The 72,089-nt window shown below is 42.6% G+C and overlaps 1 protein-coding gene across 1 annotated transcript; it reads right to left on the bottom strand.

Annotated features, from left to right (window-relative positions):
* Positions 1-35,824: 35,824 nt before the first annotated feature.
* On the bottom strand, positions 35,825-68,891 carry LOC146813734 (uncharacterized). Its single transcript, XM_085610223.1, has 2 exons — positions 68,756-68,891; positions 35,825-39,829 (listed from the first exon to the last, which is right to left on the bottom strand). Exon 2 carries the CDS (start codon positions 39,215-39,217, stop codon positions 37,220-37,222), a length of 1,998 nt encoding a protein of 665 aa, XP_085466349.1. The 5' UTR covers positions 39,218-39,829; positions 68,756-68,891; the 3' UTR covers positions 35,825-37,219.
* Positions 68,892-72,089: the final 3,198 nt, after the last annotated feature.

The following is a 72,089-nucleotide window of genomic DNA, read 5'->3' as shown; positions in this document are numbered from 1 at the left end:
TTACTTTTTGCAGACAATACATTGGTTATCTCTAAAACGCCAGTAGGGCTCCAAAAGCTCCTAGACAGATTATACTTTTTGCGAATCTAGGGGCTTGATTGTGAACACCTCTAAGACTAAGCTTATGGCATTTAATCCTTATAAGCCGTATAGAGATAATTTTAGCTTAGATGGAACACGCTTGGATAAAGTCCCAACGTTCGACTATTTGGGAATAAGATTAGATGATAAAATGCGATGGAGGCATCACATTGACAAAATGCTCCTAAACCATAAGCGTGTCACGGGCATACTAATTAAAGAACATCGCACATCGTTGAGCAGACCTGTTGCTCCTGCCCTTACAATCTATGCAGCTAAAGCGGTCAGTTCAGCTCTTTATGGAGCCGAACTGTGGGGTTTTGAGAATACTGAAAGCATTTGCAGGTCTGAACACACGTTCACGAGATTTAGTGACGTTACCCAGAAGTTTGCCATTGAAACCGCTGTTAAAAGATATGGGTAGGCACTCTTTTAAAGATTTAGCAAGGCTACGACCCCTGTTATTTTGGGCCCGCTTATGTCGGACCCCTGATCTAACCAACTATGCTGCCGCGTTGATAGAAATCATGGCTCTAGATGTAAACCAAAGAATTAGCTGGCTAGTTAATCTTAAAAAATCTCTTGTTGCATTAGGCTTCAAGGAGGAATGGGACATGCAAACCCCTCCTAGTAAGGCTGATCTCAAAAGACGCTATTGGGCTTGGGTTGATGCCCAAGAGCATAATAACCTAAGAGCAGGGAGGCTGACGGAAGAGTTTTATCTCCATAAGCAACACACATTTTTAGAACCATATCTAGATTTTATAAAAACACCACGTGATAAGAGCGCTCTATATCCAGTTCAGGGTAGGTTCACTGCCGGTCAGAGAGCTAACCGCGAAATGGAGCACCCTACATCAGACGCCTTTAGGGTGCCCCTGTTGTAAAGCACCGACAGAGAGCATAGCCCGCCTTATGTTTGCCTGCCCTGCTTACAAAAGTGCAAGAAAGGAATGGCTTAAACCCATCTGCAGGGAGTTGAGTACGCACGAATATTGCACTGCTTTACGTATCTTAAAGGCTGACCCGCAGACTCTCTTTGCTTGTGGTGTAGCCAAATATCTTGGCTGTGCTTGGACTGTAAGGTTCAAATTTTTGCGTGAAGACTTGCAATGAATTATGTTCATATTTCTAGTCTTACGATTTGCACACGATATATTGCACTGCCACTTTATTCCCGGGAAACAAACCAAGAATAATTTAAAGGGGCAAAAGGCCTCTATGTGTAGAAGGGCTTGAAATGAACTTTATAAATATTGACCCAAGATTAGATTAATTTTGCCACAACTATATTATCTAATATTGTGGCCAATTAGAATTTGATTAATTTAATGTCTGATTGTATTTTATATTTTTAAATTGATGTTTTAAATTGTTATGGTTCATATAAATTGAAGGATGTAATCATGGAAATGCTTTTAAGATATTGGATATCGAAATAAAGCTATTTTTGATTGATTGATTGATTGACTGAAAACATGTCTCATCGCTCTAACCATAATAATTTCATGGGGGCTCAGACCAGTGCTCCTATCAGGAATCAACCTAATAGTCATGAGCACAAGAGGCAAGACATCTGGCCATTTTAGACCTGTGGCCAAACACATTTTTCCCAATCTGTTCTTAATGGTGCCATTCATTTGTTCTACTACTCCAGAAGCCTCTGGGCGATAGGCACAATGTAGTTTCTGTTGTACATTCAATGCTTCACAATTCAATTTTATAATTTCATTCTGGAAATGCTTTCCTCTATCTGATTTAATCGTTCCTGGGAAACCAAACCTAGGAATGAACTCTCTCAATAGAAGTTTCGCTACAGTAACTCCATCTCTCCTTCTGGTCGGGTAAGCCTCCACCCAACGTGAAAGCAGGCAGACAATTACTAGGACTTATCTTAGCCGAATACATGGGGGATTTCAATGAAATCAATCTGCATTCTAGTGAAAGGACCTCCCTCCCGTCCTATGGTTCCCAAAGTCACCACTGTTTTTCTTCCTGGATTATATTGCTGGCATATAAGGCATCTTTGACAAAGGCTTTCAGCTACAAGCCGGAACTTGGCGTTATACCAGGTCTGTTTGAAAAGTCTAATCATGGCATCCCTACCTATATGTGCCTGCCCATGGTACATCCGTGCCATGGTAGAGATCATGCTATCAGGCATTACTGCTCTTCCATCACGATAAACCCAAACCCTGTCTACCTCGCATGGTGCACATCCTGATTTTATCCACTGTTTCTTTTCTTCTTCTCCTGCCTCTTCCTGTAACTGCCTCACCTCATCCCATGTACTCACAGTGTTAGTAAAAAGCAAGGGACAGGAGTTAGTTTCCTTGTCCCGATTCCGGTTTAAGGAATTTTGGTTCCACGCACAATACTGCACTATGTCATTTGCAAATTCGTTGCCCGCTGACACGTAGTCTGTGCCCTTAGAATATGCCGAACATTTTATAACTGCGATTTGCTTTGGCAGCTGTATCGCCTCAAGCAATTTTCCAACCACTTCAGCATTTCTGATTGGAGTTCCACTCGACGTCAGGAAACCTCTTTGGGACCAGATCTGTCCAAAATCATGCACCACTCCAATTCCATACTGACTATCAGTAACCACAGTGACTCGTAGATTCGTTCCCAACTTGCAAGCCTTCACCTCCTCTTTATTCAGTTCAAGGGGGTCTTTCACATCACTTTTTGTCAAGCGTACCAAGGGTTTCGCAATCAGCGAAAAGTTGCTGATCCACTGGCGACAATATCCCACCATTCCAAGAAACATTCTCACTTCTCTCTGAGTCATTGGTGCTCTCATTCCTTTTATTATTCTGACCCTGTCTGCAGTCACTTTCCTCAGGCCTTTTTCAATCTTATGACCTAAGTATTGTACTTCCTTCTTACAAAATTGTAATTTTTATGGGGATACTTTGAGTCCTCCATCTGCCAAATGATTCAACAGTGCAACTGTGTCCACCACACATGCCTCTCGCGTCTTTGATGCCACCAATAGGTCATCGATGTATTGCACGAGCACTGAACTTTCGGGCATCTTCAAATTTTCTAGGGACTTCTTTAGAATCTGATTAAATATTGATGGACTTTCTGTATACCCCTGTGGGATATGGCACCATGCCAAAGTACGTTTGCCAAACCGGAACGTACAAATGTGTTGGCTATCGGGGTGCAATGGGATAGAGAAAAAAAGCATAACACAGGTCGATGACTGTGTACCATTTCGCATCATGGGGAATCGGATATAGGATTACCGAAGGGTTTGGTACAATGGGACAGCAGGGAACAACGATTTTATTCACTTTTCTCAAATCTTGCACTATCCTGAAAGTCCCATTTGGCCTCTTTAAACCCATGATCAGAGAATTACATGGACTACTCATTATTTCTCTCAAAATTCCTTGTTCAATCATCTTGTCTATTACAGGCATTACTCCTGCAATTATTTCTGGTGTCAGTTTATACTGAGGAATATTCGGGTAGTTTACTCCTTCTTTTACACTTATTTTCACAGGATCTACTCTTTTCATCAATCCCATATCTTCTCCTGTGAAATCCCCTACCTCGGGTTTCACTGTCTTCTTCAATTCCTGAGGCAATTCCTCCAGATCAAATACAACAAATGACTCAGTAGTTTCAGGTTCTAAATTTGCCATTGTCATTCTATACAGTACATCCTCATCAGGAGTTTCAAAAGCTATGCCATCAGGGGTACAGAAAATAGTGCAATTAATTTTGCACAGCAAATCTCTCCCTAACAAATTCACGGGGCTAGTGTCACACACGACAAATCGATACATGTCGGTGAATTTCCCTATTTTAACTTTAACAGGATCAGTAAGATATGTTTTTATCTCTCTATTTGAAACTCCAACTACTTGGATTGTGTCACCAGAGAGAGGAAGATTTTTAACGTCAGCTGATCTAACAGTTGAACGAGTAGCACCAGTATCCACTAGGAAAGTAACATTTTCATCATTTACCTTTCCATCCACAAAAGTTCCTGTCTGGTCTACCTATAGAGTTGCGCCAAGTACGCACTCCTCTTCCTCTCCTAGGCACCGTCAATAACTCTCTTCTGACTCACTCTCATCACGCTGCAGCCAATACTGCGAAACAGCACTAGCGCGCGGTAGCTTCGTTACCTGTTGCTCGGTGTAGAATCCTGTCTCATTATTGTATCTCTGAGGATTTACACTCTGTGGAAAAGGTGGCTTTGGCACCTTACACTGTTGGGTAACAACCTGCTGCTGTTGCGGCGGTTGACGACTCCCCTCATTCTGCACCTGCGGATTCAATGATGCATTATCACCATTAGCACTTGGGGGCAATTTACATTCGGATTTGCAATGCCCTAATTTTCCGCAATTATGACATGGCCATTTCTTTTCAGTTTCCTCTAGGCTAATTTGCCCCTTTCCTTTTCCAATATTAGGTTTTTGTCTTGCTTGGCCCATGCCATTAGCTTGCTCAATCAGCTGGGCTTCTTGTCTCTCCGCTACCTTAACTTGTGCCCACATTGCCTTCTCTTTCAGTTTACGTTGTTTCGCTCCGATTTCATCACTACAATATTTTGCATGTCGTAACACTTCATCTATCTTTTTATTCTGCCAATCCACTGTATGTTGTTTGATCATTTCACTAACCTCAGGTCTTAAACCGTAGACAAATCGATATACAAAATGACTTAAATCCTTCTCACTTAATTTCTCATGTCCACTGTATTGTTTAAAGGCTAACAGTAACCTTTCATAGTAAGCATGAACAGATTCCTTAACCTCTTGGTGAGTTCTGTCAATTTTTACCCAGTCAGTTTCTTTTGGCAGCACTTTATTTTTCAAAAAGGTAATTACCAGTTCATATTTCCTCATTACCTCCGGATCAGGGGCTCCCGTCTTAGGATCCCTAGGGTACTCTTGAGTTTGCCAACCTATTGTAATTTTATATTCTGCCCATAAATCTGCAGGTACAATTATATCAAAAAGGCCATTCAGATCTATTCACAACACTTTCGACAGTTTAACAAATCTGTCTACCTGTCGGTACCATTCAACTAGTTTTTCTCTTAACCTCGGAAAATCATTGGTAAATGACAGAATATCCTGCCTAGTCCAGGGAACATGTACATAACCCCCTCCTGGGATCTCCTTCATGGGATATTCAGTTACCACTGGCTCCTTTTCTCTTACTGGAAATGCCGAAAAAGCCTTATCTGTCGTATCCTCTCTCTTTCAGAACCATCTACTTTTCCACCTGTCTACATCACCCCATTTCCTTAACAAGGCAATCAGTTCTGTAAATTGAATCAATCTCCCCGCAGTATTCAGATTATCAATATACTTTTCAGAAAAATCTACCCTAAATGGTTTCTGTAATGATCTTATATTCTCAAAGTAAATACCCATTTAACTCGCTGTCTCTTCCAGTTTCTCATGCAAACTCCTTGCTCTCCAAGTTATACTTTTGCAGAGGAATATTAGCTCCTCATCCTGATAGATTTTTAATTTTTCAGTTGGAATAGTCCCTACTATTAATTCTTCCAAAGTTACCTTTAATTCTGCCACATCTAAAGGTTGAGGTTCTGTATATTTTCGCTGTAAACTTCTTAACCAATCACTTAATTCTTCAGAAGTGGGACCCACAGGAGTCGTTTCACTTCTTATTCTATCAGTATTTCTCTCTGGGGTTTCGGTTGCCGATTCTGTTGTCATCAGTGTCTAACTTGCTGGACTTTGATTTACAGTCAAATTTTTAGGAGTACTTAAACCTGATGTTCCTGCCATATTTTTCCATGCATTTCCTCCAGATCCACTTCTTTCTGTCTCGATTTGTCTACCGCAATTGTAGGGAACTGTTAAACAATGCTCACTATCTTTCTGTTTATCAAAGACATGCATCACCGGCCCTATAGTTACAGGTACGGTCACTGCTTCCATATTTTTGGTTAATTCTCTAATTGTCTCAGTTAATTTTAGAGTAGTTCTAGCTAGTTCAACTGAATTTTCATTTCCAGTCCTAGCGGGTTGTGGCATTCCAGAGTCTCTAAATGGATTACATTTTCCCAAATCGGGTGGCGTTTGCTCAAGATTTTTATTTAGCATGGTTTCTTTTACCGACGCACTCGGCATCAGCAACGTAGAATTTGGTTGATACGGGGGAGGATTTTTATAAAACATGTCCTCTAGCACTTCATCCTCCGATTCACTCACACCATATTTATAGCCTTCTGACCCTGTATTGTTCCTCTTTTCTGTACACTTTCTGCCACTTGTCTCTTCAATATTTCTCAGAGGAAACATACCATCAGTCATTCTCGCATTCTGCCATCTTCTCATTTTGTCATCATGACTTTCCTGCCCACACTATCTACCAAACATGTAATTATACCTTCTTCCACTCCGATGCCATTCCCTTTCATACATCTCTTCTTCCCACTCCGTCAAAGCCTCAAACTGAGTAGGTCTAGTTCTCGGTTCTAACCTCATCATTCTTTCTCTTAAGTTTCTTAATACAGCCATACTAAACGAACCACTTTCTGGAAACGCTAGCACTCCATCCTCTTTTGTATACTTTGCCCAATTCTCAAACCAAATACATGTATGGTACCCATATCTCGCTACCATAAAAGATGCAGCCGATTTTGGTGGAGGAAGTATCTGTCCTTCCCTAGTCACAATCGGCTTATCCTTTTTCAATCGATTTTTAATCTTCTTAAACCATGATTTTTTCTCCTTTTCAGGTGGATCGTAGTACATCATTTTTAATATTTCAAAGTTCTGAATCCCTAAGCTTTTGCAAGTCACTTCCTTTACGGCTGTCTCGTATTCTGTCCAATCCCAGCGCGACACACACTAGCGCACCAATCCTGGGCGTCTACGTCACACCGGCAAATCTCCACTCCTAGTGCGGCTCACACTAACACACCTATCAGTGAAAGCTTCATCTCTCTACGGCTGGCCAATCCCGATGCGGTCTTTCTGAAGTCAGCTTTTTCTCGCTACTCCTGCTTCGGCTGACCCTCCTTTACAAATTTTATCGGCAAACTTTTCTTACGTTTCTTTCAATCAAATCAACATAAAAACACCACCATTGCCTGTTTCGCTAGACCAAAGAGATAGTTTTATTCATTTACACAAGAATTATGTATTTCCAGTAGGCAGCACTTACCTCTACCCTACTACAGAATAATTCTGTTTCGCCGATAAAGTAGCACTTCCCTCTACCTTACCCTTCTAACAGGCAAAAAGGCTAACCCTTTCTCTGGGGATAAAACACATGTGGAGACTACAATGCTCCTGAGAATTAAAGCCAGAGTTTCACGAGAGAACCTGTTGCTATTTCACCCATACACATTGACACGGAAATGTCCCTACCGATAACACACGCCGATGTTATCCACTTGAAACCAGACAATGCGTTGTGCGACTTCACTTGCCACACATTTCCCCGTCTACATACAGGGCAACCAACGTCCCACTTCCCGGGAGGCTTCCAAACAATTTGACACCATAAAACGCAACATGACTCAACATAAAGTGTTAAAACATAAACTAATAATATCTAAACTAGCCAAACATAACCAGTTTTCTGCTACCAGAAAACTGCTCCAGCGGAAAAGGGCAGATTTACATATTCCCCCTATGTCACAGACTTGTCACCACGCTAACTCATTCATAACTTCACATATCCAACAGGTAGCTGGATGCTGTCTTGGAAAGCTGAGGAACCTACGGAAGATTCTGCGACTTCTACCTGAGAGCTGCCGAAAAACAGTAATTCATGCCACGGTAACGTCAAGATTAGATTACGCTAACGGCCTCTATCTGGGCTTGCCAAAGTACCTAATCCAGCGACTTCAATTGGTCCAGAATGCGGCTGCGAGACTGTTAATGCGTATTCCATTTAAGCATTCAGTCTCTCCGCACCTTCGTTCTCTCCACTGGCTACCAGTAGCCAGCAGGATCAAATTTAAGGCTCTTATGCTGGTTTTTAGATCTCTGTATGGCACTTGCCCGAACTACCTGAGAGCTCGGCTACCGAGATATACTCAGGCTCGCTCTCTTCGCTCCAACTGCCGTGTTCAACTGGCAGTTCCACGAATAAAAAGGGCCCGGCTAGGAGGAAGAACCTTTTCGGCCAAGGTGGCGGCGCTATGGAATTCCCTTCCTCCGGCGCCTCAGCAAGCCCCCTCTGAATCCTGTTTTAAACAGCTGCTGAAAACGTGGCTCTTCTCTCAACCGCGCTAGCTACATAAAATTGGTCTCTGTGTCTATGCCGCTCTAGCGCCGGGACACCTCCTTGTGAGGTAGCTGTTTGCGCTCTAGGAAATGCTGTATTATTATTATTATCATTATACATTGGTGGGGCCCATAACACCAACACTCATACGTCTCACTCGAATCTGTGCACAGGAGAAAAAAGCGCTGGACATGTGTGGTACCTTGTTATCTATTGAGTATAATTCCTTTACATTAAACACATTATATGCATTAGCACCTTTAGAATCCTGACTTTGACATCAAGGCACTCCACCACTTGGTCGATGGACCAATTAGTTGGACTGGTTGATGGTAATTTAGAACCAGCTAAAACACGATTAAAGCTTCGGAAACCTTTCAATACCTTATTTAAGAATCACAAACTCATTTCTTAATAATCCAATTTTAGTTTATCTAATTTAATTCAATCTGCATTAGCAGATTCAGGGTTACAGTTCAATTAATTCATCTATTTAGGAGACCTCCAATCTTTTGATCTTTAGCATAAAATGTTCATAACATTTATATTTACCGAATTTTGAATATTGGCGACCTTCCGCCCACCCCGAATATTATTCCAGTCTCTGCTACAATCTCCAGAGGAACCCGTCAACCCACAGCAATAATCAAAACCCTTCCAATGGAATCGTCCTCTTGCATTCAAAGAAAACCCAGGTAAACCAGGAAATCTCCTTCAGTTCGGCGCAGTCCCAATGCCAAAGATAGTCATTCTAGCGAACCAACCAAAGAATGAACAAACCCCCCTCTGCCAGATCCTGGAATTTTTATACCTTTTTTTCTCTTTACTTTAAGGTCAATGTGCAACAATTTAGGGGTAGAAAGTGTTCTGAGTGGCTAAACTAATTTCAACTTGCAAGTTTCCCAAATGTTCCCAGGTTTGCCTGTTTCTCATGAGACCGGGCATGACATTTCTCAATTGTATTCTTTTTGGTAATTCACAGGCAAAAGTTTCGAAGTAACAACATGCAAGCCTTCTTGTACAGGTCCTTCATTGTCCCCTTGATCATTCGCACCATTCTTCGTTTTGGCCGTCCCCCATGTTCCCATCCTTGACAAGGAACACTCTGGTTCGTGTTGGAGGTCGCTTGGAGATCTCCAGAGCCATCCGATTCTGCACAGTAGACATCGCGCTCACATGACAGTGGCATCTTCAGAACTCCATCTTAAGTACTGCGGCCTAGTAGGCCCGAATGCCAACTTAAGCAAAAACAAACATAACGGTAATTAAAATATAGAAATGAAGATTCTAATGCTTAAACCCACGCTAATCCCAATATACATTAGTATCTTCCTAGCTTGTAGCAACATTTAAAGCAATAATACTCACCATTCTGCAGCGCTGGAAGCACAAACCATCACAAAAGCAACATGAATCATGCATTTCTCTATTTCACCACATTCTAAGGTTAGTTTGCTTACCACAGTTAATCATTTGTTTGCCATGCAATTAGCATTTTAGTCCCACGTGAATCTCATGTTTATTAAGGTGCAAACGTTGATTAGTCATGCCATTTCACACTAGTTAGTACAAGTTAATACTTAAAATGATTACGTAATTTATTTCATGCAGAGGAGGTATAAAAAAAATTGTTTTTCCTGCTCCATCACACATACGAACTTCACATCTTTCAAATTGCGCCGCTTATATAGCACTACAATTATTGAAATTGTTCCGAAGCATTGTTATTATACATAAATTGGAAGTTTGGACTACTGCCACTGCTGTTGTTATTTTCCGTACAACAAAGGGAATCTTTGAATTTACCCAGTGTTTTTTACTACTTTGCTGCTAAGCCTTGAAAAGGTCGTCTACACTACGAAACACGCATCAGCTGTCTGCTGTATGATCTATTGTACACATTGCATGGTGCTATGTTCCTTAAAACCAACTGACAACTAGGTCGGTTGCTAAACTAATTTGTTGCTGTGCTCTGTACTATATGTTTTGTTTGTAAATGTAAAGAGAAGGATTTTTTCTATACAGGATAACACTGGTTAAGTGGCACAGTGTTTTACATTGAGCACACTTTGGCTTATATACTTAAACTCATTGGAAGACACTGTGGAGGTGCTGACCTGGTCTTTATCACCACTGCCACTTGTTCTCAATTTGTGAAGATATTCTTATACTTCAGCAGAGCTCACATCATCACCCTTTCCACGTTTTGGCAGCCATCTTTAATTTGAGGATGTGCAAACATACTAGTCTTTCACAATAAACTTTCCTAATGACAATTACACCCAGAGCAAGAGCTCTCGACTGCAACAATCTTTTCAAGGTTCAATTCGTCAATTTCAACCATCTCCACACGGAGCAACTGTTAAGTGACTGCATTCTCTACGTGAGGTATTTAAACATTTGAACTTTATTTATTGAACAGAATAATTTAAACTTGGTATTTACTACAATTTAAAGGTGACATTTAAAATAAGATTATACTTGGCTTTTTCTGGATTTTATTGTTCCTGCATTAACTCTTCAAAGTCATGTCAACCAACCAAATAGTAGATTTGAACCACTTTTTACCTTCACCTGCCAAACCGAAGGAAACTTGGAAAATTTGGTTTGTAGTTTTGAGAATCATCTTGTAGCTATTGACGCTGAAGAATACTCACCCAGGCGCAAGTTGGTAATTCTTTTTGGTCATTTAGGTAGTGCTGGTCAGCAAATGTTTGATAATCTTCCACCTTCTCTCCCTCCATCTGACAATGGTGATGGATGGAATGTTTACACTGACACTATTTCAAGACTTAAGAAGTTTCTTGAACAACCAAGTGTCATTTTGGAGAGGTTCAATTTTATGAAGAGGAAGCAAGATCCCAACAAAACAGTGGAAGAATACATTTCGGCTTTAAGAAATTTGGCATCTGAGTGTACCTGTGGCCTCTCTTTGGAAACCTACATTAGAGATCAGTTTGTCTATAGTTGATTTCACCTACAGATTAAAGAAAGAATTTTGAGCTGCAGGGATCCGTCATTATCAGAAGTAATAGATATGGCAAAGAGTATTGAAAGAGCTATTATTTCTTCTAAATGTATTTCAAATGATAATATTTAATCTGTAAATGTTGTACAGAATGTTCCTTCAGTTAATGATGTTACCCTTAAAAACACATTTTCAAAGCCTCTTGCCAGAAAGTTCAACACTATATGCTACAGGTGTGGTTCAAGATCTCATCTAGGGAATAGTCCCATTTGTCCTGCAACAGGTAAAAAGTGTGGGAATTGTCTCAAAATTGGTAATTTTCACTCGGTTTGCAGAAGCAAACAAGTGGTTCAGGTTAGTTCTGTTATTCCTCAAGAGTGTGATGATTATAATGCTAAATCTGTTGTTATACCTTTACAAAGTCTTAATATTAACACTGTAGAAGTGCCTTTACAATCTGTTTCACAAAAAATTATTCTTTCTATTGACACTAACTCCAAGACTATTCTCAATGACCATGTGAAGGATCCTACTTGTCAGGTAATGATTGGTAACCTTACCATTGACATGATGGCAGACTCAGGTGCTCCAGTGCCTATCATTTCTGATGTTCTTTTTAAAAATCATTGGACATCATACATCTCTTTAGAAGCTACAGACAAAATTCCAAAGGCATATGGTGATAATGTAATTGATATGCTTGGCTTCTTTTATGGAAATGTAACTTGCTTAGGAAGAATCTTTTTTACAAAAATGTATGTTGCATTAAAAGGAAAAAAACATCGTTGGCTGGCAAGACCTTGCTAGAATGGGTCCCAAACTAGTTCAAGGTTCTGACAGCCCAGTTCAAATCAATGATGTCTCTGTTGTCATGGTGTCCGAAAGTTGTGATACTTACATTCAAAAGATTACTTTGGAGTTTCCTGAAGTTTCTAGCACATCAATAGGTAGAATTTCTAAATTTGAACATCTCATTAAGTTAAAGCCCAATGCCATTCCCATAGCACACCACCTCAGGTCAATTCCTTTGAGTGTTAGACATGACCTCAAGAAATTACTTGATACAATGGTTTTTCTAGAGATTATTGCTCCCATAGATTCCTCTCAATGGGTCAGTCCGATTGTCATAGTGAGAAAAAAGGATGGCAGTATCCGTTTATGTGCTGACCTTCGCTCTCTTAACAAAAATATTTTAGTGGACTGCCATCCCCTGCCTAAGATACAAGACCTTCTAACTGGCATCAGTGGGTCCAAGTTTTTCACCTTGCTAGATCTTCACTCAGCTTACCACCAAATTCCCCTTTCATCTTCTTGCACTGATTTAAACTACCTTCATAACTCTTTTTGAAGCATTTAAATATTTAAGATTACCTTTCGGCCTGGCCTCAGCGGCCAGTGTTTTTCAAAAATTAATGGAGCATATCTTGCAAGGAATTGAATCTGTGCAAGCTTATCAAGATGACGTATTAATTTTCTCTAACGACAAGGAGCAACACATAGCCACTTTGAAAAAAGTTCTCAACAAGTTTAAAGAAGTAGGAATCACCTTAGGCAAAGACAAATGCAGATTTTTTGCTAACTCAATAGATTATTTTGGTCATTCCATTTCCTCTTTTGGGATCAAACCAAAACTCTCTCTTACTCAAGCCATTTCTAAAGTTGCCATTCCTAAGGACAAAGATGCATTGAAGTCATTCTTGGGTATGAGAGTACTAGTCAAGATTCATTGCAGGGTATGCACAAATTGTACAACCTTTACGTGCTCTCTTAAAAAGAACTCAAGTTTTATTTGGTTTCAGGATGTTAATCATGCTTTTGATTCCATAAAAGGTTTGATCACAGAAGCACCTGCTTTGTCTTCTTTCTCACCGGGTCAAAGATGCTCAACTTCAGTAGACGCAAGTCAATTTGGTCTGGGGGCGGTTCTTTGTCAATGGACTGGTGGGAAAGAACACACAATTGGTTTTGCCTCAAGAGCACTTTCTCTTTCAGAATCCAAATACAGTACTATAGAGAGAAGCTCTTGCTTGTACCTGGGCTTTCGAAAAATTCAAGACTTTCCTTTGGGACACTGAATGTGATTTGTATTCTGTTCACAAACCGTTATTACACTTGAGTGGAAATGGAACTGGGAAAGCTTCGGCTAGGTTGGTTCGCATCCTTTCAAGGTTACATGAATACAATTGTGTCATAAAGTACATTCCTGGAGGACGCAACATCAGAGCTGATTGTCTTTCAAGATTACCTTTGGAAGACAGTTGTTCTAATACTAAGTTTGATGACATTGAATGTGTTGTCGCTTCAGTTGAAAACATGCTCAGTTCTTCATTTATTTTCACTCACAATGATTGGGTTCAGGCCTCCAAAGAGGATTCCATTCTTAAAGCTGCTAAAAATATGGTTGTTTCAGGTTGGCCAAAAGAACGTTCTTTACCTGCCCCACTTAAATCTTTTGCACAAGTCTCAGATGAACTCTCTATTGTAGATGATATTCTCATTCGAGGGTATCAATGTGTTCCTCCTGTTTCTCTTCGTTTCAAACATTTTAAGAATGCTCATGAGGGTCATCTAGGGGTTGGAGCCACTTCTAGAATATTAAAAGAGCATTTTTTGTGGCCAGGTTTAGATAAATATGTCTCACAATGGATAGACAAGTGTCAAACTTGTTCACTTTCAGACAAACACTGGAAAACCACCAAACGTCCTCTGCATTGTGTACCTGTTCCTGAAGATGCATGGTCCAAGTTCGCCCTTGACTTTGCTGGCCCATTTGATTTACTTCTCTCTGATAAACGTTACATCATTGTATTAATTGATTATTACTCAAAATGGGTCGATTTTGAATTCTGATTAGGTTTCTGAGCAGAGTTTTTGAGTCTGAAGGTTCTCCAAAAGAAATTATCACTGACAATGGCACACATTTCACCTCTTCACTAATGCAAGAAGTTTTAAAATCACATGACATAAAACATTGCTTTGTTTTCTCCTTCTTCCAACGGGCTTGTTGAATGGATGAATAGGTTCATAAAAGAAGGTATACAATCTGCTTTGGCTTGCAATCTTGCAGTAGATGATTTTCTCAAAAAGAAAACATGGTCATATATCATTACCCCTCATTCAACAACTGAGATTTCTCCTTTCAGACTTTTTAAAAAAAGAGATCCTAATGGTAAGTTGTGTCCCAATTGGATACAAATGTTGAAGAAAGATGAGAAGTCTTGTCTGGTGGGTCAAGACAAACTGAACATGCAGAAAAATGTTTTAATCCAACAAAATATTCAAAAGAAAAATGTTGACTATACATTTCCTAATGTTTTGCATGTTTTTGAAGTTGGTGATTGGGTCATGGTGAAAAATCCTAACAGAGTTAAAAAAAAGGTGCCTCTAAATTCTCATTGCCAGTTCGAATTCTCAAAACTGCTAAGGGTGCACTCTTTTTAGACAAAAAAGGGTGGAGGAACAAAAGGTTGTGGTCAGGGGGAGACAACCTTTACAATGCAGTCATTACAACGCACTACCTTTACAATGCAGTCATTACAACGCAACATCCTTTACATTGCATGCCATTACAACGCAGCCACTACATCGCATGTCACTACAACGCATGCCATTATAAGGTAAGTAATGGGGAGTAGTAATTTTTACCCCTACACTATCCAACACTTACTCTACTGTTGCACTCACTGGAGTGGGAATAGTAATTTTTACCCCTACACTATCCAACAGTTACCCTACTGTTGCACTCACTGGAGTGGGAATAGTCATTTTACCCCTACACTATCCAACACTTACCCTACTGTTGCCCTAAAAGTAATATGCGTTGTAATGGTATGCATTGTAATGGAATGCATTGTAATGGAATGTGTTGCAATGGAATGTGTTGCAATGGAATGCGTTGGAAATGTAGTTTTAAAAAAATGCGTTGTGATGGCATGCGATGTAAAATCATGGCCAAAGACCTGCCCGTCTGCGCCCGTCCGCGACAGGACGGGGCCAGGGGCCATGGGGACTGCCAAGACCTACACACAAAGGCATCCTTCGGTGAGGCTCACTTATAGCTCACAGGTATTGAAGGGATATAACATACAATCGTTAAAGGGTGGCAGGGTAAATGAACACCCTGAGGTAGATGGGCTTCTGCCATGCAAACAACGGCGCACTAAGAGCACCATTTTTTCACAAGATCCGCCTGATATTGATTGTTCTATTTTAGTCGACCCAGATATCAGTGGGGCTACAGGAAGCAACCATACCCTATTTGGGAGGAAAAACATCGTGTGTAACATTAGGTCGCTCTCGAAACACAGTGCTGAAGTTTGGGACTTAATCTCTTCCAAACAACCAGATTCATGCTACCTCACAGAAACGTGGTTGAAACCACATTCCACTCCTGCCATAACCTTGGGAGTCCCTAGTGACTATAAAATAGTTAGGCTGGATCGCCCCACTAAAACTGGTGGGGGGATCGCAATTGTACATAAACAGGAAATTAGTATATCTGTTTTAGACAAAATAAGTTCCCCAGAAATTGAATTACTAATTTTTAAAATAATACTGCCATCAAATGATACTCAAATGGATGCATTAGTATATCGACCCCCTGGATCGTACAATAATTTCTCTAGCTTATTGACTGAGCTACTTGCCCCATATGTCAATAGTGACAGCGATTTTTTTTTAGTCGGAGATTTTAATGTACACTGTGATAAGTCGGACTGTTGCGAGGCCCAATCCCTACTACTTGACCTGTCCTCATTAGGCCTTATGAAACGTAATTCTGGGCCCACACATTAGGCGGGCCATACCCTTGACTTGGTATTTTCCAATTTTATGCTGGTCTCTTGTCCACCAGCAAGGCAGGTTAACTGGACAGACCACTATGTTGTGGAATTCCTTACTCCCTACCCGAAACGTATCTCCTCTCGAACTAAACAATTACCGAGGATACGTAGACAGTGGCACAAAATTACCGACACTATTTTTAAAAATAATTTTTATTGCCCACCTTTTGTTCCTCACGAAAATATTGATATGGCCGTTAAAAATTGTGAAAAAGCTATTGTGGAAACTATTGACAAGATTGCCCCTCTTAAACAATTTAAACCCAGACCAACAAAGAAACAAGAAATTTGGTTTACTGATCAACTTAGGACGTTAAAATTACATGCCAGGAAACTTGAAAAGAGATGGAGAACCTCTCATTTGATCGAGGACAAAAATAAATATTGGGACTCACTATCTATATACCATAAAGCCATTCGTGTTGCCCGCAAAACTCACATTGCATCGCAAATTACAGCTGCAGGAAACTCTTCAAGGATTTTGTACCAAGTTCTACAATCCTTTGTTAAACCGGCAGCATGTGAATCTTCGGATCTTGCATCCCAACAGCTGTGTGACGACATCTCTTGCTTTTTTACAAACAAAATAGATACAATCTATGACAAAATAGTTTGCACTAATAACAAACTGACCACAGATATGGCACCTCTGGAAATAGATGCTGACCCCAAACTGCATAAATTTACGTTAAGCTTTTTTCCACCCATTTCTTTACAAGAGACATCTGCACTAATATCACGGATTAAAAGTGGCAGTCCTGACGATATCATCCCAGCCAGGATTATGCCTGTCCTGACTGACGAGCTGTGCCCCATGATCCAAAGGTTGGTGAATCTCTCTCTGGGCTCAGGCACTGTCCCAAGAGAGTGGAAACGTGCTCTTATCAGGCCTATTAGGAAGAATACTGCTATCCCATGGTCCGATCTAACAAATCTCAGGCCCATATCCCTATTACTATTCTTAGGGAAACTGATCGAAAAATATGTTAACTGTCATCTGTCCAATCACATTGAACTTGTTGGCGGCCTGGACTATTCACAATCAGGGTTCAGGCCGAAACACAGCACGGAGTCTACCCTGCTGTCTGTTATGGATGACTTACATATGTACCAGGACAAAGGTTTCTCAGTAATCCTAGTTCTTTTAGATCTTTCAGCAGCGTTCGACACCGTGTCCCATACCATTCTTATTGACCGGTTGTCGAACGCTGGCATTGAGGATAAAGCCATTGACTGGCTAAAGAGCTTCCTATCTGGGCGTTCCCAGAGAGTGATCATGGACACGTATCGATCAGCGGAGGTGGAGATATCTAAAGGGGTGCCACAGGGCTCTTGTTTAAGCCCTACCTTATTTAACATCTATGTGGCACCCCTGGCAAGAGTGATGCGCAGCTATGGATTCATCCCAGTATCCTATGCTGATGATACCCAGCTCCTCTTCCCTTTTAAGACCATGTCCGCCGAAATTAAAAACTCCTTTTCTGCGGGCATGAAGGCGGTGGCTCATTGGATGTCTTCCAACTTCCTTCAATGCAATGTCAGCAAGACGGAACTAATGTTGTTTGGAGAAGCCAAACTATTGTGGACCCCTGATTGGTGGCCTCCCGATTTGGGAGTAGCTCCGGAATCCAAACAGGTTGTGAAGAGTTTAGGGATTCGGCTGGATCAAGACCTGTCATTTGGACAGCATGTTAACCACACTGCTGGAATTTGCTTCCATACCATTGGCCTGCTACGCAGAGTTTTTCCCTTACTACCGGACTCTTTTAGGAGAACTCTGGTCCAAACATTGGTTCTGAGTCGTATTGACTACTGTAATGGCCTGTTGCTTTCTGCCAACGAAAACGTGCTGGCCAAGCTTCAGGTCATTCAAAACACCGCGGCTCGTCTTGTCCTTAATGTTCCTCCAAGAACTGCGTCCAAACCTCTTCTGGAGAAATTGCACTGGCTTTCCATTCGCCAGAGATCTAAGTTCAAGATATGCTGCTTGATTCATAAATGTTTAAATGGACACGGGGCCTACTTATCTTCAGAACAAATTTGTTCCTTATGTCCCAAGTCGTTCACTTAGGTCCAGTAACTGTCTTCTTCTGGTGACTCCCCGTGCAAAGAAATCTAGACACGGTAGTAAAGCACTATCTATCGTAGGCCCTACCCTATGGAACAGACTTCCCCTTTATCTGAGACAGTGCAAAGAACATCTCACTTTCAGGAAACTCCTGAAGACTGTGTTGTTCAGAAATGAGATCTAGCTCCTTTATTCCTCTGTTTTACCGGCTCCACAAAGCGCAGAGATACTCCAGCTGGAGTCGATTCTAGCGCTATACAAACCCACAAATAAATAAATAAATAAATGTGTTGTAATGGATATTGCGATGTAAAAACGGAGTTGTAAAGGCATGCGTTGTAAATGTTTGTGGTCAGGTTATCCCCTGAACAGGCTTCAAAGATTTTAATTTCTAAAAATAGCTTTATTGAGTATAATTTGGATATATCACATTTCCCTCTGGGCACTTCATCATTTGAAGCTTCAAATACATCCAAAGGTTCTCAACTTGCTCACAATATTGTTCCTTTATTTTCTTCCACCAATTCTTTTTGTTCTAGTGAATCTAACTGTCAAGGAGTTACATCTTCTCAACAAAATAATTTAAATGGAGTTTCTCTTACTACAAATCGTAATTGTTCTGTGCCCACACAATTTAGAGATTTTTACCTGTATTAACTTTTCTTTCTTTTCTTATGGGAGGGAGAGGATGTAATGATACTTACCTGATATTGTTACGTTTCTTGTTGCTATGTAAAAGTGTTACATTACATGCTTATATTCTATGTTCTGAATTCTTCTTTGGCATGCGCCCTTCAAGCATGTTTATGTTTGAAGGTGCATTTCTCATGCACTCCCTCATCGCCAAAGTACGTCTATGTCCAATAGTCATTTGCAGGCTGTACTTCTTGGAGGAAGGACACACTCCAGTGATTTGCTGTTCTGGATAATAAATCTCTCCTGTCAGCCTCTTCTGTTCGTTTGGATCCATTTTCTTACTTTACATGAAGGCTTTGGATTATGCTTCCCTATCTTTACTGACTAAACAACAGCAGCTAATCAATATTTAATAAGTGAAAAAACAAAGTTTCACATACTATGTTTAATTATATGAACAAAACAACATTCAAGGTCATTTAGACTGAGAAAATATCAACGCATCCATATCAGCATGCAAGGGTGGAATAAGCTTCACCAAATACTAGTTTATCAACATAACCACATAATTATGCATAAAGCAGCATCAATGTGTTTCGGCTCACTGTTATGTTATGTAGATTTGTATAGCACAACTAATCACTAGTGAGGGTATCCAGGCACTAGAGCAGGGGTGTAGGTATAAGACTGAAAGTGTTGGGTAGCCGCCCCGCAGTTAGTAGTAGAGCCAGGTCTTCAGTTTCTTGTGGAATTCAGTAAGCCAGGAGGAGTCCCTTATGTGTTGAGGAATGTTGTTCCCAGTCTTAGGTGTGATGATGGACAATGCTCGTTCTCCCGTTCTGCTTTTGTTGATGCACGGGGTGTGCGCGAGTGAGACTGAGTGTAGGGGTCTGGTGGGTTAGTGAAGGTGATTGTTCAGGTATGTTGGTCTGATGTTTTACAGTGCCTTGTATGCAAGCGTGAGGAGTTTGACTAGACTGTGTTTGTGGATGGGGAGCAAGTGGAGGTCTCGGAGATGTGGGTGCATCGTGGGTGGTCAAGGATAAGTCTTGATGCGGTGTTCTGGATGGCCTGGAGTTGGTGGAGGAGATGGTTGGAGATACAGGCGTACAGCGAGTTGCCATACCCCAAACTGCTTGTGTGATGGGGCGTCTGGTGTTGAGGGGTAGCCATTTGAAGACCTTGCAAAGTACGCAGAGAATATGGAAGCAGGAGGAACGGATTGTCTTGACTTGTGCGGTCATATGGAGCCTGTTGTCCAGAATGGTTCCGAGTTTCTTTCGTGGTCGGTTGGTGTGGGTGTGAGTGTGAGTTGTTGCAGTGTTCCTGTGATTGTGTGATGGTGTTGGCTGCGGTCTCAGAGGCTCACCAAGTCAATTTTACTTATACAGTGCTTCTTAACCCAGATGAGGTGATGAAGTGCTTTTGGTGGACGGGTAGTACAGTACGCAGTGCATCTTGGACAATGAGTGACGGCTCCCTGTGATGAAATAGTGACTGTTTAAATGAGTTGGATAATAATGCACTGCAGGCACTTAGGTGCCAAGTAATGTGCTACCCTAACCTTCTTCATGATAATCTACAGAGAAAACAGAATATTTATCAAAACCGATGGAAGGGTATCCACAAAACTGAAAGGAAACTAAGGAACACAGCATCAGACAATTAACTTGAACTGTTTACAAGGCAATGTGCATGTGTACGTAACTTGAGTCAGTGATTTGTATAAAAAACATAAATCAGAACAAACACTGTATATCAGATAAGTGCAACCGAGGTCAAACACTTACCTAGTGAATAAAGACAATATATTGGTCATTTGAGAAACAGGATGCACAAGAAATGCTAGAAAACAAAAAAGGGGGTGGGGTCAATTTTCTTCAATAACTCTAATTAATTACACTTATAAGACATAGAAAAATCAAATGAGCGACTAGAAAAACAGAAAACGCCTTACAAAGGTAAAACTTCTAAAATAGAAGCTGTTTAAGCAAGGTTTATCTCTGCATTCTACTAACTTTACGTCTGGCATCTTACAATACTTTGCGTGTGTAACCGCTCTGCTGGAATTTCCCTACCATCCTCCCCTCCAAGCTTCCAATGTGCTACAGTTTCTCCTAGCTCTAAGGAGTTCCCCATAGGGGATGCTGCATTTAAGTTTGGGCGGGTGGTGGCTTCTAGCATGAAGGATACTGTTGCCGGCAGTCTTCTTTCTCTGTAAGCTCGTCTGTTTGGTGTCATTAAGCACTTCCACTGCTACATCCAGGAAATCAATCCTGTTGGTGTTGGTTTTATCGCGAACTTAAGGTTCAGATCATTGACGGATATAGCATCCAGGAACTCATCTAAGACTAGATGAGGGCCATCCCAAATGAGAAAAATATCATCAATGTATCTGGTCCAAAGGACCAGAGGTTTTGTGCATTTATCAAAACCCTCAGATCAGACATTCTGATTCCCAACAATCCATGAACATACAGACGTAGCTCGGCGCGAAGCAACTGCCCTGGTGAGTTGCCTATACCACTGCTTGCCAAACAGGAAATAGTTGTTTTCCAGACAGAACTGGAGCACCTAAAGTAAAATGTTAGTGTGGTCATACGTAGCTATGGGTCTGTCCCTAAAGAAATGTTTGCAAGCCTTAATGCCCAGATCGTTCTGGATGCACGTGTACAGTGAGAAGACATCCACTGTGGAAAAGATCTAGTTTGATTGCCATGGGATGCCCGAGACCTTGGATATAAAACCCATACTGTCGCGGCAGTAATAGAGTAAGCTGCAAACAAAGGAATAGGAAGTAGTCTAGATAAATTGAGGCATTCTCCAAGAGACTGCCATTAGCTGAGATGATTAGCCTGCCTGGTGGGTTGGTGCAGTGTTTATGGACTTTGGGCAACATATAATAACAGGGAGTGACAGATTTCTTAACTGTTAAAAACAGTCGTTCATCATGACTCAAAAGCCCAAGGGTGTGCCATTTGGAAAGCCTATTGTGAAAACAATCAATAGTGGAAACTGATTGGCCGGCATTGGTCTTAGTGTAGCTGCCGGAAAAATCAAGCTGTCTCTTGGCTTCAGCCATATATTTCTTGCCATCCCACAGCACTACATTCCCCCTTTTGTCGGAAGGCTTAATTACAAAGGTAGCTTGTTTCAGGGATTCCAGTGCTGTTTGTTGGCTTTTAGGAAGATTTGCAGCAGCACGATTTGTATTTCTATCTTCCAGTTCAAATGTCACGTACCACCGCCTCATGGAAAGAGTCAATGTTGTCATGGGGGGTGTTGGGTTTAAATCTGGATTTCGGTTTAAAATCACAACTTCTCCCGTCAGTCTCTAGGTCCAGGATATTTAAGAGTTCCCGCTCAGAGGCCCAATCCCTATTGTCTAGTTCCAATTCCCTTAGGGAAGCGAAGCCCACAATATCTCCAATGGATAGGAGATTAGAGGGCGTGTCAGATTGGGTAGGGATATACTCCATCAGAGTGCTCTCTTGCATCCCCCTGGACCCTTCCAAAGTATGGATTATTAGGAATTTGAGTTTCCTAGCAAACAAAAACATGTCTATGCGGGTTCATGAGTAGTCAAGATTGTTCGTAGGGCAGAAAGAGAGACCTAATTCCAGCAGTGATTGTTCATCAGGTTAAGAGTATGGGAGGATAAATTGATAACTGTAAAAGTTGCCTCACCCATCACTTGTTTCTCTTTCTGTACTGAACTCCTTTCCCACTCGGCTTCTCGGTTTCCTTCTTCTCCTCTGCCCCTCCAGGTTTTCCTTTTGCGTTGTTTTCTTCTTTTGGGAGTTTTCGTCTTGGTCCCTGGTTCTGTCGTAAAAAACGATATTCCTCCAATGCTGTAAATGGAGCGGGGCCACTCCCAGATGCAATTTACCTTTCGTCCAAATCCAAGATATCGGAGCTAGACTCTGATGTTGCTGCCTCTTGCGGTCTGAGGGCATATGTGCGCCTGAATTCTTTTCTGGCAACGTCATACTTTCTGCCAAAAGTCAGGATGCGACCTGAGGCATAATTTATCTTGTCTCGTGTAAATTTCCATTTCTTTTTTGGCTTTATTTCCTCCTCGTACTTGGCGAGTCTCCCCTTCATCTTTTTGTAGAAGTTCTGTATATCCTTCTGCTATGGATGTTTGTCCAGCATTTCCTTCATGTTCTTTAAATCCTCCGTCACCTGCTCCAATTCCATGGCCGCATATTTTGAGAGCAGGCCCAGCATCTGTTAGCATGTAGAGGCCATCAGAGCTGACCATTCTTCCAAAAGCCTTGGATGTGGGTCCTTATATGCTGGTGTGATCAGGATGCACAGCTCTCTTGAGACTCTTCCCACTTCTATGTAGTTGTCAAGAGAAATCACTTCCCAGCTGCGATTAATTTTTTTATTTTGCGAAGCTTCTCATAAGCCCCCAGTGTTTGTTTCAAAGTTTTATTGCCATTGCGATTACCCGCTGCTTCAGCTGGTGATATTCGCCCCCTCACATCTTCCTTCTCATTAAATAGGTATTTTGCGACGGCCAGTCGCTTGCGTACGGCCTCGCACATCGCGAAGTGCTCCACTTATGCCGGCACCCTCTTTGGAAATGGATGCACTACGTTCCTCTCCAGGCACGTAAAAAACAATGTTTCAATGTCCCAAACAAGCGTGCTGGTTCACAGAAGCGAGGACAAATACCTGCCGCCTCAATCGCATAGTGGATTCCACACTGCGGATGGAACCTCTGCCGTGACAGGAAACAGCGAAAGATAGATAAAGCGTCGGATGCATTTCCCGGTGTGCTGCAAGCCGCCGCTTGTCTCCGAGATGAGACGCGGAACAGTATCAACTCTCCAGTTGATGCGTGCTTCTGAAGCTAGATCAGCGTCAGTTCTCCAAAGGCGGCGGGAATCAGAAATCGGATACCTCAGCGAAAGAAAATTCCTGCTTTGATCCGATAAACATCAACCTCTCGAGGTCGGTGCTGGGCAGATAGGCGCAGGACCCATCAAGCATACCGAAATCCCCTGCTAAAGCCATCGCGCTGCAAGGAGAGCCCGCACTCCAGGTTGGTCCAAAAGATTCTTTATTCACTGCTGGCATTTCAAACAAACGGTCTCGGTCAAAGCTAGGAAAACATTGCGACAGTGTGCTCCATATACTCCAGAGAGACACTGTTGCATTAACTAGAAACATAGGAAAAAGACTTTAGCACTTTACATAATGCATGCTATCAATAATAGGAAAACAAACCTCATGGGTCCAACAATTTTTTTTTTCATCCCTTAAAAATACATTAACACGGTGTCTCACCAAAATATAGAAAAATAAAATATAGAAACAAATTAAAAGAAAATGCAAGTGCATGTAGTCAAAGGTGCTACAATCTATCATTAGGTGCCCAGAAGACAGTCATGTAAGTCTTTTCCCGACGGTCAAGTGATCAATGAGAGCATACATAGGGGAAAGGAACCTGAATACAACCAGTAATGTGACTAATGTAAGCACACAAATAGAGAAAAAGAACCTAAAAACAAATCATATGTCCAGGACTCGGGAATTATCTGGAACTGGTTCTGCTCATTTCTGGATGCATGGTCTCAGCAGGTCTTTCCGCCCCCTCAGGTCTCTTCTTTCTGCTCCATGGTATGTGTAGTACCTCAGGGCTCGGTGTTGAGCCCCACCCTGTTTAATCTTGCTCCTTTGGCAACTGTAGTGGAACACTGTGGAGTGAGAATGATCTCATACGCTGACACACCGCTCGTGTTCTCATTCAAAGACACTGCAAAGGCCGCGTTTGACAGCTTCAGGCATTGCCTCACCAAGATTGCCTTCTGGATGACAGACAATTGCCTGAAATTAAATGCTGACAAAACGGAGGTGATGTTCTTTAACCAACCTTCACCCCCACGGGCAGATCGCTGGTGGCCGACGCAGCTGAACCCCCCCGCCCTCTCCCTGTTACCTCTGTCACAAACGTAGGCTTTAAATTCGATTCCAAATTGGCAGGCCAGGCCCAGATTGGTCAAGTCTCCAGAGCTTGTTTTTGAAAACTTAAAACCTTGCGAAGATTCCTCCACCTGTTGCCGATGGACTGTCGGGCTATAATAGTTCATGCCCTTATTACATCTCTGCTGGACTATGCTAACAGCTTGTACCTGGTTCTCCCTGCTTATCTTACCCAGAGATTGCAGAGTCCAAAACGCCACAGCGAGGTTAATCAGAAATGTGCCCCTCCGAAACCACATTTCTTCTCATTTGCGCAGCCTTCAATGGCTCCCAGTGAAACAGAGAATTAAATTTAAGGCACTGTCACTGGTCTATAGAGCCTCAAGAGATAAAGATCCAGGACACCTGAAACAGAAGCTTCACAAATATAACCAGACTAGGACCTTGCGATCCATCTCTCAGGTGCTTCTCCACACGCCTCGCTTTGTCAAAGCCAGGATTGGTGGGCGAGTCTTCGCAGTAAGAACAGCCGTTCTTTGGAATTCTATGCCTGATCACCTGCTCAAAGCAGAATCGGAATCCACTTTCAGGAAGGCATTGAAAACATGGCTGTTTGAGTTGCCCTAGCTAGGCCCTTTGCCCGGTCTGATCACGCTGCTATTTCTAGCGCGGGGACTTCGCTGTTGGTGGTAGCCAAGCACTTTATAAGTGTTTATGGATGGATGGAGGAATGCCGGGGGAGTTGAAGCAAGTGTTGTGGGGGTAATGGTCCTGTGACCAATGGATGCATGGGTGCAACCAGCCATCAGGCATACGTGGAAAGGTGTATTGCCGACTACCCCGGTAGTCAGTATTTAAACACAGGTTCAGAATTCGAGGGAGACCAGGCACGTGATCCGTGTATGCAAGTTGCTTTTAGATAGCTTAGTTGACTCAAGCCCGAAGAGTGGGTGTCAGTTGGCTGGGCTAGGCTCAGGAAGAAACTGCAATTTTACATTCACACGTTTAAGTTGCCTTCTTTCTTGCACATTGACTTTTGACACACATTTGCTTGCGTGACTGTGCAGGATAGGGTTCTTAGAAAACATTTTGTAGTAACGAGGTCCAAGCAGGTTGATGTAATTGAGGATGATTTATTGAAGAAAGTTACAGGATAGGTAGATCAGTCCCACCAGGAGCAGCCAGCATGCTGCTCAGCCCACTCTCAACTGTGACTTCTCCTTACAGGCTCCCAACATTCCTAAGCACATCATCACTGCAACATTCCACTGGCTGAGTAGATGGTGAAAATGGTATAACATTACCATGAACAGGATACTAGGATACTACATATCCCCCTTTCTTACATAACAAAAGCAATTAAGAAAGTAAACTGAAAAGGAAAGACCAAAAATGAGGAAAGAAAAAAGAGGAATACAGAAACAGCATAAACGATGCAAAGTAGTGAACAACAAAGTGGGAACACAAAAAAAAAAAAAAAGAGGTGAAAGTAGAAAAGAGGAAACAACAAACCGATAAATAAAACCCACCCTTCCTTCTATAAACAAAAACTGAAAAGAGAAGGAAAACCCAGCAAAACAAAACGAGGAAAAACAAAACATGAAAGCACCAATGACTACCCCTCAGAAACCTACTGGCGAGGCAGGCAGGCGAGAAAGCAAGGAATAACACAACATAACAAAACACTGGACTACAACCAGACACACACACACACACACTGGAGAAGGAAGAGTAACCTCAAGCAGAAGGAAGAACAAATAAAAACACTACAATAAGAGAAAGACAGAGGACAAAGAAAGTGACAAAGATGAAGTTCAGAATCCACAGATGACAAGAAAAGACATCACGAGGAAAACTGAACACACAAAAGAAACAGGGAAGAGGAGTGGAAAATACAATATGATCCCTCATCCAAACCCCATTACTATATTGACAAAGTAATTTAATATAAACATAACATTGCAAAATTGACAATGCAATAATAAAAAAAATATATAATGTTGAGAAAATAACAAATGGTTCTGAAACCCATGAAACACACCCTATGAAGGGGTAAAGATGAACCCAACGTATGTGAGAATGGGAGGACTAAAACCCATGACTAATCCCTACTAGGAGGAAAAGGGTTCAGAAACTATTTAGAACGGGACTAAAACCCATGAAATGATAGCCCTTGTAAAGACAACACCATGTAGAGGTCACATACTGTGCAGTGAAGTAATGGGACTAGAACCCATACAACACAAGTAAGAGAACATGGGACTGAAACCCCTGACCTACCCTAAGACAAAAGGGAGGTTAGAAAACGTTAACTAATGTATATGGGTCTGAACCCAATACCTGTCCCTAAAAATAGGGATGGTTAACTAATGCAAAAAGGACTAACACCTGTGCATAGATACCCTGAAAGAGGGAAGGAACCGTAGGTAGATAATGAAGGCAAGTGTATTGTGAGCAAATGGGACTAGAACCCATTACCATCCCTATGTAGAAAATAAAATGTAGACTGCATGCATGTAAAATAAAAATAATGAACCCCTGAAGGGGTGAACGCAGAGTCCATGTACATAAAATGTTGGGCTCAACAAAATCCACCATACAATCCTGTGAAGGATAAAAGTGGAGAAAAACAGTAACTTTGGAACTTCGCCGGTGAGCGACCTCTCACCCCAGTAGTACTTGAATAGAACATCCCTTGTATAAGGGTAACTATGCTTACTTAAAAAAAAAAAGGGGGGGGGGAACTAAACCCATGACAATTCCACGTGTAAGGGATGTAACATAAAATGTAGAGGTGTAACCACAAATGTACGATGAATAGCAAGCATGACACCTTAGTGAAAACATGCAAACTTGGGCCAGAAACGACTCTTAATACAATCCTTGTAGTGAGGAATATGTAAACATCAACATAAAAACAGAGTAAATACAACGTAAAGTGTCAAATTATACTCTGCCATGACATCCATGCAAAGAACAAGTTCATGAGAGTTATGACCCCACATAGAATATAACCTAGCAAAATCAAGCTTCTATAACATTGAGCTAGAAAAAAGAAGACTGAGGGGCCCACATGCACTACAGGCAGCAAACTTGAAAAATTGCCTCACAAGAGTGTAACTGATTCAAAGAAATCCACAGTCCATATTATAAAAAAAATGTTGACCCCGAGACACTGCAGCTTCACCCAACCATTCCATTGCTTGAGGAAAGCAACTGTACCCTTGGAACTTGCGATGTGCCTGGTCATCTTCAAATTCTCGTAGCATTGAGCAGGTACACAAGGAGTAGATCTAACGTGTACCAACACAGACAAACACCTTGGCTCCTTCAAGTTTGAATTGGCTCTCACTTGATGCGGTTCCAGCGAGGATTCTTCGAAGTCATCTCCCCCAGGTAGCGGAACACATAGGTAACTTGGCCTCTCTTTCCTTTCAAGAATGTCTAGTTCCGGACGACTGGAAATTGGCCCAAGTTGTCCCGATAAAAAAGAAAGCCCATATTAGCATATCACAACTAGACAATCTGAGACCTATCTCGCTCCTCCCCTATTGTGCGAAATTGGTTAACCGACAGCTGGTGAGCTTTGTGGAGGAAAATAAGCTCCTCCACTCGTCTCAGTCGGGATTTAGAGCCAAACATTCGACGGAGACCGCTTTCCTTCTTTCTACGGAACTGTTGCGGTGTCAGGCGGATGAGGGTCACACGGCCGCACTGGTCCTATTGGACTTAAGTGTGGCGTTTGACACCGTATCACACTCCGTATTATTGGACCGTCTGAGTGAGAAGGGCATAACCGGGCCTGCCCATGAGTGGTTGGTGTCCTTTCTTAATAACAGGAGATTTCAAGTGCATTGTCTACCATGCAAATCCAGTATAAGATGTCTTAGACAAGGGGTTCCACAAGGCTCGATTTTGAGCCCCACGTTATTCAATCTGTACATGGAACCTTCTCGCCCTCTTAGATCGATGGGCAACATGTTATTAGTAGTTCCACGGATCCACAGAGCAAGGATGGGAGGACGGTCCTTCAGACACCTTGCCAGTAAAGGCTGGAATGACCTACCCATCGAATTGAGGATGGAACCGTCCGAAATTAGGTTTAGGCAAGGGTTGAAAACCCATCTTTCCCCCCCAAGACATAATTCACTTTAGTTTCTCCTGCCCAAGTACTCCACCTCCGTGAGCGACGCTCGTGAGATGTTAGTGGGATTGTCAGCGCGGGGACGCACTGTTTCCTTGTGCAACCATGCGCTTAATAAATGCCATTAATAATAATAATAATAAGCGTTTATTAACAGAAAAGTGGTTGGCATAACGCGAGAAGAGACAGTGTGGGAATTTAAAATTCCCTGGCTTGCGAGGAGTCTCCAGCCGGAATATGGCAGAACGCTGACAACGTACATGCAGAGTGGCTTTTGGTGCGTCCTTGCACCAAAACGTCCTTGCAGGAATTTTCGCATTTTATGACATGACAGCAGCAGCTACAGCAAGCCCTTCACGTGACCACAAGAAACAGTAAGTGGCGCAAGAGTAATTTAAACTTGTGTCACGCGGCCCTTTTAAATAAAGATGAGCTGTCTTAACTGTAAAATTGGCCAACTCCCACGATGTCGCCTCGCAGCTGGTTTAAAGAGTCAAACAAACATTCATCACACACTGTAAAAACGGGGCACCACTTTAGGAAAAACCAACCACATTGTAGTGAATCCAAAATTGAAGCAACGTACTCAAAGTTAGCCGGGCAATAAGAGAGCTCCTGGTTTTGCAAGGGCAAAGGGACAGAGGGGCTGGACCAAACCAAATAGCCTCTCAAACTAGCACACAGAATGAGGACCAACAGCAGCCGGTTCTTGTGCTATACAACTTCTAAAACACTAACCTCTTGACACGCAGAAGTAACTATACGGTGAAACAGGCAGTCCAAAATGGGTAATCTAGATGAGACCACCACATCTCCTCAGAGATTGAAGCACCGTAGAGGCCAGTCCAAGCATGAAAAAAGACACATAAATGCAGATAGAATTGGCTAGCCCTGTGTTGCTTGACCTGTAGTGCCTGAAGAAGAAATCAGGTGATTGAACTCCTCCTTTCAAATGCACCTCCGTCCATTTTGACAAGAACGTGCAGCAACAAGACAAGTTGAAAAGAAAACCCAAGTAAAACTTACAAATGAGCACAGCACGCTTGGACTAGGGCTGTCAGATGACGAGGACACTGGTGGGGCTGCTGTGCATTGTGCTTCATTTTAACTGGTTTCTTGTTAACATATATGTTCTGACAGAAACGTCTTGCTATCTTCTTGTCGTCTTTGTTATACTGAAGAACATCTTGGTTTCTCGCTTATGGTTTTCTGTGGATACCTCATGGTTGTGACTGTCCCTTTTGGAGTGACTGTCCCTTTTGGAGTTAGTTTCATCTTTGGGTCCTCTGTTGATTTACAGGTCCCAGAGATCCGCATGTATCGCGTAGGTAGTCACCAACTCGTCGCCAAATAATTATAGTAACGAGGTCCAAGCAGGTTGATGTAATTCAGGATGATTTATTGTAGTAGATTACAAGATATGTAGATCAGCCCCACCAGGAGCAGCCAGAATGCTGCTCAGCCCACCCTCAACTGTGACTTCTCCTCACAGGCTCCCAACATTCCTAAGCGCATCATCACTGCAACATTCCACTGGCTGAGTAGATGGTGAAAATGGAATAACATTACCTTGAACAGGATACTACACATTTGCTTATATTTCGACTTCGTAGGTACACTATCACAACACCCTGAACCTTTAGTACAAGGGATAAAGTTCACTGCGCAAATATTTTTGAGTGTCCTGAAGGCGACATAGGGCCCGATAACGATGGTGGGCAGACCCTATTGGGGACTGGGACCACCCCACATGCAGTCGGCAGTCCCACAGTAGGCACTTTGATGAGATCACAACTACAGCGGTTACTATGCCTATACTTTAAATTGCGGCGGGTGCTGCTGGCAACAGCACCCGCCGCAATGCAAAAAAGGGACACGGTACACATCCCTGCATTACGTGGCAGGCACCATGCAGTGCCTGCCACATGGTGCAGGGATATGTAGGGGGCACCATAGATTCCCCTCCCCCCCCCAGTTCACGAGTCTGGGGGCCCCAAATGTCCCTTTCCACCATGAAAGGACTGGCAGAAAGGCACATCGTAATGCCTATTTGCATTGCCTGGCAGGCCCTGCCTCCATTGTAGGCATTACTCTGCCTCCCCCGCACCGGTGGGCTACAGGAGCCCGTCAGATAAGTGGCGGTCTGTCTTGCCAACCACCACCAAACTGCCCGCCATCCTAATGAGGCGGGCCAAAAACATGCCTAGGATGGCAGTGAGACCGAAACCGAGACCGCCATCCTAATCAGCCCCATAGTTATCATAAGATAAAAAATAACGACAGGCTGACTGGGGTCTCAGCAAGGTAGCATGGATGCGGTTTATTATACACACACAAGCATTTCCATGTTCAAATCAAAAGAGAACGCGGTCACTGCAAGGTTGCTGCACGCTGGAATTCCAGCCCAGCTGATTACCGTTTTCCTTCTGTGACCAGGAATGTCCAACTTGTGACCAAGACGTGGACCTAAGCACACTTACCCACAGGTAATGGAGAGATAGATCATTTAGTAAGGGATTTTAGCAGATCACCCGCCCTAGGCAACAAGGTTAGGGGGCACATAGGAGATCACTATACACAGTACTTATATGCCCACATATATACACTGCCCTTGCACTACAGTGGAATTTTTAATCTTTTTCACTATTCTTATAATGCTAATCACGCTATCGTGTTTCTTTCTGTAGATAATTGCAGTGCACATAATCTATATAAGAATCACAATGCTTCAATAAATATTGAAACACGTAGTGTATTTCTTGCATCTCTCTTTGGGTATGCCAGAGCAACTGAACAAAAAGGTTCTAGATCGGTTACCACGATTCCTTGGGGGGTTGGGGGGGAGGGGTAGTCAGGGTTGTCATGTTCTGAGGTTGCACAATCCATTTGTTACCTCGCTAGGTTTAGGGGTTTATATGGTGCACTATGAGCTTGCATGCCTATAGGCCAACATATCCTGAGGGTGTACACAGAATCAGTCTGGTACAATACCAATATTTAAGTTGTCCAACAATTGCACAGTTCCTACTGAAACAGTAGAAGCTTGAGACACGGCGCCACCGTTAGTAGCTTGGGTTCTTTATTAATGGATCGCCTGAGTAGTTCTCTTTTGTATACCCAAAGACCTCTACTCATCCATTAACCAGAGATATCCATAGTGGTAGGGACTATACTCCTCAGCAGAGTAGGAAACCCCCTATGTATAGGCTGTTCAAGATTGAACCTTTCAAAGGAGTATCCTATTGTGATACCCTCTCTGAATTCCACTTATTCTTCTAGCTTAACTTATAGTGGAGAACTGCAAACATGTGGTTACTAAAAAACTGCTACTACAGGGTCTCGCACTTATGGGTGGGGATGTTACCTTCATGGTTGAGGCTCACAAAGCTTTTGGGACCGAGATATTCTATTCAGGGGTTACATTCCAAGCAGCAGACAACACAAAGGTGTTTCACACTTACACTGCGCCTAAAGTTCCAAATAACTAAACAGCTTACGAAGAATTAGAAATACCATTAACATACCAAGAACCTCAAAATTGGCTTGAAGGAGCCCTACCACACACAACAAATGAAGTCGCCTTAGCAATGAGGAAGCAACATGGCCAGTCTTAGCCGGTTACACACCACATCCTGATGTCGATAATATGACAGCACAAATATGTAGATTGTACAACAGTCCAGTAACAATACATAGATGTTTGATAGTTTGTTGAGCGAACATTAACAATAAATCCAGCGAGGGCTGCTCAATCACAATTCGCTACAACAGGCATCAACCAACAAACGATAAATGCAGTCATGGGTAAGGTTCCCATCAGATAGGAGAAAATTCAGTTCTGGACTGCATAAAAACAAACCCGCTTGAAGAAGTGTTTCCCCATACGAGACCCCAGGAAATACAAAGTATTCTAAAAATATGCTTGCTCGTATTCTAACAATATGCTTGCTCTCTTTGGGTATGCGAGAGTGACAGAGCAAAAAGGTTCTAGCTATGTTACCACTATTCCTTGGGGAGCCAGGTTTGTCATGTTCAGAGGCTGCACAATCCATTTGTTACCTTCTTTGGTTTAAGAGTAAGTTAGTAGTACTACAGGCAAGCATATCCTGAGTGCGTGCACAGAATCAGTCTGGTATAATACCAAGGTTTATGTTGTCCAACAAACGCACAGGTCCTACTGAGAAAGTAGAAACTATGACACGCCAACAGAGGTTATCTGGTCGTCCCAGATTAAGACAATGTCACAAGTTCAGGCCTACTGTGATGGAGAGTGGGCCAGCTACAGGAACCCACTTGGGCCTGCTGAACACAGTACATTAAATCCTGTCTCGGTCTGCGTTGATTCACAGGGTGTTCGCAGCAGTTCCGAGGAAGACCACAGAGGGTAGAGCACCTAAGGCACACTTCCAAGGTTCCAGGACTGGGCTGGTACCACTTGGCAGGGCATACTCAGAGATGGCAGAGTTCGGAAGGTTGGTTAAAAGTCTTGTTTAAGACTTCAGAAAACAAGAGGTCAGTTAGCAGGCCTTTAGAGTCACTCAGGGGTCTGGGTTGTAGAGATGCATGTTTAGTTCTTCTCACTCCCAGGCAAGAGGGCAGCGGGCACAGGTCAGCAAAGCAGGAATCCAGCAGGGTGGCCTTTCTTTCAGCCGCACAGCAGCCCTTCTTCCTGGTAGAGTAACCATAAGTTCAGAAGTGCACTGAAGTGGTGGTGTCGGAGGTACAGTATTTATACTTTGGTGCCCTGGTTCTAGAAGGTTGGAGAAGCTTCTAGACAGCGACTTTGAATTGCAGGAAACCCCATTCCTCCCCTGGCTTCAATCAATACAGTGTCATTAGGGCTGTTGTATGGAGGCAGGGCACAGTCTAGTCAGGTGCAAGTGGGGCTATGCTTAGCTCCACCCCTCCCCATCAAGCCAGTTAATGGCCCATCAAGTCACACCTAAACTCCCATTGTATGTGGAGGTCTAGATGGAATGCACAAGGCCCAGCTGTTACCCACCCGAGACATGTATTCAGAAACAGACAGAAGGCACAGAACGGTTAAGTAAAAAAATGCCAACTGTTTAAAGGGGCATTTTCAGGCTTGCAATTTAAAACCCAACTTTACCTTAGGTTGTGATTTTAAATTGCAAGTCCAGAGACGCCAACCTCGAAATATCTATTTTCCCAATTCAGAATTACACTTATAACTTGCAATAAGGTAATACCAATGTTAATCTATAGGAGTGAGTGTCCTTGCAGTACCGAAAAACAATTTTGATAGTTTTTTTACTACCTGGTCATGTAAAACTTAAAAGTAGCACTGGTTAGCAGTGGTAAAGTGCCCAGAACCCTAAAGCCAACAAAAACTAATTCAGCACAAAGGGAAGAAGGAAGGGAAGAAGGAATGCAAAATGTTTGGAGGAGACCCTGCAGAAAGAGTTATTTCACTGAACTCAGTTGGATCCCTCTGTCTACACTGTACTGAGTCACTGAACCGACTCACGGGGAACCTTCTCTTCATCTGGGGAACCTTCTCCTTATCTACAGACCCCATCTGTGCAAAACCTAACCTTCATTTGCTCACAGATGCATCCCAGTAGGCAGATAGTACCACCATGGCCAACAAAGTGGTGTTGCCCATTCCACTCCTTGGGTCCAACTTCTGTCCCCATCCGAGGGAAAACTCTGCCCACAAGGACAACAACCAAGAAAGTCCACTGACCGTGGTCAGTGTCAACACCCAGGCCATCCAGGGGGTCTTCGGACTCTGTGGGCTCTCAGAGTGAAGGGGGGCTGTAGCCCCAGGTGACTTGCACCCTTCTTCCACTCTTCCTCCCACCAGTTTAGGGATGGTAGCCTGACACTGGTTATTCAAGTAGGGTTGGGTAAGCCTACGGGTAGTCTGTACCCTTCAGCTGAACATGTGCCTGGCAAGTTGGGACTTCTAGGGGAGTACCCCTACCCCCGAGGGAAACACACTGTGTAGTGCAAGAAACTGCCTGGTCCAGGTTTCCAGCCCTCTGCCCATTGAGTTCCCCCCTAGCCAGAAGGGGCCTCACAGGGTCAGTCTTAGGGGTCATCTGATCTCACAGCTGGCAACACCGCACCTACCGGTCCACCCACTGTGGACTGCTTCCACCTCTTTCCCCTCCATCTGGGCCTCTGTACCATCCGCTATGAAACTGTACCCCCAGAAACCAGAAATGGGAGGGCGCCTGGGGCAACCGCCACACTCCGCTCCCCTAACCCAGTGGAGAGCTCCCATCAGTGGATGTCTCGCCATTCAGACCAGGTTCCACTGCTTGTGCTCTCTCTGGGAATAATCAAACGTATGGAGCTAGAAATAAGGCACCCTGTGCCTCCGCCAAACCCCACCTCTACTCTCCTCTCACTCTTGGAAGGGACGACATGGGACACCCCTTTCATCCCCTATTATACCAAGACCTGTCTAGATCACTGTGACCCTCCCCCTCACTGATGGGAAAACCAGAGACACTGTCCTTTAAATAACTCCCCAAAGCCATCCCAGACACTCTGGAACTCACCCAGGTCTGCCTCCTTTGCAAGCTCCCTGGGGTCAGTCAGAGAACTTACAATCCACCAGGTGTTGCTGTAGCTCTGGAAAATAGTGAATGACCATCAATAGAAAATGGGGTGCCTGAAAATAACAGTGCGCTACTGTGCCATGCTTCGGTAGTATATTCAAGAATATGTACCTCACCCTGCCACACTCTGACCTGCAACAGGTTAAGTGATCATAGGAGCCAGTTAAGTAACCACATTTCCTTCATTGTAGTAACAAAGTGACAAAGCATTATATTAAGTGGGATGCTAAACGTTTTGCAATATGGCATTGAGAAAGGCAGAAATCACTGAAACGTGTTTACCAAAATAAATGGAAGTTTTTTTAACCGAAGAGTGCGTGAAATCCCTGGTGAGGGAACTTGTTGGTGTGGTGTATGTGTATGTATACATATACACACACACCCCAACTGCCCATACTCTGCCGCAGATGTTCGTTTTCCCTAAATTCGTTAAAAATCACTAGTATCAACACCAAGGTTTTTCAGAAGCCTGGTTATCATAGTGAACAGATGCCACAGGTCAGCACCCCACTCTGAAAATTATTCTTGCTGCAGAGCAGTTCATAAACTGCCAATTTTATGGACAGTTAAATATCTTCGGACAGGGACCAAAATATATATCGAAGGGAGTGGTAAAGGTCATTACATTTACTTTTAGAAAGGAATGCAGAAATAAAAAATGTAGAGAGTCTATTTTGGCAATTCACAGCACTTTGGAAGCACGTCTAGCACATCAAAAGGATCATCCCTGCCTCATGTCTGCTAAAGCTAGGTGGGTCGCGAAAGTTTATCATCATAAGAAATGTGTCTGGTTCTAAGACATTTGGGAAGCATTGATTACAGATACCATCCATTAACAATATTCAATTTACTCTCCTGTGCCAGCATATGGTTTAATAGAATAAATGTGTAATTTGCAAAGAGTGTTAAGAGAATTCCACTTTATGAATACTGGTACTGGCATCTAGGAGCAAGAAGGTGGTTTTTGTTGGACAGAGTCAGTTGCATAGTTGGACTGTAACCTCCCTAACAAAAATCCTTTAATGGATGCTCTATAAAATATTGAGCCATGTTATTTCTTGCACTTTAAGCTAGTAGAGGTTTCAGCAATATTTCAGTAAATTGGCACATTTTGATAGTCCAATTATACATCTTATTGTGCTGTTATGGGAAACGGACTATTAGAATAGCCAAGATGTGAACTAGCCAGGAAAACCATCACAATGTGCCTCTTGAGTGGCCCAGTATTGGGATATTTATTCCAAATGCAGAGCTTAGCTAAGAAACAAGGTGGATTTTCCCACACTCTTCTACTGATCAGTTTTTCTATCAATTAAGATCAACTCCATTTCTGCTCCATTTAAACGGAACAAACTTCGGATTCTTCTGAAACCCCATCAAGCTGTTCAGAGAAGTAAACGTTTGAACTTCCATCAGCACATAATCGTCATCTACGCAGAACTGAAATCACTGGTTACACCACCTGATCTTACTTAGTAAAAGATCTCAGAGATGTGTTAAAAAGATAAGTGGAAAGCTAGATCCGCAAGGAACCCTGCATTCTATACTTGAGGCATCAGAGTCACATGTTAATCATAACACGGAAAAAAAGTTTTCTAGAAATTATGAAAACCATCAAAGTACAAACATTCTTATCCCTGCAATGTTTAGAAGGAGAATACGTCTGGTGTGGTGGACCACAGAATCAAAAGTAGCAAAAAGATGTATTCAGTACATTTATTGGATTTTCAGAGTCTGTTCTCTGGCATTGTATGCCATCTCATATTCAATGGAGTACATATATGGTTTTTCCTCTGAGGGGATTTTCTGATCTAGCATTAGCTCTCCTTTTGCCTTTAAAGTTCTCTTACATTTATGTAATTTCCCAATGTGTCTTCTCCGATGTCGTATCAGCTCTCCTTTAGACATGAAAGCCTTGACGCACTTTTTACACTTATACGGTTTTTCACCATTGTGAATTCTCTGATGTCGTGTTAGTTCTCCATTTCTTATAAATCCCCTGCTGCATTCAGTACATTTATATGGTCTTTCACCAGTGTGTGATCTATTATGCACCACTAGATTTTCTTTTTTTATATACGCTTTGTCGCATTCAGTACATTTAAATGGTCTTTCACCAGTATGGATTCTCCGATGTAGCATTAGCCATTGTTTTGTCCTGAAAGCCTTGTCACATTCAGTACATTTATATGGCCTTTCACCAGTATGGGTTGTACGATGTCGTATCAGATGTCCTTTCGTTACAAAAGCCTTGTGACATTCTATACACTTATGTGGTTTTTCACCAGTGTGAATTCTCTGATGTAGCATTAGCACTGGTTTTAACTTGAAAGCCCTATCACATTCCGAACATTTGTAGGGTCTTTCCTCAGAGTGAATGCTCTTATGTAACATTAGAACTCCTTTTGTCCTGAATGCCTTGTCACATTCAGTACATGTATATGGTTTATCGCCAGAATGAGTTCTCCGATGTACACTTCGTTCTCTTTTTGTCCTAAAAGCCTTGACACATTCAGTACATTTATGTGGTTTTTCACCAGTGTGTGTTCTCTGATGCAGAAGTAGATATCTCTTTGTTTTGAAATCCTTTGAGCATTCAGTACAATAATATGGTCTTTTTTCAAAGTGGACACTCTCATGTAGTGTTAGATCTTTATTGGTCTTAAAAGCCTTGTCACATTGTGTGCACTTAAATGGTTTTTCACCAGTGTGAGTCATATGATGGGCTGTTAGTGATGCTTTTTGTGTGAAAGCCTTGTCACATTCAGTACATTTATATGGTTTTTCCCCAGAGTGGATTCTCCGATGGCGTATTAGATCTCCTTTTACTTTACAGGTTTTGTCACATTCAGTACATTTATATGGTTGTTCACTACTGTGGGTTCTCTGATGTAGCATTATCCGTTCCTTTGTCCTAAAAGTCTTTTCACATTCTGTACATTTGTATGGCCTTTCCTCGGAGTGGGTGCTCCGATGTCTTATTAGTACTGCTTTTGACTTGAAAGCCTTTCCACATTCTATACATTGATATGGTTTTTCATCAGTATGGGTTATCTGATGTTGTATTATATCTCTTTTTGTTTTGAAAGCCTTATCACATTCAATACATTTATATGGTTTTTCCCCAGAGTGTGTTCTCTGATGGCGTATTAGGTCTCCTTTCGCTTTGAAGCCCTTGCCACATTCAATGCATTTAAATGGTGGTTCAATACTGTGGGTTCTCCGATGTACCGTTATCTGTTTCTCCGTTCTAAAAGCTTTGTCACATTCGGTACAGTTGTATGGCCTTTCCCCCGTATGAATACTCCTATGTTTTACTAGTACTGGTTTTGATTTAAAAGCCTTTTTACAATCTATACATTTATATGGCCTTTCAACAGTATGCGTTATCTGATGTTGTATTATCTGTACTTTAGTTCTGAAAGCCTTACCACATTCAGTACATTTATATGGTCGTTCATCCGTATGGGTTTTCAGATGTCGTCTTAACTGGCACTTTGTGATAAAAGCCTTGAAACATTCAGTACATGTATGAGGTTTTTCATCAGTGCGATATCGCTGAAGTACTGCTAGATGTTGTTTTGTTTTGAAATCCTTATCACATTCAGCAGATAAATATGGCGCTTCCGAAGTATGTCTTACCTGGTGTTGTATTAAAAGCTTCTCTGTGATGAAAGCCTGATCGCAATCATTACATCTATAAAGTGTATCCATAATGTGCACTTTCCCGTTTTCAAACAGATCTAATTGAATTGTTTGCACAATAATAGCATTTGTAGGTTTCTGCTATGCACAATTCTTCTGATCACTTAGTGGGAAATCCGTATACATAGGTACATGACAGCCTGCATGTTTAAGTAGTCTTTCTGAGGAGTGATATCACGTGGCTGAGTTTTCTGATATAGCGACAGTGAAGGCATTTTAATCAGGGTTGATTATGAAGTCACAAGACTTGATGCTCTCGGATGTAACTCTCCAGTTGATTCAGTTTACTGAAGACATGGTCATCCATTGGGTATATTCATATTGCCCTTCCATGTGAGCTTATGTTGTGCACATGACTCTTTGCGTTCTAACCTATTTTCACATCAGTAACACTGATGGACCTTACTCCATAGGTGAATATAAAGGTTTCCTTTTTCCTGGTACTAGTTTCATCAAGTAACGTTCCGATTGTCCAATACGCAAAAAAACTTTTTTTGTTTAGAAGAAAGTTAGCTGGCATGCGAAGATGTTGCTCTGGACAGTTATTTCATAGCTGGTTTGTATGTCAAAACGATTTTCAAAAGACAATCATGTATTCCTTACTTCTTGTATGTCAAGCACCTGGTTAGATGGAAAAAGTACCCAAAATTAGAATTTCATTCGCATAAACGTATATGCCTTAAAGCTTAATTCCAAAATACATTAAACAAAAATAGAACAGACTGAGTGTGAAGTGGAGATAAACAAAACCTTGAAAACATTTTAATTGCCTAAGGAATATAAGTAATATGGCATTATCAATTTGTGTTCGTACATCTTTCCCGTGCAATGATTTGAAGAAAGAATGAATTTGGATTCCACACTAGTAAGCAGAGAAACTATGTAAATCATGATTTTCTTTTATACATTTACTATACACTGTTCCCAGTGTGAAGAAAGGTCCAGGAATCCCGTTCCTGGATGGTGTTGCCCAATTTGATTGAAATTAATGGAGCAGATTAACTCAAGGCACTGGACCTTACCAGCCACATATTTTAATAGTGCAGAAAGAAATGAGCATGTACTCCTTTGTGGATATATAATTTTCATATGGTCAAGAAATAGTCCCAGTGGGTTTTGTTTGGATATATATTTATTCTCATTTAGAAAAAGCTTTCTACTTACATATTCATTTATCCAGAGTGATATGGAATTACATTGTAGGTATTGCGACAATACCTACAAAGTGTATATGCTTATTTCTTTCATTTACTATACACTCCCTCAGTATGAGAAGAGAAAGGAAATCTGACACTGCAAAGCTTAAAAAAAGAAAATACAAAAAAGTAACCTTGAGCAGTTCTGCCTCGCACCTGGTACAGACAGACAGACACGTGCTACCTGTAAACCTGTATGTATCAACAAAAAGAGGCGGTTTTCTTAAATGTTGGGGCATGAATACCTTGTGAGGGAGAAGTTTTGGGTCAAAATAATATCCCAATCTATAGCACACACTCAGGGTGCAATGTAGGTAATCCATCCTCGATCACAACTATCATAGGTAATGCAAAAGACTTATGTGAACATCCTGGTGATTTGATAGCTTCTTAATTGTTAACACTCCCTCTACAAATCCCCGAAAAGCGATTCCAGAATGGCAAGAAGTAAAATACCCTGGATTTTAGTAGATTGTTCAATGCCACATAGATCATTTTTACCAAGCAGCTGACACATTTAATGTATTACCCCATTTAGAACCTGCACCAACTGGTGCTTCCATTCAATGAAAAAGGCCTTTGTGGGAAATATGATTCATTTTCACAAGAGAACTTTCATCCCTGTAACGATTCCATGTCTACATGGTCACCTCTATACCACATTCAGCAAACTACTGGAAGTAAGACATTTCTTCTTTTGGTATTTTGGCCCCCTTGCCAGAATTCATGCAGGATTAAAACAAGTTTTTCTTCTTGTGGAGTTGTACTTCTGGTCAGGTTTTAAATAGCTGTAAATTAGGTGCGAACGCACCACTTGCCTCTTGAAACCCCAAAATAAAATCAATTAGCGGCGCAAACGTAAATATGTTTTATATTTTGGTAGTTAACTTTCTCTGCTAAAACTTCAAAGGAATTATTCAAGATCTATTGAGAGAGGACAACTGTTGCTGTGGCTATGGCATTTGGCTGCTTAAACATTCAGCAACTCTATTTTTATTTTTTGTCAGATTACCGACCTAAGGAAAAAAATTATCTCCGAGTCAATGTCAACTCACAATATTAGGATGATAAACAGAATGCCCAATGTAAAATGTTTCATTCTTTTTCTTAAGTTTCCACTAGTGAACTGGTTGAAAGTTTCGAGGTTAAACCCTTTGACTTCCAATCAGAACATAATTCCAGGTAAACTGTCAAAACACAATAGCTGTCTTTTTTTGCGGAAGATATTGCAATTATAGCGATTGCATCTCTTCAAAGGGAGTTCTCCATAAATGAGGTAAACAACCTATCGTTACTCCTCTTATAAAAGAAAGTGTGGATATTGATACATTAGATATTAGTAGCTACTTCAGGGGCAAGATGGGGGCCGCGACTCAGCGGTTGTGAGCACCTCATCAAAACTACCCTGCAGAGGATGCTAGACATCTTCAAGTTAACCCCTAATAGAGAATGCAATAAACTGCCTGCCGGCCGTGTATTTTTACAGGAGATTATGGCCCAGCGACGATCGGTATAGTCGGTCGTCAGCGAGGCTTCTGACCATGGTACGCTGTGTGCAGTGGATGCTGCTGGATCTCCGACGCCGTTGTCTGTGTGTCCTGAGCCGACTGAAGACCATGCCGCCTAAGCCCGCGAGGGGAGGGAAACCTCGCGGCAGTGCGCAGGTAGCACAGAAAGTAGCACAAGTAGCTGCAGGGGCTGAGACGGCAGTGAGGAAATCAGCTCCTAAGAAGCATGCTATCAGTCCACGGGGACCCATGTTAATTGGGCAGAGGGCAAAAAAAAACAAAAATGCCTTAACGAAGATGCCGATTAAGGCAACTCCATGTGGCGATTTAGAGAGAGTCGAATACCCCCACTGGCTGAAGTACGAACGGCAGATGGTAAGAGGAACATTGATGAGACAATGGGGCAGGATTGAATATGTATGTGGGGGAAAAATAAGGAAGAAAACAACCAATAATGGCAGATAAAAGAGGGCAAAATCAACGTTTTACATAGGCTCAATTTGATGGAGCTAACTTGGAGGAGGCAAACATTTTAATGAGTTGAATATAGAGCTGGCCACATGCCTACTCCATTGATGGCTTGTGGGGATCTTAATATTCACTTAAGTGTGAACTATACGCATTTTAAAGAACTGGCATATCGGGTCGAAAACCGAAGGTGTATAGGGCTTTGGCACGATTGGCTGAAGATCATGATTTGGTAGATCTATGAGATAAGCATATGGCCCCAACCAGAGCTTTACATTTTATTCCCATCCGCAAAAGATGATACGGCTAGATTATTTATTATTTTTTTTTTTATGACGGCTAGCGAAGCCAGCACAATGACAATTGAGATTTCTCCCTATGTCATATCTGATCATAATCCATTAACCCTCACGAAACCCGTAGGGCACATAGGTAGACAAAGGGGGGTACATACCTTCAATAGGAAGCTTCTGGCAAATTCATTATGTGTAGAGCATATGAAAACTTGGATACACTAATTTTTAGAGATCAATATGGGTACAGCCCCCAGGAGTATAGTTTGGGAAATGTTAAAGGCAGGGTTCAGGGAGAAAGTCTTAGTTTTAATTTACATCTACAGAGGGTGTAAAAGGAGGAGATACAAGATTTGTGTAAGAAGTAGGCAGAAGAAGAACTAGCTAAAAAAAAAAATAGGAAAAAAGCAAGATCTTTAGGAAATACAAAAGGAAATAGCTAAAAACGAAAGCCAAAATGGTTTTTTAAACTTTTTATTAAAACAGGTCAATCCATCAGTACAGACAATAGATATTAAGCAAAACCATTTTGGGCAATTACAGGAATGGAATTTATATTCTTTCAATACATTGCTTCACTTCCCATGCATAGTATCCAGGATCCTCCCACCGTCCCTCCGCCCCAGCTCAGCCCACCCTCCCTTCATGAGCGATAGGTTTCCCAAGGGCTTCAGGTTTTTTTCCAAATCTTGGGACAGCACCTACTTTCGTATATTACTTTCTCAGCAAGACAGCACCAGTCAGTCAACCTCGGCACATTTGCTGACCAACGAAAGCCAAAATTAATCAGTATTTTGGCAGAGAAGTGCTGCTGAAATATCACACTTCTAAAACACAATGTTATGAATATGGGAGAGCCACGGGTAGGCTATTGCCAAAGCAAATTAGTGCTAAGGGAGGAAGAGGATGCATAAAAGCCATAAAAATATAGAAGATGAAATTGTAGAAACGCCAGCAGAGATTGTTCAAATCTTTGAGGGTTACTTTACAAAGCTATATACAGGAGAAGTAGACACCTCTGCCAATCTATGCCCAGATTATGGGCAGGGGGAATGCAAGCGTTGTAAGGAAGTTCAGACAGCTTTAGGTCTTCCGATATATTTGCAAGAAATAGTAGATGCCATAAGATCTATGGCCTCTGGGGAAAAAAGCTGCAGGGCCCGATACCCTCCAGGTAGACGTGTTTAAAGCTTTCTTTAAAGCATTCTTTTCTGAACTGAGTAATGATACTCTATTGATATTCAGGGAGGTACAAAGGGGCTTTATTCCACATTCTAGGAAAGAAGCAAGCATAGTAGTTGTTGTTAAGAAAGAGAAGCCTCCCTTGCTTCCCAGTTCATATAGGCCAATGTACTAAATTGTGATAGCAAAATATATGCTAAAGTTTTGGCAAATAGAATGAGCAGAGTCATAACCTCGCTGGTTTCCCTTAAACAGCATGGGTTTATTCCAGGAAGGGTAACGTTGGATCATATAAGGAGAACGGTCACACTTTTTGATTCAGCAGATGCTACTCGGACTTATACTGCTAGACGCATAAAAAAGCATTTGACAGAGAGCCGTGTATTTATCTGTAAGCAGTTTTAAAAGAGAACGGCTACGGGGATGGGTTTATTCAAGCACTCAAGGGCCTATAAAAAACTCTCTCTGCCAGGAGAAGAATAAATAATACGGATTAAATATGATGGCTATCTCTAGGGGAACAAGACAAGGATGTCCTTGTTGCCCATTATTTGCACTTTATATGAATTTATTTTTGATTCAACTGGAGAAGATTGTGATTATTAAACCAGTAACTCAAGATGGAATAGAGTACAAGGTCTTTGCTTATGTAGATGATGTGGCAGTGATAATTCAAGATCTAACGGCATCACTACCAGAAATAGAAAATCTAGCTGAACAGTTTGGAAAATATTCAGGATATGAACTGAATAGTGCCAAGACGCAGCTAATCTGCACAGAACAAACCCATACTGAAGATCAACGGGTGATTGCAGAGGCAACCTATCTCCGGATATAAGTTACTGCCGCTCTAGACCGCACTAAATCTCGGGATAAAAGTTACTGCCGCTCTAGACCACATTGTCAAAATCAATTTAAGGCTGGCGATTGATAAAGTGCGGTCTGAACTAGACAGGATTAATCATCTGCATCTCCCATTCTAAGGGAGATGCAATGTATTGAAGATAAATGTTCTCCCCAAAGTTATGTATCTATTTGGCTCCATGCAACTGTGGATCGATAAAGAACGGTTGACAAAGTTAGAACCTACATGCTTTAGATTTTTGTGGAGATACAGACGGCAGGTAAATATATGACTCTACCCATGTCCCAGGGAGGGATGGCCGCACCTAGTTTTACATTCTATTACTGGTTCGTTTTACAAAATTTGCCATTTTTAATAACAGGCAGGCCACAGGATTTAGATATGGCTGAGACCTCAACAATGTATGAAATGCTGCTGGGAAAAGAGGCTGAAAATAATGCGGTAATGGAGCATTGAACCAAGTTATCAAACAAAAACAAAAAGCAAAATCTTGAAGGCCGCACTAAGGGTATGGACCAAGGTTAAAAGACGAATAGAGCTTAATAATCGCTGTTTTTATAAACCCACCTCAGCCTCTACTCTCCCTTTATTTTCAGAGGGACAGTGAAGGCAGAATGGAGACTAAAAGGAATTATGAAACTAGGGGATTTTTATGATCATGCACGCCTTCACTTCAGAGATTTTTTAATATACAAATTAAGTTTTATAAATATTTACAAATGCGAGATTTTTTATACCAAAATATAGGAGACTTGAATTATATGATGAAGATCCCACTAATCGAGGCTATAGAGCATAAATATAGAATAGGACCTATATACGTGCTGCTAAACCAAACGCAAAATAATGGCTTGGAGATACTGAATGTGAAGGTGTCATCTCCAAGAGTCCTTAGCTCGAGCTGATAACATCATTTTCACGACAAAACTGAAAACGTCATATTTTAACCTATATTATACCCCTGCAAGAATGTCCAAATGGAGAAATCACTGTGATGGGAAATGTAAAAGATGTGGTACAGAGCAGCTGGATATTATGCACGTTTTATGTCAAAAATTGACACGTTTATACACAAGATAGGTGGATTCCTGAGGAACATTAAGGTGCCAGTCAGAATCACCCCATTGATGATGATGGTGGGGGTAGTAGAATATGAAAATGATCTTAAAAAATCAACAATATCTACATTTTATGGCAATGGCTGTAGCTAGACTATCATCATATTGGCTAAAATTAGATGGACCTAGCTTTGATATGTGGAGGTCTAGGCTTCTTGCAGTTTAGAACATGGAAATGTCTCTGTATAAACTCAAAGATATAGAAGACGTCGACAGGGGGAAAATATTTGACAGGGGTGATCAGTAATGGGCTACAAGTACACCACTTCTTGCAGCATATAAGAAATGTATACAGCACTAGCACCTTTAACTTGTCTATGAGCATCTAGTGAGTTTTTATTTTATGAATCCATTATATGTAAAAACAATTAAAGTAATTTAAGGATTATGTAATATTTACCTTAATGAATTTGTATAAACCTGCCTCAACGAGTGCTACACTGAATGCTTCATAAAATAAAAATATGAAAATTAAAAAAAGATATAAGTAGCTACCACTCCTTGCCATTTCTAATGGAGTCATTTGTAAGATCCCAACTTCAGATCGACCTGAACTCTGAGACACTGCTGTTGGAGTACCAGTGAGGTTCAGGTCTTGTAGAAGTAAAGGTTCTTACATTATTCAAAAGGAGTTGTTAGAAATTTTAAGTAGAGGTTAAGCATCTGCTTATATTATTTTGGAATTCTTACCAGTGCGTGACATTGTTGATCAAGAGCAACACTTTTCATGGCTGAGCATATGGTGTGGGTATGCGAGAGTGCTTTGGACTGGCTGTGCCCCAACTAATCAGAGGCAACAGATTATGAAGGGCATTTCTCCTCCAAAAATTATTTTGTGAGCAGGGTTGCTCCTTCTTACTGCTCCTACTTTGTAAATAATCCCCCTGCCCTTCCCTATGGTAGGAGGGGCTGACTTTAAGCTGATGACACTGATATTCTCAGATCTTCTTGGGAATTCTCCTGCTAAACATAATTTCTGCCTGTTTTCTTTATTCTAGGATGTCATCAGGGCTCGAAAAATTCACTCGACCGCTCGCATTTGCGAGTCAGATGAATTCAGGACGAGCTATTTTTAGGTCCTACTCGCCCTTACTGGCGAGTAGGAATAAAAACTGACACTTGACCTCTGCCTCTGAAAACAGGGGAAATGTGACAAGATAGCACGATTTAAAGGCATCTTTATTGCTCACAAACTAAATGAGCAATAAAAATGCTTTTAAATCTTGTTAACTTGTCATATTTGCTCAGCTTTCAGATTAGAGGTCAAGTGCATTTCAGTTGGGTCGAGGAGATTTTGTGGGTTACTAGACCTGCAGGTCTTGTGAATTTTTAATGATTTGTCGAGCCCTGGTCATCCTATCACTGTTGATTCCAATATGGCCCAGATCAAGATCTTTCATTTCAGGCCTCTTTCCAGGTTTCCCTGGTGGCCGGAAGCTTTAAGAGCCCGCACACAACTGCATTTGTGGTGCGTAATTTTAGAGCCTTATAGACAATCATCATTTTCATCTGAAAGCTCCTGTTACCAAAAGCAGCATATGTGCATCTACACCACCTTTCTAAGGTTAGTTCTTTATTAGACACCCTAGATAGAATTCTATTAGTTAAGGCAATCGTTTTTAGGTCGAGCCTAGCGCAGCACGCATGCGCTGCCCAAGGAAATCTACTTCTTGGAATCGCCCTGGGCTTTCCACACGCTTGTGCATGTGTTTTTGTTTTTGCATTGTTTTCACTGGTCTTTGCGTGTGTCTTTTTCAAAAAGACATCACGCAATTGGGCAAAGGCGTCTGCATGTATCTGCCAACGGCCTACCGCTTGCGGCTACGAGCAGGGGCCATCTGTTCTACCATCTGTTTTAATTAGCACGCCACGCACCACTCGCGTGCTTGTTACATAGTGCTTCACTTTGGTCGGCGCGTGTTCATTTTTACATCGCAGACGGGGAATGTACAAACTGGCAGGACCTGCTGTCCCGTCGGGTCCTGCATTTTGGAAGCAGTCGTGTGTTCTTCAGACTGGCCCCAGAAGGGCCCTTTGCCACCTCCCCCGACGCCTCCATCTCTCTCCCCCCTTCAACAGGGACCAGGCCGGAAACATCTGTTCCTCACAGTCTGTGCGCGAGCCCTGTAATCACGGTAGGTGCAGATGTCACCCTGGAGATAGGATGATTAGCAGTCTGCAGCAGCAGGTGCTGCTATTACAAGCTTTGGGGGAAAGTCTGCATCTTAAGGAGACAGGCACACCACCCGCCGGGGGTTCGGAAGGTGCGTGGGATATTGGGAGTATATCTATCGAGTTATATACATAGCGCTTTAAGCGACAGGTTAGTGTTCTTTCGCACAGCATAGACACCTTCCTTACAATACAGAGACTTTATGTTGCAAGTAGCGCCGCTGCGAGGCGCTTTGGATTAGGTTGATCATATCAGGTGACGCACTGAGGGTGCTGGGGGCTATATCGCCATGATAGCACCAGTTGCTCACATTCTTTTCCAGTCAGAGTCTCACACTTGTGCCCTCTCCAAGCTTTTCACACGTCCCACAAGCGCCTCACCCTAGCCACGTGACCCCAAGCTCGCTGAGCTGTACCTAAGTGGCACTGCAACCTGACACAGGCACCTCTTCGGTCTCCAAGATGCCCCACATTATATTGGTCCCGCTTACTGACGTGTAGTATGCCCCAGACTCCCCAGACTATCAATGTGGCATCAGGGCTTCATTCTGTCCATACTCCACAAACCCCCCCCCCCCCCCACTGGTTTAGTGTCCCAAGCCCCTCTCTGACTGGCTATATACCCAAAGGTTCTCACGCCCCCAATGTGCCCAAAGCTCTTCACCTGTCCACGTGCCCAAAGTTTGTCACTATGCAAAAACGTGTCCTATATTCTTCGCAGTTTGTGTGCCCAAAGCAAGGCTCAAGCGAGGTGTGGGAGAATGCGGGTTCCTCTGCAGGGTCGGATTGGGATCAAAAATCGGCCCAGGCACACCAAAAAAAAGCATTGGCATAGCCAATAGGTCTCGCCTTTGGAACCTTGTAAGTGTTTAGCCATGCAACAGTTTATGATGTTGCACCAAGGATATTGTGCTGAATAACTAAACACTTATAAGGTCCCAAAGGCGAGACCTATTGGCTATGCCAATGCTTGTTTCTAAGCCATTCAAATATTTACCTGCCTATCCTAATCCCTCACCATCCAGGATCAGAATACAGGCAGCCCGAAAAATATCATTCAAGTCATTTACGGTCTTTCCAAATTTGACCATATTTCAAACTATTAATATTTTAGAGGGCCCTACATTACTAAAATGCCAGTCTAGCTATTTTCAATTTGCAATATCACAATGATTCTTATGGTCTTCAATGGATCTTAAAATTTAAATTCCAAAAATGCTGATCAATCAGCTTTGGAGGACAATTTGTAGTGGTAGGTTCTTCACAGTGAGATTATTACCAGACTGCTGTGAGGGACAAATGTTTTCTATGTTTAAATGTAGATTTAAAGCCCGATCTGAATTTGGGACTTGAAACAGTTTTCTACCTTTGTGATCGATCGTATTAATTATTTTTAAGGGGACATGGTTAACATATTTTACTGATTGACTTAAATTTGCTTGCTTGTTGGGTGTGCATGGGTATGCGTGAGCTTCCGTAATTGTTCAGTCTTTATTTGGTGCACGTTCAGCGCCCTAATGCAAAGTTTGCTGTATTGTTTTATGAAACACTGAAAAAAAAAAAGATTTTAGAAAGTATGCTTGTTTGTTAAACAGGAGTAGATTAGTGCCTAGAAGCTGGGTTTTCACAGTCTGTTTGCACAATGAGAAATACACACAATCAACTATTATCCCCATTTATCAACATTTTCTCCGTTCTGAACTGGAGCATGTTGTCGCAAATTAATGTCCAATGAAAAAACACACTACATGAAAGATTTTCATTGCAGATGATCATAAAAAAACAGAAGTAATTCCATTAGGTGGAGGAGGAGAGAAAGAGAAACTGTCCTCAAAAATAAGAGCGAGGATGAGCGGGAGGACTTTATCTAGACCCAAGATTGGCAAATATCTCCAAGGTTCTAGGTAACCGTTGCACACCACCGGCCTGCCATTACTGAGCCACCAAATTTTGCAATCTCGGGAATCACATTGGCCAAGAGGGACAAAACATTATTTTAGAAAGGAAACACAAAAAAGAGAAATGGAATCACAAATAGCACTCTGAATCAAAAATCAAGTCTAACAAAAATGAATGTGTGTCCTCATGTAATGTAACTGGTGCTATGTAAAGCGCTCGGATACCCGATACTGGGTCAAGTTCGCGCTATATAAAACTCTGCAAAAAAAAGAGTCACTAAATCTGTGCAGAGGTATCCTCGTCTTTGGGTGCCAGGGGTTACTTTATTGAATGCCAAGATGCCACTCATTACAGCGATGTTGAAGACGGTAAAGGCTTACCGGGTCCCTGGATCACAAGAACAATAATGTAGTCTGCAAGGGGAACTGGCTACGTACAAAGCAAATCAACGTGCTAGAACGGAACGGTACTGATGGTCTTAAATTCTGTTGAACCAGTCAAACAGGACTACATAATGAGATTCATAAGAAAGTGGTGACACGAAATTGACACGTTTAATACAGGGGATAGGTGGATTCTTGAGTAACATCATTAAGGTGCCAGTCAGAATCACCCCATTGATGAGGACGATGATGCTGCTGGGGGTACTAGAACATGAAAATGGTCTTAAAAACAAGTTACCACTTTCAGTAATGGGAAAGGTATCAGTGTTGAAAATGGTACTGTTGCCTCACTGCCTCTATGTGCTCCAGAACTCCTTTTGCAAAATCCCGAAGTCGACATGCAATATGCTGAACAGTCTCCTGACCTCCCTGGTCTGGGCTGGAAAGCGGAGCAAAGCCAAACTGTATATAGTAAAACTAGATATGGATAGCGGAGGAATGCCGCCTCAGAGCAGTACAGACGGATGATAATGCAGAGAGCGATCTCCTAGAATGGGGGCAAATGCTGTCCGAAGTGTCCACAGCTATGAATGAGGGTGAGAATGAGAGTGCAGATAGCTTGCAGAGTGACGGGCCCACTAACACCTCCGAGGCAATGCTGTCACCCGCACCATGAATACATGACCTACACACAATTTATGAGTACACCGCTAGTTTCCCACCTAAGTCAGAGGTACTAGGCCAATGTCTGTCACTGTCATGTGGGCGGAGAGAGGGGGATAGGGGTTGGGTTTTAGGGGGGGGGTAATCTAGATTCCCTGTTGTGTTTATTATTGTTCATATATCTTTTAGTATGCTGGTCCTATCGTTAATAAAACTGTACTGCTGCTACGAATGGGAGAAACTCGGCTCACGAGTAGTGAGTCTGGGCACAAACAAGGGATGCCATGTTAATAGCGCTGGATGTATGTTACGCTATAATCTCTGAAAATTTGCATGTATATCCTTGTTTTGGATACATTAGAAGCAGTGACTAAATAAAAAAACAAGTTAAAAAAAAAATCAACTATCTAAATTTTATGGCGATGGCTGTAGCTAGACTATGCGTTGCGTCAGATTGGCTAAAATCAGATTAACCCAACTTTGATATGTGGAGGTCTAGGCTTCTCGCAGTTTATAACATGGAAATGTCTCTGTATAAACTCAAAGCTATAGAAGACGTTGACAGGGGGAAAATATTTGACAGGGGTGATCAGTAATGGGCTACAAGTACACTACTTCTTGCAGCATATAAGAAATGTATACTGCACTAGCACCTTTAATTTGTCTATGAGCATCTATTGAGTATTTATTTTATGAATCCATTATATGTAAAAACAAAGAAAGTAATTCATGGATTATGTAATGTATACCTTAATGAAATTGTATAAACCAATCTCTTCCAAGGCCTACTACTGGATACCCTGGAAAGGAACAGGACTTTCTTGGCGCATACCACTTACCAGAATGTCGGAGATATGAAGACCTTGTTTGGATATTCAGTGAAACTAAATTGGCCCTTGAAGGGTAGATATATGCTGTTGTATAAGCGGAGGGGACTGCAGCATTTTTGAATCAGCTAGTGAGGCTAGTGAAGGAGTAAAAGAAACCGGGATTAACTTTACTGGTGATGGTATAGGTGGGATCCGCTTTATTGTTTGAAGATTTTCTGATGCAATACCTCACCACTATCCTTATTGTGCCTCCTTTGAGCTCATCCTAAGCCAATGCATTTTGTTTATTAAAGTTTACTGCTGTAATGTTTTGTGTCAAACCCATTTTAAAAATAGTTTACAAATTATCATGGGCTACTTGAGTTATACGACTTTCTAATCTTCACACTGCCCCTCCCAGGTCTGTGGTCAATAAAAAGATTTAAACCTAAAACCGAACACCAGATGATCTGTTTTAATTTAATTGAACTTCAGCCAATTAAGGGTATTCCACTGCTAAGCAGTTCTTGGCACTTTCTGGCCCTCTATAGGAGAACTATTATAGATTTGTCATCTTACATGAAGAAAGTAGACAAGGGCATCAAAAGGTTGCATTTATACATTAATCAATAAAGGACAATAAAGGAAAAGCCCCTGCGACAGTCCAACAGTGATTTCATTTTGGCAAGATGAGAACAAGGATTTAGACACTGGTGAGATAAGACATGGTGGGGGTAGGGGGACACTTACAGCTTTTTGGGAGTGGAGGGTCCATCCAGGACACCTCTTACTAATGCCCCCTCATGTGTTAGAGGAGTATGCTTCTTATGTTATTTGTATAATTTCTATTCAATTCTGACATTTTACTATTTCTGGTCCAGAGTCGAAGGGGAGTCAGCAGCAATTTAGGGCCATCTCTGCAATACTAGTCTTGCATGTGCCAGGACCCCAATAGGAGTGGTTCCCGAAGATGCACTGGGCAGGGGCTCTGCTATCAAAAATACATCACAGCTCGCTAAACTGGGCAACAGTACAATTAAGTGCACATACAGAATGCTATTTTTTGCCAGATAACCCTTTAGAACATACAAGTAAATAAGGTGGATATGAAGAGGAGTACTTTCAGATGCTGGTGGAAAAAGCAGACAATGGGTAGAGTAAGACGAGGGCTATGAATTATAATATGTACATCACCAAGGACTGATAGAAGGAGATTTCACTCTTTATGCGTTTTAAATCAGCCTGGCAGTAGTCAAGACTATCCATGGATACCAAATAATTCTGGATTTGAAGTGTAATACTTCTTTCCAGCATTTTGGGAAGAAGTAGAAAGAAAGATTGAGTGGCAACAAGAAGGGATAGGCAAATCCAGTTGATGTTTTACCAGGACTGTGTCAAATGTATTTAGAACAGGACTACACTGAATGCCAGAAATATTTTAAACAGTTTCTGAAACCAAGGGCAAATGAAAGAAGAAATAATCCTGTATCATGCCAGTCGGGGCATGGATCAGTGGGTGAACCTGGCTTAACTTCAATGTTAAGGCAATCTACAAAAATTGGTTAAAGTGGATATAAGGAGTAGGCAAACATGGCCACCTGTCTTTTGACCTTTTTAGGAGCACAGACGTGAACCCTCCCCCACCTCCTCTGCAATACATCCGGAGTGCAAAGGACAGGAGGTTTATGCCCTCTTATGCACGGCCAAGAACACTATGATGTTTGCACTAAATATTCCTGTGTGCCCTACATGGCTGTACAGGAAAAGCTTCCATCACAACCAGACTTTTTCCATTTTCAGGGAGCTCCAAATTGCAGACATCATTGCAAATGGCACCGGAACCAGCTGGAGCCTTGTGAGAAAATGGGCCATATTATATGGTGTGGTTGGATGACCTCACAGTGTAATATACTTACCAGCCCCTTTATGACCCTTAGGTTTCGTCTGCCTAACTGCAAACGTAACTCTGGGTAGCTGTGGCTCGGAGCAGCAAGGCTTACACAGAGGAACAAGTGTAAAGCATTTAAACAGCACCAAAACAATTATATATATATATATATATATATATATACATATACACACACATATACATATATACACACTTTTTTTTTTTGTACACCAAAGAAATCTGACACCAATTTATAACAATAGACTGTATTTTTCTACACCATTATGAAAAAGATCCACCAGTGGGTTCCGGGGACATAGAATTTACACGATATAGTAAATCAGGTATTTTCACTCAACTGCGAACACGCATTGGCAAATTGAATGAATTTGACACTTAGAAACCGTTTCACTAAAAAGTTTGGGTTAGTTGTAATGCAGTCACTTTAGGTGACCAACTCCAGTTGGGAGCCAGTCAGCGGAACCAGCCAGGTCTTCAGAAGCAGTTTCCTCAGCAGGTGAAGCGGTCCTCAGTTGGTTCCAGACACATCATTTGCAGGGATTTCCTATGAAAGCAGTCCGGATGCAAAGGATGAAGGATGCTAAAGATGCTCAAAGGATGCTGTGGGTGTGATGGGAGTCCACAGGTGTCTTGTTGCAACTAATCCTTGGTCCAAGAAGGGGGTGAGGCCATCCTGGTCAAAGTATATCAAAATACTCAAAGTGCTGGCAGTAGTCCAGTTGCCACCGGACTACCAGTATTGCGATTACAGGCTAATACTTCCTGAGGAAACAACTCATCCTCTGGAGATCCCAGCTACACTCCGACAACACTCCCAGGTCAGCAAACTCTGGTGCAAGTTTGTGCATCGGGTCATTGTCCCTGGTGCTGCACGACGGCGGGTTGAAGATTCAGAGTTACTAGCTTACCCAAGCAGGCTTCCCAGCTGCTGTGTCTGTGCTGTGAACAGGAGACCAGCACAAAGACTCTTGGAGTCTCTTGGCTTTGACCAGGCACTGGAGACTACTTCTTCCCAAGCAGGTCATAGGAGGCAGAGTTCCTCTTCTTTGATAGCCACCAAGTTCAAAAGGTGCAGTGCACGCTGGGGCAATCTCTATGCCGGTTCCATGGTGCAGCGGGAAGTCCATCTTCCAGTCCTGTTGATATCAGACTGGTTTTACCTTTCCTGTCCCCTGCGCCTGTGTCTACCTCAACAATAGAGCAGCCCCTCTTCCACGTTTCCCCCATTTGGACTACAAAGGCAGCTTCAGCTTTGAAGCTCACCTTTTGAGCTAACACCGGGTGGCTTCCGGCAGCTGAAAAGCAACTACTCTTGCATGTGCAGGTCAATATGGTCTCATGTCTTGAGAAAATGTAGGGTTTTCACTGATGGCGCATGTAGAAGTACATGCTAGTATTGGTAACATACAGCACCCTGCCTTAGGGCTTGTTAGGCTTACCTTGGGGTGGTTTACATATATTAACAACCATTTGCAATGCAATCGGTGTCGCATTTACGAATGTTAGAGGTATTGGCGTTGTAAATGACAATGTATTTTACCCATGTGTTTTGTTTTTGAGTGGACGTATTTGGCTTGAATTGGAATTGTTAGTTGTGAAACTGTGTGGGGTAGAATTGTGTGGTGAAAAGTGTATTTGTGTAGAGGAATTATACTGAATGGTGAATAGATAGAGGTGAGACCAGCACAGCAGAAAAAAAAAAGATAGAGGAATAGCTAGTTTGTGCAGACAGAGGAGCAGAGCGAGTGTGTGAGAAAAATAAAGAGGGAGCACCTGTGTACACAGAAGACACCCCAATATGAGGAGAGTGTGGTTGATGGACAGAAATCTTGAAAAGGCACAGGAAAGAAACTGTGCTCGAAGAGCTGAAGTGAACCAATATGAGAGAGGTGGGAAGAGTCCATGTAAGAGCAAGAGAAGTGTGAGAGAGAGAGAGAGAGAGAGAGAGAGAGAGAGAGAGAGAGAGAGAGAGAGAGAGAGAGGGACAAGTGGAAAGGGCACCCCAGGGGGAGGGCATGCAGGGGGATGAGGTGAGAGGTGGACCAGTGCACAATGCAAGGAAGTACAGGAAGGTAGCATGTGTGAGCAAGCAGTTTAGAGAAGAGATAGGGAGTGATGAGAGGGAGCAGTGGAATTGTGAGATGAGAAAGGGGTAGTGTGAGGGAGAGGACGGGCAGTGGGTGTGTGGGGGGAGTGATGACAGTTTGTGGAAGTGTGATGTAGAGATGGGTTGTATTGGAATTGTTTGTAGTGGAATTGTGTGGGGTGGAGTTATGTAATGGAAATATGTGGCATGGTGTGCAGTGGAATTAGGTGGATAGTAATTAAATGGTATTAACTGTTGTGGAATTATGTTCTGACAATTTGTACAGCGCACAGCTACTCAGAGTGCTCAAGGCTTAAGGGCACCAAAGTAAAAACCTAGTCTGAATAAGTGAAAAGCCAGGTTTTCAGTTTCTTTTTGAAAGCAGGGAGATCACTGGTTAGGTTAAGGTTTCTCTGTAGGTTATTCCAATTGAGGACCCTAGATATGAAAAGGATCTGCCGTCCATTCTAAGTTGATGGATCTGAGGAACTCTTGCCAGGTACGCAGAGGAAGAATGCAAAGTGCGATCTGGAATGTATTCATGAATCCTCTCTTTGAGATGCCCTGCTCCTCAATCATGCAAGGCCTTCTGCTCTAGTACCATGGCCTTTAATTGCACCCTGTTTTTTATGGGAAGCCAGTGAAGGGCCTTCAGATGGGAGGGCATGTGGTACCTAGGGGGGAGATTGAGTAAAAGTATGGCTGCAGAGTTCTGTACCACCAGAAGTCTACTAAGTTTGGGTTCCGGCCAGGGCATGGGACGGAGACCGCTCTGATCACAATGATGGATAAGTTGAGAATGCGAGCCGACAGTGGGACCTCTTCAGTGTTGGTCCTACTGGATATGTCGGCCGCATTCGACACGGTCAACCACGCAGTACTGATGGCAAGACTAGAGAGTATTGGAGTGAGGGGATGTGCCCTGAAATGGTTTCAATCATATCTGTCAGGTCGACAGCAGGCGGTCAGTATGGTGCCTTATGTCTCCTCATGGTCTCCAGTATGCTCTGGAGTACCCCAGGGCTCAGCAATCAGCCCGATTCTTTTTAATGTCTATCTAAGCCCTTTGATCCCCATCATAAAATCCTTTGGGATTGATGTTATCAACTATGCCGATGACATTCAATTGTCTTTTTCCATCCAAGGAAAGCATGCAGTATCCATGAGTTCCTTTCAGGCGTGTATGGGGCAGATCTCAGACTGGCTTGGAGTTAATTCTCTCCAGCTCAATGCGGGGAAAACAGAGCTGCTGTACTGTGGTGCAGCGAGACTGTCCAGACAACTGATAGGTGAATTCAGGCTCAGACCAGAGGATGCCCTTATAGAGGCATCCAGGACGGTGCATAACCTGGGAGTCATGTTTGATGAAGACCTTCAAATGAAAACCCAGGCCAATAAAACAATCGGCATATGTTTTGCACTATTGAGAGCCCTCCGTCAGATCCTTCCTCTACTATCTAGTGAAGTGAGGCCTTTGGTGGTCCGTAGTATCATCATGAGTAGACTGGACTATTGCAACTCCCTGTATCTGGGTGCTCCCAAGTACATTCTACAGGGGTTGCAAAGAGTCCAGTCTATGGCAGCTAAACTGGCCCTTAAGAGACAGCGTAATTCCTCCGCGACGCAGGCACTGAGGGATTTACACTGGCTTCCTATCAAGGACAGAGTCAGTTTTAAATCTTTAGGTCTTGTCTTTAGAGCGCTCCATGATTCAGGTCCGCTCTCCTTACAAGAACGGCTTACCTGGTATGCGCCCAAAAGACTTCTTCGGTCCGCCAGCCAAAGCCTGGCGTCTGTTGCCAGAGTTAACTCGACAAAGCTAGGGGGCAGAGCTTTCGGCCTGGCAGCAGCCTGTCTATGGAATGAAATTCCCCTAAGCCTTAGACAAGTAGACTCTTTACTGTCATTTAGGAAAAACCTTAAGACATGGCTATTTGCCAGAAACAGCTAGTAGGTTCCCGTCTAGTGGCCGAATCGATTGGTTGCCTTATGTCATCATGGTCTCTATGCGCCAGGATACCCGTGGGGTGATAGTTGCGCGATATAAATATCTCATACAATACAATACAATACAATACTAAGGAGGTACTCGGGGAGTCTGAGGTAAAGGGTGTTCCCATGATCCAGTCTCATGGTGATCAGAGCCTGGATGACCTTTTTCCTGGCTGACTCAGACAGGAGAGGTAGCAATCTTTTCAGCATGCGGAGTTCGGAAACAGGAAAAAAAAAATCAACACTTGTATCTGTGGTTGGAAGGAGAGGGTACAGTCAAATTTTATACCTAGAGTCCTTACAGAACTTTGAGGAGGGCCTGGCTGTGGCACATCCTTGTGTAGCGCAAGATTGTGCGTAACGGAGGTAATTATGTGTAATCGTATTGTGGAGTGGCATGTTGTGGAGTTGAATTCTGTGATGTGCTGTTAGATTTTGTATTACTTAGCTGCGTATCCTATGGTAGGATGCGTCCCCCTAGGGCACTAATGAAGCCCGTGGTGGGTTACCCATTGACGCTTTAATATCCAACGTAGTAAGAACCAGTATTATTCCAAATGGTTTGTAATCATTCTGATTTTTAATCGACTGTGTATGTATTATTTATTCATACATGGTCTTGATATATAAAAAAATGTGACTATTCCATTGACGTTCCAATGCATTTCGGGTGCAATACCCTTCATCAGGGAACAGAAGCTGTAATCATAACAAAATACTAGGAGGAGACTGCCTTAAGTCAATGTCCAAAACTAACAAGATTGCTTTCCATCCAGTTAATCATAATGCTAATTAGTCTTGCAGTTGATGTGAACGTGATCATGCTTGATGAAAGTATATTATTCTCAGGTCCCAGCTGTGAATTCTGTTCTGTGGTGATGCATGCATAATCTGAATAGCATGATATAAAAGAAAGTGTACGCGTGCAAGTGCCTGACTTATCATTATCACTATGAAGTCTGAGTAGGGCGTTCTCGTGCAGGTAGTTGCCGGAAAAAAATAAACGGGGTGCGTGAACGATGTAATGCGTCCGTTGACTAAATGCGTGAACAAATATTGAGTGTCTAAACTGTAGCGTAAATACTTAGACTAAAAAACGTTGGACATGAACAAGGTGTTCATTAACCGAATGATTGAGCGAGCTTCGATGCCCTAACGTACAAAAATTATGAAACGCTAAGCGCGAACCAAGTAAGTGCATGCTTAAGCTTCAAAGGTTGAAACCCACCACCGGTCTTCGTTAGTGCCCTAGGGGGACGCATCCTATCATAGGATTCGCAGCTAAGTAGCATGACATAACGTGCAGGACCGGAGCATGTTACCCCAGGTGCACAACAGGAACTTTCAACAGTATTACAACAATAGTATCATTGGTTGTGCGTGTACAACAATTCATTAGTTTATCCTGTTAGATTTTGTGGCAGGATGTTCAAATCTGTGGTGTGTATTGGAGGTGTGGTGTGTATTGAAGGTATGCTGTGTTGTGGAACTGTTGTGTAGTTGAAATATGCAGTTTGGTGTGGAATTATGTGGTGTGCTTTGGAAATGTATAGATTTAATTGTGTGTCGTGGAACTACGGAATACAAAAAACACCAGAACGTTTAATTCACCTGTGGGTGATGTGAAAAAAAAAAAAAAAGCAAATTTTGATGTGTTGAAAAACGGTCTATTGGCTGAATGCATTTTAATAAGCAAGCAACAGTGAAGCGGGAGGAGTTGATGTTAACTGTGCCGCAAGTTTGGAGCGTTTAAGACCAGGGGATTGGAAAGAGAAAATTCAAAATGCGAGAGCAAAAAAAAAAAAAAAAAAAAACCACAACATTCCGAAAGCAGGAGCCGAGACCAGGAAAAATAGTGTGCCGAAACAAAAAGACAGCAGGGAAAAGGCACATAAAGGGCCAGCCTCCATTGGAGGAAGCCAAACACGAGAAGGAGGGACAAATTACACCAGTGCCCCACTATAAAGAAAGAGTTTCCAAGAAGCAGAAAAAAGAACCAATGAAAAATGGTGGGCATGTTTGAAACCCATAGATGAGATACAACATGTCTGAAACACACAGCGCATGCGCTGGCTAGGAAGATCTAAAAAGTAGGAGTGAATCACACAATCTAAGTAGTATTTGTAAATCTAAATCTGTGGGGCAAAAGTCTTAATGCGAGTAAACCTCAAAGGGTAAAGAAAATAGCACTCACATCGAGTTGCAAACATGTAAATAGCCTTATTGGTATTTAACTGAATAGAGGAGATCGGAATACAAATGTGTTATGGTAAAGTTAATTACAGGACTGGCTGGTTATTTAATGGTGAACTATAATCAGGACTTGAGGGATTCATTCACCTATTTATCAACTAAATCTGGGGTTTATTATCATGACTTCAGTGATGTACAATTGAACGTGTCGCATTAGATTATCTATATCTAACCTGGAAAAGGGTGGCGAGTGCATGGCAACAACTAGATCAATGCTCTTATCGACCATGTTGGAAGATGAAAGTATTCTTAAGGACCTCTTTTTTTTTTCTTTTTTTTTAAACGAGGAATTAGTTCAGAGCTTGAAAAAATAAACCAGACAGGATGCAGGCTTGGGCAAAAAGCGAATTCCGCTTGCACATTAGCTTGGGAAAAACACTGAATTTTTGGTCGCTGATTAGCGTGAGAACCCTGCACTGATGAGCACCACTGCCATCAGGGGCTCAGCCAAGTACTCCATCAAACGATGGGAACAGCAGCCTGTTGCAGCCCGGGAAGGAGGGATTGATCAAACTGCATAATGAGGCAATTGCTTCGAAGTGAAGAACTTAAATGACGGGCATGTGAGGCAGCAACACAAAGCTAAGCTGATATTAAGAATGAAATCATTAAAAAAAAAACAGCGGTACGTTAATGTATATGAGGCTCGGGGAAAGAAGTGAATTCTACCCCCAAACTAACTTGGGCAGAGCACTGAATTATTTGTGGCAGATCAGCGCATTAACCCTGAAGAAAGGAGACTGAACAAGTCGTGCAAACGCACATCAAAAATTAACACGGGGGGAATAAAGGAGTTAAAAATGCACAAATGGAAACATCCCAGTAGTTAGTCCCTGCACAATTGGACACATCCAAGCGGCTACTAAAAGGAGGAACAAAGAAATAACCCGCAAGCAAGCGATTTTCAATTACAGTACAACAAACCAATAAAGACCACAAACTGATTACAGCATGTCTTGAAGAGACAGAGCATATCTGCCTAAGCTAAAGGTTAGAAAAATCATTAAAATGTCACTACACCTGAAGGTCTAGTAACACAAAACAGCTACTTGACGTAACTAAAATGCACTTGACCTCTGTGTCTGAAAGCTGAGCAAATGTGACACGTTAACTAGATTTAAAAGCATTTTTATTGCTCATTCACTTTGTGAGCAATAAAGATGCCTTTAAATCTTGCTAACTTGTCACATTTGCTCTGCTTTCAGAGGCAGAGGTCAAGTGTCAGTTTGTCTTCCTACTCGCCAGAAAGGGTGAGTAGGACCTAAAGATAGCTCGTCCTTACTAAATCTGACTTGCAAGCGCGAGGAGGCAAGTGCATTTTTCGAGTCCTGAAGCTAGACATAAAAAGGGAGAACTGGGCTTTGCCATTACCTTGAACGGCAATCAAGTTAGGAGTTTAAAACTGCAGTGGCAGACTGGGAGCCAGGTTTAACCTTGTCCCACTAAGGGTGGAACAACAAGTGCTGCAGTCCCTGGGGGAAAACCAATGTGCAGGTCCTGGGGGGCCCTGGTACCATATACTAGGGACTTACAAGTAAGTTAGGCTATGCCAATTGGGGACTAGCCAGTTCAATAGGCATCATTAAAAAGGCAGGTGCACATGCACAGTGTCCTGTTAAGCAGTGATCAGGGCATTTCAGAGTCATTAAACCAGCACCTAGTACTCAAATGGTGGCATAAAGTGGGGGTAAAACTGAATAAAAGACTATTTCCTCACAAAACTTAACTGGAACAACCAGATACTTGGTGTACTTTGACACCAGGGATCATTTCTGTCCAAAAGAAAAATAAGTATTGATTGGAAAGCTGAGATTCCTAGTCTAAGCTGTGCCTCTCTCGGTCCAATGCCCACCACTTGCACTCAGGTCCGCCTGCTGAGCACATGGGGTGTGCTAACACCGACCTACATCCAAGATAGGTGATATCCACTAAGTACAAGAAATAATTTTTTCTAGTTGAAAATTTACATTTCATGTGCACTATGGTCAAGTGTCTAACCCCTTTGTGCCCCACCCCTGCTACCCAACAAATTACCTTCAAAATAAGACTACATGGGTGGGTGACTCTTGGAAATTATGGTGGCAGGGGTATGTATGCCCAGACTCGGGCCCTGTGCTACTGGAACCAAGCTACACCCAACTGACTAGCCTCAATCAAGGGGAAATCAGTCCTGAATTGCTTTTGTTCCAGTCTGGGGTGGACCTGACCTGGGAGTTAGGAGGGGACAGTTTCCATTGGAGCACAATCAAGACTAATTTGCATATGACTGGGTCTAAAACAAGGTGGCATTTCGGACACACAAAAAAACACAATGGGTTGGAACACTAAGCAGAGCAATTCCAGTGGTTTGACTTTCCTCCCATCTCTTTTCATGTGCTTGAGTGTTGGAATTGACCAGCTTTTGTGTGATATCCTCCCACATTTTTGCCATGGTCGTTTTTGCTGGTGGAAGAAGTCTCCCTGCTAACTAATGGAAAGATGCCTGTGCTCCCTCTTTCAAACATGATGAAACTGACATACTCGTAATTGGCATATTCAGCTTACCTGCAACTACTTTACATTTAACCAGTGGGCTGCAACATGTATTGTTCCACTCTATGAAGTAACAAATGCAAAAAGAACAAATGATGGACAGAATACAAACTATGGACAGAAGGCAGAACAATGTCATACATTCACCCCAGTACAGAGATCTGGGCCTCAATCCATCGTTTTATTGCTCACCATGCCATTCCAGTTTGGACCCAGCCATATGCAAATCAGTTTTGACCCTGTGCCCGATGGGAACATTCCAGCCCAAAATGCCAGGCACTCCCTGGACTGGAAACAAGCATCCTAGGAAAGGTTTCGGGCTTTCAGCCCTCATCAGCCAGGATAGCTTGATTCCAGTGACATGGAGAGCATGGGACCCACGTCTGGGCATACCCGTCCCACTCAGGGTGACAAATGCAAAAATAACAAATGATGGACAGAATGCAGAACAATGTCATACATTCACCCCAGTACAGAAATCTGGGCCTAAATCCATCGTTTTTTTGCTCACTATGCCATTCCAGTTTGGACCCAGGCTGGCTGAAGAAGGGTGATGCCCTGAAACCGGTTCTAGGATGCTTGTTTCCGGTCCAGGGAGGACCTGGTTTGGCAGTTCGGGCTGGACTGTTCCCACAAGGAACAAGGTTAAGACTGATTTGCATATGGCTGGGTCCAAACTGGGGTGGAATGGTGAGCAAAAGAATGATGGATTAAACCCAGATCCTTGTGACTGGGGGGTGAATGTTTGCATTGTCCAGCATTCCGTCCATCAATTGTTTATTTTGCATATGTCACCCTAAGTGGGAAGGGTATGCCCAGACGTGGGTCTCGTGCACACCACACCACTGGATTCAAGCTAACCTGGCTGAAGAAGGGTGATGCCCTGAAAGTGGTCCTAGGATGCTTGTTTCCAGTCCAGGGAGGACCTGGCTTGGCAGTTCGGGCTGGACTGTTCCCACAAGGAACAGGGCTAAGACTGATTTGCATATGGCTGGGTCCAAACTGGGGTGGTGTGGTGAGCAAAAGAATGATGGATTAAACCCAGATCCTTGTGACTGGGGGGTGAATGTTTGCATTGTCCAGCATTCCGTCCATCAATTATTTCTTTTGCACTCTATGAAGTGACAGCAGCCGAGCAATATGTAGCACAGTGGCACATGTTTTAACTGTAAAATGTGACATGTCATGCACTGTGTTTAGGAATAGGACATGTAAAAATGTAGTGTTGAACATGTCCTGGAGGTGTGAGCTGCTCCCATTAGCCAACAACAGGCTTTCGTCAGGACCACTTAAATACCCCTGAAGTGAAATAAGACTGCACGTGACACAGATCACACAATACCCTGGTGTGGTAAGTGATTACTTATGGGTGTTGATATTACACAACTCGGAACCGACCTTGGTGCGAAAATCAGTGACAGATCTTACAATGTGTGTGCAGAATAAACAGGGGCCGAGCTGTATATTACATCCATCAAACAGTACTATGTACTGGTGAACAGGAGAATGGCTCCATATGTAGGCATATCAGACAGATGATCAAGAATGTGTGCAGTGATGAACAGGAGCCTATTTGAGTAAAACACAGGAAGCATCCGTGGCTTTTCGGGTTTCTGGATGACTCTGTTCTACCGGGGCATTGCTTTTCGAGTCCTTCGCCTGCCTTGTGCAAATCATGGCGTTAGCTGTATTAATCAACTGTTTAATTGGACGGAAACAAAACAACAGCCCCCATAATGCACCGATCTGCTAAATTGATGGCCCGAAGAAGAAACAAGGTGTCCCCGACATGTAATTCTCTAGTAACACTAGTGATACACAGAAGCACCATATATTTCCCTACCCCGGTAGGTTAATGAGCAACGTCACCCCCCTCAATTGCCTCCTTCCTCCCAGCCGCAGGACCTCACCAGCTAGTTGGGGCTGCCGGTCAAACCGCCATAAAAATGCATGTAACATTAACTTTATGCAAGGAAAAAAATATACTGACTGTACTCACCTCCTACAGCCGGGCTGCCAAAAACTCCTTGACAAGCGGTCTGCTCTGACTGCCTCCTTAGTGGGGGTGGGGAGGGGGGGGTTGCTTTTCAGAGCTGTGCCCCTCCCACCCGTTGTACTTTCAACTAATGGGACACAGAAGGCATCACGGAGGGCAGGATCCTTCCTCGCGCTTGGTCTGATATGTGACCTGTGTATACACGCGCACGAGGCAGGCCAGCAGTGACCGGTGGAGGTGGGATAAACACGGAACACTATTATTAAACACGCGATGTGCGCGCCTGTCATTATTGTCGCATTTGCCATCACTTAACTGAGGCGTTTACTAAAAGGAATTCATCCACCCATTCATAACCAAATTAAAGATAAATGTAACGTGCGTCAACATTTATTTATTGTCATTTTTATATAGAGCGGATATTACTCAAAGTTGTTCAAGTGCTTTAAAATAAATTTATTAAATTGGGTGATAGTAACGCTGGAAATAACAGCACTGAAAAAGAGCCTTAGTGCGGCATGAAGCGCAAAAGAGGTTGTGGCCTTAGGGCCAGAACTACCGACTTTGTTGCTGGGGGAGATAGGTTCGAGTCTGTGTCCCAGATACTTGAAAAGTAAAAGCACGTATGGGGCGCTGAATGTAAACAAAGCACGTCTTGCCGGCAGTTAGAGAAACTCTATAAAGAAAAGAGTGCTGACAGACTCAAAGAACAGTACAGTGTAACAACTGGAATAAAAGGATGCGTCGCCATGGGAGGTTGCAAATGAAGACAATGCGGTATTAAGGAGGGGATAACAAGCCTAATAACGAATCAGAAGCCAGCATTTACGAAGGACAACAACAAGCCAAACGACAAATATGGGTGGAGAGTGGGCGGGGCTGCCACTGCAAACCCGAGTACAGCATGCCTCGCAGAGCGAGCAGCGAATGCGCGCTGCTGCTAGGCTCGACCTAAAAACTATCAGCATGGAGGTACAATTTCTCCCCCTCTGGTAGCATCAAGCATCTGGACCGGCTATTCTCCTCACAAATACACACTCCATGACTCTATCCACATGGCAGCAAACACTGCAGCCAGAAAAATCTTACGACTCGATTCACTTAAATATCTCCTAATGTCCACTCGGACATTCTTGATGCATCTATTGTCTAGGACCATGACCTCCAGGCTAAACGCAGCTCAGACGTTTGTTCAAGAACAACACAGGAACCGCAAACAAAACAGGAGATCCCAGTTGAACGGCTTCCCAAACAACAAATAGCTGCCTCGCAGGAGTCAAAGGTTAGATAACTACCCTAGCTGAAATACTTTACAAGGCTCACCAAAGTCAGCAGCCCAAAAGGTGATTTGGAGCTCTTTCTAGTCTATTCCCTTGTAGGGAAGGTAAATGTTCATTTAGAACCAGTTTGTGAAACTATTCTGCAGTTGCAAACAATGTAATTTGCAAAATCACAGCAACTGGGACTGCAAAATCTTTTTCTTAGCGACATACTGAAACCAGTTTGTGATCCTGAAAACTTTCTGAATCGCAAAAGGGGAAGTGCGACCAATTCTGAATCATAATTAAGGAGGGGGTGTAAAAGGAGTGTGGTGTCCTATCTGCAATTAGTATTAAGATGCATCTATATTTTGCCATCGCAATAATGGGAATGCACAAAGCAAGCACCAGCACAATGGCAAAGGAGTAACGGGAAGTTACAGATCCACCCCTTCCATGAACAAGCTGCTAGGGGGTCAGCTTTGGTTATGAAAGAGATAGAACAGCGTGCTGGCCTGGGTAATGACTAGATGCAAAGTGACACAGACTCTCAGTATGATACAGACGAGAAAAAGGTGACAGCTCAAACTGGAACTCTGTCAGGGGCCTGATGTCACTCCAATGACGGTGGACAGGGTGCACTGACGCTCTATGCTCATATCCTTTTGAGCTATGGGAAGACATGTGGCATATGTGCATGGTGCTCGCTATTCTACAGTCATGGGTGTAGGGCTTGCAATTGAATGAGCTTGCCTCCATGCTTCCCCGCACCATGACCAAGCAGATGAGGGAACAGCCCCCCCCCCCCTCCTTTTGGCGAGTTCACATAGATCTCTATTTTTACTAAACCTGGATTATAAAATCCTGGGGAAGGTGCTATCCAGTTGTTTGATTCTGATGGCACTTAAGTTCGCTCTAAGTGTGTTCTAATCTTTATGTAATTTGTAACATGCTCTGTTATTTTACATGCCAACTGTAATTTGAAGGGCTTCAGGGAGGTGGAAGGAGCAAAAATATTATTTAGGGATAGACTGATCGTTTTTTGGCAATTTTTTCGGCTTTGGGACACGAAGAGGCACCATATTGAGTAGTGTGCGCTCTAGTCCCTGGCCACATGCATTTAAGTAGAGGTAGTGCGCAGACGCATGCAGTGGGTGTGCCAAAGGCAAGCTTGTCTGCACGCGCCAGCACCTGTCACTCTGCCAGTTTTGATACACAATATAGGTCTCTGGTTTACAATAACAGTCCTGCCCTACGCAGCTTAGCCTCAAGTCACCCTGTGCACCTCACTGTCAACCTAACATTCTGAATCCTGACTTTTTGCGCGCACACTGCTAATGGATCCCAAATGTCTCAGCCAGGAGTGAATCAACCACTTATGCCCTAGAAATTAGCTCAGTCTTAGAAGAATTAACGACTGCGCTTTAAAACGTCCCCTCCTTGCAGAAGCCTGAAATGCATATTTCGGAGCTACTAGATGAAGACAAGCCAGACTGTTTCTAACAGAAGTATGGCTCACTAAATTCTCTAATCCAATCTGATCTACAGCCATTCCTCTGGGACATGAAATCCTCAGGAAGGACCGCCTTAAAGATAGAGGCAGAGGGGTGGCCATAATACATAAAACGCAAAAATGAATGTTTCTATCCCTCTGGAGGAACTAGATGGAGCTGAAACGATAGGCTTTCGTTACTCTCTAGCTTCCCAGCAGTCTATTGCTGGGGTTTTGATTTACCTCCGGATCAGGATGGCCCCTTTCTGAGATAATTAAGCGATATCCTGGCTACTTTGTCGCTTAAATATGCTAATTTTTTTTTAGACTTAGGTGATTTTAACCTTCATATGGACGAACCTCTAGACCCTGAGGTAGCCTCTTTTACAGACACGTTGTCCTCTCATGGCCTTGTCCAACAGATGTATAGGCCCATTCACCAGGCTGGACATATTTTAGATCAAATCTTTTCTAATGTAAAGATTATACCGTCCGAGCCCTTACCATTGGTATGGTCTGACCACCATCTAATCAGGTTTAGGAGAGCTCTTGTCAGGTCACTAAGTCGAACGGGCCGTGACAGCAGTTACGGATGGGAAGGCGAGGAAGCTCCCCGTTTACAGCCGATCCAAAATAAACAACCTTTGGTGAACCGACGCCTTTGTGATTTACTTCAGTAACCCTATACCCTAACTATACCCCAGAACCTCACTTCAGTAACCCTGTACCCTAACTCTACACCAGACCCTAAATATGACATCTCTCTTACCCTAACACCAAGAATATTTCTTAATCCAACCGTTAGCCTTGTCCCTACTCATAGAGTTTAGCAGTATTCTAGTAATATTCTCACTAGCGGTTATTTCGATGTAGAAGCAGCCATGTAACACTCCATCAATACAGTGGAGTCACTTTAAAATATGCGACAGTCCAAAGTATATAGTCCTGAAACGTTGCATCTGCATTTGGCCACATGTAACCAAACAGTCACTACCCACTCTTATAGTCACAACCGGACTTGACTAACTTGAACATCAAAAACAGTGTTTTTAGAAAACGCTCGTTAAAATCAGTATTCTCTACTTACACTTTTCAATTAAAAAAGTAGCTCACCTCTACTCCGACGTGTTTTGTTCCATGCTGGGATTTGAATTCTTGTTTAACTCATATAGAACTGGCCTGCAATTCCTAAAATTGAACAAAACCCTTTCACCGGCTGAGCTGTCCACTACCTGGAAAACCCGAGAGCTCTGCTGGTGCACTGCTCCCTCCCCCTTACAAGCGGTGCTCGTTTCTTGAAATAACTAAAGGGGACGGTACCGGATTAGAAAGAAATGTCCTGAGCTCAGAAGGACCCCAGACCCCCCGTCGCACCAGCCTCATGATGGGTTTCACGGGTGCCAATGAAAATGGGAAAGCATTGCTGGTGTCAATAAATGATAAATGTACTCACAGATCTAGCTACAGCTCACCTGTGTGTGCAGGGTCAGAAGGCAGAAATATCCGTGGAGGGTGCGGCGCGAGGGAGTCCTTACCCGCCTGAAGAAACTTCCATCAGAACACGTGCTGATGACACAACTATCAGCTCTTCCGGGGCGGTTAACTTTCAGTACCGGTGTTTAATCAGCTCTTCCGGGGCGGTTTAATTTCAGTACCGGTGTCTAAGGGCACAGGGAGATTATTCTCTTCCGGTTGGACGTGTCAAACCTCTGCGCATGCGCAACTGTTCCAGCTTTCTGCCTTCAAGCAGTGCCATCGGGGCAGAGCAGCCTCTGATTGGCCCATAGTGTTCGTGCTAATATTGCTTGAGCTGTGCAGGAGCTTGTAGCTTCTGAAGGAGGTGTAGGTGCAAAATGTTCATGGTGCTTGGGGGTGACATTTCCACAATTTATATGAACGTAGGAGTGACATTCTACAGGAAAATGTGTGACACTGTTACCGACACTATGTTTTACTGCCTTTAATACACTGAATGACTTGCACATTCGAAGTATTTTGCATTTGCAGGGTAGGACCTCGTAGCACTATAAGTAGACTGGTTATTATTCCGGACGCCTCCAACAAGGATTCTATGCCAGGAGACGGAGTGTAATAATACCTACCTGTTATTTTTACGTTTCTTGTTGCTATGTAAAAGTGTTACATGACTTGTTTATATTCTATGTTCTGAATTCTTCTTTGGCATGCGCCCTTCAAGCATGTTTATGTTTGAAGGTGCATTTATTTTTTATTTTATTTTTATTTTATGCGTTTTTATATAGCGCGGACTTTACCCGAAGGTGTCAGAGCGCTTCACAATAGGAACAGTAATGATACATGAGGAGAAAATTACAAGTGAGCATGTTGCAAACGCAAACGTTACGTTACATGAGGCAATAGTGACAATTATGCAAGTATCAAGAGCAAACAAAATACAAGAGGTAGCAAACGATATGTTACAAAAGGAAAAAGTGACGTGTGCAGGTTACATAAACATACAAAGTACAAGTAGAGGTAAAATACTGCAATAAATGGCAGACACTCAAAACACTAAAAAAAAGTTACGTTATATGAGGCAATGGTGGCAATTGTGCATGTATCAAAAGCAAACAAAATACAAGAGGTAGCAAACGATACGTTACAAAAGGAAAGGTGACGTGTGCATGTTACAAAAGAGTACAAAGTACAAGTAGAGGTATAATACTGCACTAAATGGCAGACACTCAAAACACAAGAACACACTGGGAAGGCACTTCTATAGGCATGGAGAATAGAATTTACTATAATGGAAGGACTTCCTTCAGATAATAGAGGGCGTGAATTAAGTTTGGAAGTGTCTTTGAAGGAGGAGAGCTTTGAGGTCAGTGTTGAAGGCCTGGGAAGAGGTGTTGGTCCAGAGTTGAGGCGGAAGTGAGTTCCAGATTCTCACCGCGTTGCCTGAAAAGGATTGGGCCATCGATCTTTCCTTCTGGAAAGGGGGAGGTTCAAGCAATACATTTTCTGCATTACGTGATGGTCTGGAGCCTCCAGAGAGTTTCAGTTTATTCGCCAGGTAGCGAGGGGAGGAGTGCAAGGCTTTGTGGGTGATACAGGCAGTCTTGTAGATAGATCTTGCCTTGATGGGAAGCCAACGGAGGGTGGATAAAATGGATGTGATGTGGTCGCTTCTTTTGGCCCCATATATGAAACTAGCTGCTGAATGGAGCTCGTTAAGGGGGGACAGGTGGGATTTGGCGAGGCCAGTAAGAAGAGAATTGTAGTAGTCTAATCTGGAGAGAACTAGCGATTGGACCAGGGTTTTAAAGTCTAGCTCAGGGAAGAAGCGACAAATCCCCCAAAGAAGGCGCAGTTGGTATCGAGCAGACTTTGCAATGGAATCGATGTGGGAGAGTAGATTGAGTTTTTTGTTGAGTATGACACCAAGGGATTTTGCGCTGTCGACAAGGATGGGTTTATTGTTAAGTAGATTCATCTGATCCATCCATGATTGAACCGGGGGAGGAGAAAGTGAGGAGGAGAGGAGGAGGAATTCAGTTTTGGAGGGATTCAGAATTCGGTTGATGAGTTAACATTCAGTTTTGAATGGAGTCGATAGTAGAGATTAGGATGGAGAGATCGTGAGTGGAGGCCACCTTAAGGTAGATTTGAGTGTCGTCCGCATAGAGATCATAGTGGATCCCGGATTTACTAAGGAGATTTCCCAATGGTTCTAAATAGAGATTGAACAATGTGGGTGCAAGTATAGAGCCTTGAGGAACACCTTGACCGACCACCAAAGGAGATGAAAGACTGTTTGCTATTTTGATCATTTGGGATCTATCAGAGAGGAAGAAGGCAAACCATTTAAGCACAGTGCCCTCCAAGCCCATTCTCTTGTGGTAAATAATTTAATTACCGGGACTTAATTTGATACAGAACATAATAAAAATAGCTCAATAAATAAGAGGCAGAATCCGTGGTATTAGAGGTTCGGAATGGGCTTTATTCTAATGGACGATTCGGAATCGTGGCCTCCAGGTTCCATCACCACGGAGGTTCAGGAAGTGAAGTACATACATTATTGATAATTAATCACTTTTATACAATAGGCATTACAGTGAAGCAAATGCGAGAGGCGTAACAATTGATAGCAAAGATAACATTTCACATGCGTAGCTGAAGGAGGCGTAATTGGGAGTAACAAGAAAACGTCATTGGTTGTGATGTCACATATGGGTGGATCTATGAAATAATTTCGCAATGTCAGCAGAAATACTTGGCAGAAATGCGCGCGCAGCAGCATGACGTGTGATTGACGTGTAGCTAGGGGATGAAGGGGACTTGACATTTAGCTCTACATGTGGCGACAGATGTCTGGAGGGTCAAGTCAACCTAATCCCAAATCATATCTAACATCCTATGTTTAAAGAACTATGTTATCCAAAAGAGAGGCCTTCTTGGAGTAGAATCTTATTCTATACTGACTATACTGACTGTTAGTGCGTGTACAAGCGTCTAAGTGTCTACACTAGATGCGAGGGCAGGAATCTTCCATAGTAACAGGGCTATGAATTACTTGTATAAAGACAGAGAAACCGGGCCTTTGCTCGGTAGCTGGCAGAATGTTTACTTAAACTACTAGACAGGAATGCATTGGGCAGGGAGCGGAGCAGATAATTTCGAAGGTGAAATACAGTTCTTGGCAGGCAGCAAGCTGATGTCAGGCATCGTGAGCCGCGCAGAGGATGAGACAAAGTTCATGGTCACAGATGCAGGCTCGGACTGGAGCTTCAGAGACAGAAAGCAAGAAAAGCTTGATGACAGAATCAGGGCCTACTTGCCTGGACT

Source organism: Triturus cristatus, chromosome 6, assembly GCF_964204655.1.
Source record: "Triturus cristatus chromosome 6, aTriCri1.1, whole genome shotgun sequence".
Taxonomy (NCBI): domain Eukaryota; kingdom Metazoa; phylum Chordata; class Amphibia; order Caudata; family Salamandridae; genus Triturus; species Triturus cristatus.
The sequence above is the reverse complement of the archived record's forward strand: the minus strand, read 5'-3'. Positions and strand labels throughout refer to the sequence as shown.

Excerpts from the sequence above, each read along its gene's own strand:
- LOC146813734 (XM_085610223.1), bottom strand. The coding sequence starts at position 39,217 with ATGGATACACTTTATAGATGTAATGATTGCGATCAGGCTTTCATCACA.